Source organism: Carassius auratus, unplaced genomic scaffold (genome assembly GCF_003368295.1).
Source record: "Carassius auratus strain Wakin unplaced genomic scaffold, ASM336829v1 scaf_tig00011187, whole genome shotgun sequence".
Classification (NCBI taxonomy): Eukaryota; Metazoa; Chordata; class Actinopteri; order Cypriniformes; family Cyprinidae; genus Carassius; species Carassius auratus.
In genome coordinates this window covers 1-72,089 of record NW_020524179.1, presented here as the reverse complement: position 1 = coordinate 72,089, position 72,089 = coordinate 1, and the positions used below count along the sequence as shown (strand labels likewise).

Here is a 72,089-nt window from a genome sequence, read left to right as displayed (position 1 = left end):
CAGTTTCTTACATAACTTTTCTCTTTCTTTGGAATATCATGAAAAATATAGAAATAAATGCTCAATATTCTATGCTTTACTGCATGTTGTACATAATCCTGACTGATGTTTCCCTATTGTGTGAATGATTTAAACCAGAATGTCCAATTCGAAGTCGAGTAATTATTGTCTTCTTTTCTATTGTTTTCTATTGTTCATATTCTCCCTTTGCCAACTTGTTTTTGAACATTGTATAGGTGTCTGCCCTTTAAATCATTGTCCCACATTTCCTGCCTCTTTTTATTCATGTGTTCTTTAATTCTTCCTTTTTTTCTGCTTTGCTCCGTGCAATTTGTACCTCAACGTTAAAATTTCAATGCTTGTTTGGCCAGTTCATCAACGATCTCATTCCCATTCAAGATTTAGAAGTACTTCATATATTAAATCCTTCCTTGATGTTGACTGTGCACTTATTAAACTATTTAAAGCTGACAAGGAATCAGCACAGATGACTACCCTAGAAGGCTTAACTTCCACCACCCATAGAATTGCTAATAAAATTGCTATTAGCTCTGTTGTAAAGACTGATACAAAATTAGTTATCCTTTTCTGAATTTTGACTTGTAATCTTTGGATATATTTAGAGTCATCTGTGAAGATATGGAGCATTGAAGAGTAATTTTGATTTAGATATTGTTGAATAACAAACTCCTTAGATAATGTTTTCTCATTCTTAACCATATATTGAAGATGAAATCTACTTCAAAAAAACCTCTGCCTGTTCTCTTCCCTTTTTACCAGCTCTCGCTCTATTGCTGATTGCCAACAGGTGTTCCTCTAATTAATTGCCAACTGAAAACCGGTGTGCACACAGGACCTGGGAAAGATAGACAAGCAGCAGTACATCTAGGCAGACACAAACATGACCTAAGGGCTGTAACAGCATGCATGACAGGGAGGCACCCTTTCAATCACCTGACTTTTTTTCTGGTTACGAAATAACTTAAAATTAGGGTGCCTCACATACATGAGAAATATATCTACAGAAAACTTGAAGTGTGTACTTTTAAATGAACCAATTCAATGCATAATGAGTTTTTTTACACTGTTAAAGAGTTGGATTCCCATGCTAAACATTGACAAAGTTTCAAAAATTAAGTTGTACGTTTGAAGGAGTATTTCTACTCCTTCAGGTTTGTCACAAGTTTCGGAAAGTTTTTTTAGAGTATGGCTCTGTGTGACGTTAGATGGAGCGGAATTTCCTTATATGGGTCCTGAGGACACTTCTGCCGGAAGAGGGCGCGCTCCCGTATAGCAGAGCACTGAGAGCACAACAGACTTCACTGATCAGAGCGAGAGCGTCGCCAAATGTCACAAAAGGAGTGTGTTTTTGGTTGCCAGGGCAAGACAACCCTGCACAGATGATCAAAAGAGAAACGGCATTAAGGAACCAGTGGATGGAGTTTATTTTTACAGAGCATCAGCGGAGTTGTGCAAGTGTTTGTTCCCCTGCATTTCGAAGATACTTGTTTTACAAACAAGGCCCAGTTTGACGCCGGATTTGCACATCGTTTATTTCTTAAGGATAATGCAGTCCCAACGAAAAAGGGTCACGATCGTGTGTTGGAACCGCATGCGGCGAGTAAAACTGCTTTCCCCACGGTAAAGTCACAGCTTCCAAACGCTCTCAACGCAAAAGCCTACTGGCGCTCGTGATTCTTTAGCTCCGCCCACACGTCACGCCTCCAGCCGGTCGTGTTTTTCCGGGAAAAATCGATACAGACTATCTTTCTCTTATGAATATAATAAAACTAAAGACTTTTTGGAGTTATGAAGGATGCAGTACTACTCTATAGGTACTCAAGATTAACAGGATATTGAGTGAAATCGAGCATTTCACCCCCCCTTTAAGAAACAACCAATCAGAGCTGCAGTCCTTAACTTTTTTTATGTGTTCAAAATTTAAAAAATGTATATAATAAGTAAGTACACCATGAATCCATTTTCCAAACCGTGTTTTTGCTTGTCCTGAATCACTAGGGTGCACCTATAATAAGTGTTTATATTCAGACTATTTTAGATTGCTTCGGGGGCACCGCGGCGGAGTAACCCTGTACCTTTGTGATTCTTCATAGACAAACAGAGAGAAGTAGTTCCGGCTACGCTCATGGTGACCTAGGGGTAGGACAGACGAGGCAGGAGAAAAGGAGATGGAAGAGACGAGAGAGGGGAGAGAGGAGAAAAAAAATTCCGGTTCCCAGCAAACAGCTGCTCGGCCCTCCACCAGCTGGGGGATCTCCTCCGCGTTGCCTGGCAGTGGCACTGGACGGCCCTCGGCGGAAGGCACGACACTCCCTTGTCGCACGGTGGAGGCCGACGGCTCCTCTGGTTTTGGACATGGCAGGAGTCCCCCGTTCCCTGCTCCTCCCCGTTCAGGTGGACGGCAGCAGGCTCCGGCTCTCTGGCGAATGGCGCAGACTCCTCTGCTTCCTCACGGACAGCAGTCGCTCCTCCACAGTGCGGGCGGCCGGCAGTGAGCTTGTCCGTCCCCGGCAACTTACTCCAGCCCACCCCGCTCGAGTGTCCATGGCAGCACACTTGCCCATGGCGTCCCTCGGCACCAGTTTAACGCATTACAAACTTCATAATCATCGGGAATAAGGAGGCGGAGACCGGCAGATAATCAAAATCACTTTAATAATCAAAATAAACACAAAACAGAAACAAAGTCAAAAACAAAATAAATCCAGGCCTGGTCCTCTCTCATCCTTCAATGTCATCGCTCCTGTTTTATATCTTTCCATCTCCTCCGTGGGACGCGAGACCGGTGGGTCGAGCAGGTGTTGCTCATTTCCAATCACTCCACTGGCCTCGCTCCATTCCCATGGCCCTGGGCCCCGCCCCACTCACCACTTTAAGGTAATAACATTACTGTTTTTTTTTTTATCATCTTGTTTCAGTTATACATTTGAATAGTAAATGAATGATAAAGAACTATATAATAATGTCTTTGTCATTTGAATATTTATTTTAAAATCGATTTAAATCATAAATCAGATATTTTAGGCCATATGCTTTTGCCCAGCACTAATAGCAAGTAAAGAAGGCTCCCTTTAAAATCACTTAAGTTGTCAATTAATAAATCTCTTTTTTACATTGTTTGCATTTTGTTGATTATAATGTGAGAACTTGAGTTTAATTTTGAGGACATTTTAATAATCCATACATTCTTTAGAGTTTCAAACATTTAGCTGGTTTTGCAGGTTTAATTTATTCGTTTCTTGTTTTAGGCTAATTATCCCTAAATAATGGGAATGAAATTATACAGTGCTTCACATTTTACTAAACATGCAACAATTTCTTAATCATTGTACAGACAAATGTATTTTTCCTGTCAAAATAAAGGACAGGTAACGAATAACAAAAATGCATGTTGTTTTATTAAAGGAATTTTAAATATGAATTAAAATAAAGGCATAATATATGAAAATATTGACATTTTGCATATTAATCCATGTAGCCTTACCCCTTAAAATAGGCTATCACATTTAATGCTCAGATGCAAAGTAAACCACAATTTCTTTTGAATAATATAACACATAATTCATATAATATAAATAATACTGCACACCTTTTAAATGTGTCAAATCTAAAATATGGTTTAATACCATGTAGCTTAGAGAAAATATAATCACAGGTTCAGGCACAGGCTTGACATTTATCCTGCTTGAATTCATTCTAAGAAATACACATAACTTCATAAATACCAAACTTTCATCTGTGAATATTAAATATTAAATATTTGAACTACAGTGTTTTTCTTTCATTTTCCGTGACTGAAGCCATCAAATGTAACACATCGGCGAGTCAAAACTGATGTGTATTTGTGAAAATGTGCTTTGATGCGCTTGTTTTTTTAAAAACTTGTGGTTAAAGCTCCACTCAGCGGTCAAAAGCTGCAAATGCACTTTACAGACGCTCCGGCGGCAGTACGTGCGTTGGTAGAGCTGGCGTTTTGGAAGGCCACCTATTGAATGTCCTTGCAGACACAGTAGCCTATTTTGTTATAAAAATTTGAGAATTTTAAAGATGAGATTCTGTTTTTGTTCATTAAAGGGGTCATATGATGTGATTTTAATTTTTTCTTTCTATTTGGAGTGTTAAGTTGCGTAACATTTCCATCACACGCTTGAGGTGTTCAGCCAATCACAACGCACTCGATAGCTGGCCAATAACAGCACTCCTCGCTTTTCAGAATGATGAGGCTTGGAAAAATCAATGTGTTACAGAAGGCGGGAAATTGAGAAGAAATAATTATGTCCAGTATGTCGAAAATAGTGTGTTTTTTTTTTACCTTTAACCGCATAAACACATTACACCAAATAATGTTCTTTTTAGCAGCGTTATATTACCCCTGCTATTATATATGCTATTGTATGTTGGCTGGTGTTCTACAAATAATAAATGCATTCGAAGAGGTGAAATATTCTTTCCAAGCATACTGTCCCTGCGAGTACATGACACAGGGTATAATTTAATTCTGCTAATAATCGCACGTATATTCAGATCATGGAATGCCAATTTTCATTCCACCTATGATAAAACTGTGCGAGTATAATGGCAATGAGGGTGAGGAAGCAAGTGCAAGTTAATGATAGTAGATTCATTAAGAGATGCAAGTGAAAGAAGATGAACAGCAGGGACTACAGGAATGTTGAGAGTTGATAGTTTGTGAAGGAAGGCCACTGGTATGAAGCATTTTACAGTTTTACCAACTGTGACAGCGAGATGTTATCTTTTGTGAAGGAAGGCCACTGGTAGGAAGCAGTTTAGCTGTTTATGATCAATATGCATAACAGTGACTGTAAAATATGTATTTTAGGTATGGAAATTACATTTTCAGGATTTGGGCTGGGTAACTTTGGATATGGGCAATGTGCTACTTTGGGTGATGTTTAAACCACCAATCCCCACCCCTTCCTCCTGCACCAACTGTCCTCTTTTTGAAAAACGAAAATATGGTCAGCCTAGATCAGGGGTTTGCAAACTTCAATATCAAAACATCAACATTCACAAAACCTTTGATCCCTAAAATGAAGATAAGACAGTATATAGCTAAAGTTATACATTTAGTTTTGTTACAGGGCAGGGCCGTAGCAATCGACCCCTGCCCTAGTTAAACCACTGACATCTAGCACACCAAACAGGATGTGAGGCTGTATTTTCAGCATGTTTTGTCCTACTTAAATTAACCTTTTAATTTGTATGTGTAATCATGCCTTGATGAGACCAAATCAATTTGGTGACAGTGCTACCTGTGATATATTTAGATGGGCAATGTTTGAAGTGTGAGAAAGACAGACACAGTCCCTATAGAAAGAGTATCAGGTTAACAAATATTTATTTGTACAAGATCAGAGATCTGCTGCTGATGTGATTGGCCTTGTAATTGCTGCTTGCAGTTATATTTTATCATGTCCATGTATAGATAGTAATTGTTATTTACCCCAGATCTGTTGTAAATCAGCTCCAACAGGGACAGATGCCTTCATGTGGCTCTCAGTCTGAGCTGTGTGAGAGAGAAACATAAAAATACTTCAGCAGGTTAAACAATCACACTTGTAAACAGTCACCCACATTACAATTACAGAGAATTAAATGTTACCTTGCGTATGTTTTATTTCCAGCTGATCAGCCAGATCATTCTGCTTCATCTTTCTCAGGATGTCCACCGTGATCTTCACAGCTTCTTCTGGTCCAAAATGCACCACAATCTCATCCACTGTGTCGAATATATCCGCCTTTTCCATTTCAGACTCTGACATACGCTTATGATATGCATTCATTAAGCGCCAATGAAACCCCTTCAGTTCAGCTTCTTAAGTGAGTCCACGAGCAGCTCTTTAACAGAAGCCATCATCCTTCACTGACTCACAGCTGGAGAAAAAATAAAATAAAGATCTGTAGTTTCACTCTTACCATGAATTCTAGTGCTCAAATGTTATTTTTATTATAAAATGAAGCTGTGTGTGGAGGCCTACGAAGCATCAGAAAGTTGTGCTTAAAAAAATCTGCTATAATTACTTTAAAAGATCAAATATTTACTTTGTGAGCTATCATAAATAAACTAATGAGGTACATAATGTCTAAGTGCTGTCTGAGATGTCCAGAATGAACAGACACAAGACTTTTAGATCGATATATGTTAGCATTTCATGAAGTAGTATTTACTTACCATGAATAATGTTGATGTTTCCCATTTTCAGGGTTGGGCAAAGATACATCAAAATGTATTTTAAAGTAAAATACTAAATACCTTGATTTTAAGTGTATCAAAATAATAAAAAATAATAAAAAACATTCAGAATACATTAGCCACACCAAGTATCAAAATAAACTACTGTTTTTTTGTATCTAAAAAATAAAATAAAAATCCTTTTACAAGGGAGCAATGAAATTTCTTCGCAATCTTTCCATCAACTGGCTTATTTGATCTATCCCTTCAGTGCAATTGCAGCAAGCACATCACAAGCACTCCGTGCCACGCTGCATTGAAGCAGTCATTTCTGCAAAGGATTCCTGACCAAGTATTGAGTGCATAACTGAACATAATTATTTGAAGGTTGACTTTTTTTGTATTAAAAACACTTTTCTTTTATTGGTCGGATGAAATATGCTACTTTTTTGAGATATTAATTTTGGGTTTTCATGAGCTGTATGCCAAAATCATCAGTATTAAAATAATAAAAGGCCTCAAATATTTCAGTTGGTGTGCAATGAATCTAAAATAAATGAAAGTTTAATTTTTACTATTACATTATGGGAAATAATGAACTTTTTCACAATATGCAAATTTTTTGAGAAGGACCTGTATTAGAGACGCGAACCGTTTAAAATTATTCAGTTCGATTTGGTTAACTGGTTCAAAAAGATCCGGTTACATCGAATGATTAGTTCGGGAACCGGATATCACAAACTGCCTTGTTTTGAACTCTCTCACAACAGACACGGAAGAGAAGACAATGCTGAATAAAGTCCTAGTTTTTGCTATTTTTGGACCAAAATGTATTTTTGATGCTTCAACAAATTCTAACTGACCCTCTGATGTTTGTCTTACCTTTCTGGACATGGACAGTAGACCGTACACACAGCTTCAATGGAGGGACTGAGAGCTCTCGGACTAAATCTAAAATATCTTAAACTGTTCCGAGATAAACTGAGGTCTTACTGGTTTGGAACGACATGAGAGTTATTAATTAATTTTGATTATTGGGTGAACTCACCTTTTAATAACATAACAGTGACTGTAAAATATGTATTTTAGGTATGTAAATTACATTTTCAGTTTTAATGTTTAGGATATGGGCAATGTGCTACTTTGGGTGATATTTAAACCACCGATCCCCACCCCTTCCTCCTGCACCAACTGTCCTCTTTTTGAAAGACGAAAATATGGTCACCCCAGTTCAGGGGTTTGCAAACTTCAACATCAAAAGAGCCATTTTGGTTCCTTTCCTACCAAATGATTTTCACAAACCTATTTGATCCCTAAATGAAGATAAGTCAGCATATAGCTAAAGTTTTATATTCAGTTTTGTTATATGGCAGGGTCGTAGGAATCATTTTAGAAGTGAGCGGGGCGGAAATGTCAAATCTAATAATAATAATTAATTATTATTTATGAATGTTTTGCAGTAATCTTTTTTATATATTTTTCTAATGAAAATTGTATGGTTATGATTGGTTTATTTATATACTACAAACACACACACACACACACACACATATATATATATATATATATATGTATATATATATATATATATATATATATATATATATATATGTATATGTATATATATATATATATATATATATATATATATATATATATAACATTAAGTGATATTACCCTTGTATTTATTTTTACTTTAAATAAATTATACTTCAATTTAACACGTATAAACAATAAACACTCAGGTGACACTTTACAATTTACAATAAGAATTAATTTGTTATCATTAGTTACCTACCCAACATGAACTAACATGACAAATACTTAACATTAACCGTAGTTAACGTCAACATTTACTAATACATTATTAAGATTAAATTTGTGCATGTTGACATTATTCAATGGATCAGAGCTAACATGAACTAACAATGACCAGTTGTTGAGACACCAAAACTTAAGTGTTCTGAACAAAACATTAGTAAATGGCAAAGTTTTAAAATTAAAAACATTTTGTATTTTAATTTATTTAACTATTACCATGGATCATTTTTGAGTGAAACAACGAGTACTTTTTCTTGGTTGTTGCCAATTTTTGAATCGCTCAGGATTTATCGTTGCAGTGGTGTAACGTCTTTCCAAATCTAAATCCAGTTGTTTGGGAGATTTCATTTCTGCACCTTTAAAGTATCTCTTAGTAAAGGTCTAACGTAATGCATCAATGTTAACTACATTAAATGCATGTTGTAGCAATGTACCTGTTGTTTGACAGACCATTTGCAGCGACACCACATTAAGTGTCCGGCTCGGCATTATTAATATTTAGTGTGTAGCATGCAATAAAGAAATTAATTTAGAAATTAAAATTTTTAAAAATAAATTAATTTAGTCCCCTTCATAATGTCCATACCTGAGGAACTTCTTGGGTTTGATTACCAGCATTCTTCAAAGAAAAACAAAAGTCAAACGTTTGGGAAAATGTAAATGACAGAATTCTGATTAATAATGTAAAAAAAAAAAAACAATCGTAAAAAAAACAGTAAAAAGTCTGGCAGCAAAGTTGCCAAACACTTACTGTCAAATTACAGTAAAAAACCTTAAGTTATTTTATGGAATAATTCTGTTTTTTAAATACAGATATTTACTGTAAACATTTTCTTTATTTTTATAGTTCCACTGCTGAAGAATGAAAAGAAAATCTCATTAAAAAATGTCTGTAGAATGTCAAATGAATAAATCTGCATATAAACTATAAATTATTGCAGAAATACCTTAAAATTATACAATTAATTAAATTCTTCTATTTTTACACAGTATTCTTTGGTAAATTCATAACATTATCAATTACATCCACAAGAATTCCCTGTCAAAGTACAGATGTTTTGATGTAAAACACAAAAAAAATTATATGACATTACTTAAAATACCGTATTTTAAAAGCTTTAGGTTTTTATTTTATGGGATTATCAAATCTATTAATATTAAATTCCTGTTCAATTTAGTTTTTGAACTGTAGAAAAACTAAGATTACATTATAATAGTTTGCAAAGACATATTTTTTTATAGTCATTACTTATAGTCAAACAATATTTGACAGTAATTGTAAGCATTTATCCAATATATCTACATACTTTTCCCATTAATGTATGGGGTTTACTTCGAATGAACATAATTTTATCAGTTTAAATATGTGCTGAACTTTAGAAACTGACATTTGCACCCAGCAAAAGAACAAGGTTACTGATTATTTGCTTCATGTCTGTGTAGTAATTGATGATCAACATAACCTTTGACAATTTTCAAAAAGAGGCCACATGATCGACATATGAACGCACCGGCCATATTGCAGAATGGTAGTTTTCAATGTGATGCATCTAAACTGCATTAGAGGTACATTACATTACTTTGTATGGAGATCCAATATTTAGTCTCATCTAGAGAGCTATGTGTCTTGTCACACCCCTAATTTGAATATAAAAAAGGCTATATTTTGCAAGTGTATTTCAACAAACCTGTTCTAAATCTGCAGGTAAATGTTGCAACCAGTGAAGATGAATCACAATCCACACAACTATTGAGAAAAAAGAAAAATAAGTTGAGAGCAGGGCAACAACTCATACCGTAAAAAGTTTTAAACCTCACACATGGGCAGACATAATTTTCTAAATTGTCTAATAAAATGTTATTGCATTATTTTTTTGTTGATGTCTGCACTATAACTCTTGTCTCCCTGCTCCCAGTACATAAATGTTCATATTTGCCAGCTAAAATACTTATGTAACTTTACACCTTTTCACCTAAAGATTGGTGCAAAGAAAACATTGATTTGCTGTATCTGTTTTAGTCCAAAAGTGCATGGTGCACATGCCCAAGTCTGTGATAAACTCATCAGTGAATGTTTATGATTGTACAACATCCCACTATATGATTGTCATGATTTGTTCAGAGGAATGATTTGGCAAAAGTACAATGCAGCCAGTTCACATCATGCATAGGCCCACTCCCCTAACATAGCCTAAATACAGAATGACAATACCAGTCCACAGAGGGCATTTAGAACAGAGACAGCCAGAGAGCCAGACAGCCGGAATGGAGTAAAACACCCTGCACTACCCTGACATGTTAAAAGTCTTTGACTTCACAGTCATTAATGGCCATCTTGCGATCTTCATTCCACTTTCACGGAGTCCATGGGCCCATGAGCCCCAAAGTCTATTACAGATGCTGGCCTGGGGCTCTTTTTCCAGTACCTACTTTGCTGGTGTCTGTAGTGTCTTTATCAACTCTGGCTTCTGATGTCAGTTACATGGCATGCAGACAGGGATTAAATTAGCACCTTACACCTATCAAATACAGGGTAAATTTAAAACATCCAAGTCCCCTGCCACTAATGCAGAAATATAGAATTAAGAAATATTATTTATTTTAAGCAAAGATAAACTTTGCTGGCCACATCAGCTTAAGATTCAACAAGGGCAGATACAAGAGTGATAGATAAAAAATATATACATAAAGTAAAAATAAAAAAACAGCTATGTAGGCTATCTTTCTTGCAGATATGCTGTAAATAAAAAATTGACAAAATAATAACTGTGTGTTATATAAAAATATTGCCTTGAAAAATGGATGAATACAGCAGGAGGTATTGTTGCACAGTGTAACTAAATATTCAGTTATTGTACAGGAAATAATTGTACAGCTTAAGTTTAATATAAAATTCTTAAATCAAGAATAGTCAGTGATTGTTTATATCACATATCCAGTGTTTCTACTGTCAGGCACTGACTCAGTGTTAACAATTCTGAAGTGTTTTGTAACAATTTCTTAAGTGGCAGAGAAAAAATTGAGCCCCATCCTATCACTTGTTATTCCCTCATATAGGTCACACAATCACTATTCAATTCATACATTAATCTAAGTTCTTGTTAAAGAAACTCAAGAAGGATTAATAAGGTTGAAATCTATAAAGTTTACTAAATGACAAAACAGAGAGAACAATTTATAAAAAAAATATAGGAATAGAGAGGGAGGCTTATATCCAGGGGTTCCAATGCAATGCATTTGTACGTAATGATTAGGGATTTTGGATTATTTTCATAGTCGATTAATCTGTTGAATATTTTCTCAATTAATCGGTTAGTTGTTTGGTCTACAAATTTGTCAGAAAAATGTGGATCAGTGTTTCCCCAAATGCCCAGGAATGATCCTCAAATGGTCCTCTCGTTTTGTCCACAACTCAAAGATATTCAGTTGACTGTCACAGAGGAGTCTTTCATATATTTTATCAATGACACAGACTGCAATGACACAGACACAGCTTCATTGCAGAAGGACATCCTTTTGGTCACGTGGTTCACGTGAGATGATTGACAGCTTTACAAACTATTGATATTGCACTGATGTCATAGCTGATGCGAATCAATAAGAGGAGAGTAATCGCAAGCTCTGTTAGCTGTTTTAGTTCTTCAGATCGCATTAATCAGTGTAAAATGAATAGAAATGTTATTCTGTATGACGAAATATTTTACAAACATGTCATAAAATTATTATCTCTTCAAATGTGCGTACCATTGGACTATAGCCCTGGCGGATCGTGGATTTTGTATGTACAAGAACACAAATAAACCGGAGATGAGATGAATGGCTGCTGTGTGAGTGATGATTTTTATTCAAAATAACGAACGTTATTATTATTATTATTATTATTATTATTATTATTAATTGCCTGATATCCATTTTTGAATTTTGATGCAGTCTGTTGCGTGTCGTTCATTTTGAACGAATCTTTAATATGACTCAGGACTACCGAGTTGTCTCAGAGAGTGATTCATTCATTTTGTGTTGACTGCACATGCGGATTATACAACATATGGGTTCTGAATCGACAGGTGAGGTCCGAGTCTTTTATTCTTCCTGTCAGTCCCATAGAGACGGGAAGAGAAAAGATTAGTTCATTTTGCTGAACGAGACTCAAAGATCCGAGTCAGTAAAATCATCCGAACTTCCCACTACTGGCAACACCGCAACACTGACAAGTTGTAGCGCAATATGAAAGACTTCGTCTTTAACAACAAACAACCTATGCAACTAATAATGAACAATATGACACTAAAACGACATAAGCTTAATTTAAAATGTCATAGCAACTGTAAGCTATTTAGAGGTGGATAAACTCAATTTAGAGCTGGTTAAACGCACTTTGGAGGTGGGTAAACGCTATTTCCGAATTTTGGGAGGTGCGTAAACGGCGTTTACGTGCGTTTAGCCTCCACTACATCCCTGTATATCAGGTATGAAAACATTTCTCAGTCCTTATCAGTCTAACTTTAACGTTTAGGGACACTGAGCACTTAACTGTCATCTTAAAGTTACTGCAACCTCATAAGATAAATAAGTTATCTCTTTGTGTGTTTTTGTATTGCTTCACTATTAGCGTATTTTGTTGTTGCTGTGTTTTGTTGTTGGTAAGTTAACGTTATGTGTTTAATGCTGTCAGCTAACGTTAGTTTAAACTCAAACGCATGAGAGGTAAAAAAGCGTGGCGTGGGAATGAGTAAAGTGATAAAAACATAATTTATTCTTTAGACATATGTTTACATAACCTCTTCAAACACTGATAACAATATTGAAAAGATATTTGTTTATTTATTCTTTTTTTTTTTTAGATCAAGTATTGGAATAAGATTTTTATCAGGGGAGAACACCCAAAAGAAAGACCCATGATTCACCAACGTAAGTCAATTTTACCCACGTACTGTTCGAAAACCTACACTAGGATAGTATTAAGTATGATTTTAATACTGTTACTGATAGAAGGTCTGAGTAACTTTCTGTACTTTTGTCTTTCTTCTGCTGAAGTGGCACACTGAAAGGGGAGATTCATGTCACCTTCATCACTCCTTTCTTTAATCACTTGAAACCATTAAGTGATAGACCCTCAGACGTGTCTTAATAGGATGCAGGTAAAATTATTTGATAGGGTTAGGGTTATTTGATTTTGGTGTACCAATTGGCTTTTTTTTGTGTGCTTCCCTTCCCAAGTGCAATATAATTTTTACAATAATATTTTTAACAGGTGTGTGTGTGTCTATATATATATATATATATATATATATATATATATATATATATATATATATATATATATATATATACACACCAGTTAAAAATATTATTGTAAAAATTATATTGCACTTAAAAAAAAGTCAGTTTATAAAAAACATTATATATATAAAACATTACATTAATATTTATGTATAATTTGTATTATTAATAATAATACATGCATTGACACTTTAATTAAGAGTACAATAGTATTATTGTAATATTGTAATATTTATTTGATTTGTAATAATTTAAAAAATAATATTGTAATTGCTATTATTATCAAATCAGCAGGTTATACATATTTTATCATGTTTACATATTTTAGTAAATAAAAAATCAGTATATAAAGAATAAGTAAATACAATCACTACTTGAAAGAGATCTCATAATAATACAGCTTTTCTGTAGTTACAGCATATTTTATTAAATGCTATGATTAGTATTTTATTTTATAATGTCAGAAACTCGTCTGAAGCTCATGTCAGTCTTCTGAGGAATCGATTATATTCATGATACAAACATCAATTCAGATCTGATCTCAAGTTAATTTCTCATTGTGTTTTTATTATGTATGATCAAAAACAATAGAGAAAAATGAATGACGTACTTTTCACAAACATGATTCATGAAGAACTTTTCAGTTGAAATGACATATTGATAGAAATAATACAAATGATTGATGTGACACTACAATAAAACCCAAATGTAGATAAACACTTTTTTTCTCTCTCTCTCTCACACACACACACACACACACACACACACTATCTCACAAACACACACACTCTCTCACACACAAACACACATACTGATCCTACTGTTTCTATGAAGATTTCTGAAACATTTATTCTGACTGTTACAGTAGGTTGCCAACCAAAACGGCGGTTCTACCACCACGGGTACTGCCGCCATGGTGTCTGTAAAGTGCATTTGCAGCTTTTGACCTCTAAGTGGCGCTTTAACCACAAGTTATCAAACTTCTGAAGTTACCCCTCTTTCACACCGCAAGCGTGAGCAGCGCATATTTTTTCAGGCGTCCATGTTAATAAATGAGTGCATTCACACAAGGACCAGGAGCAGCGCGTGAGCATCAAGCAGGAGCGTCGAGTGAACAGCAGTGCAGCGGGGGTTTTGACGTCCGGTCTATTTTTGCTGTGCTGCTCACACTCAATTAAAGTGAAAGCACAATTTGATGGACAAAATAAATGTGATTTAACACAAAACGTGCTCAAAATGCATAGAATATGCATGTCAAGAGTTTTAACAACTTTGCCAATGTCTAATGTTTTAACAATTATGCCAGAAAAGAAATTTAAGTATAACAAATATGTATTTACCCATTTAAACTTTTTAATTAATCGTTTTGGGTGAAAGTATGGTGTATTGTTATAAAAACAAATGTTGAAAGAATTATACCCATTGTTTGAAATGGTTATACTATCTGCCAAACACGCTTTGCAGCCGCTGCTGTGATACTGTACTTATACGCTTCCAGTGTGAATACTTGTCAGAGTCTGCTGCTGCAGTGACAATGTAGTTGCACGGACGCGTTGCTCACACTTGCGAGTGGGGTTATGTGCATTTCTTAGAACGAATTCAAGCAGGATAAATGTCAAGCCTGTGCTTATATTTTCTCTAAGCTACTGCAGTATTATTTATATTATATGAATTATGTGTTATATTATTTAAAATAAATTGTGGTTTACTTTGCATCTGAGCATTAAAAATGGTAGCCTATTTAAGGGGGGTAGGCTACATGGATTAATATGCAAAATGTCAATATTCTCACATATTGGGCATATTTTTTTAATTTGTATTTTAAAATTCCTTAAAACAACATGCATTTTTGTTATTCGTTACCTTTCCTTTATTTTGACAGATAACTTGTTGGGAAAAATATATTTGTCTTTACACTGATTAAGAAATTATTGCATGTTTTATTAATTATTTCCTTTATTTTTGTAGAACGTGAGGCACTGTATAATTTTGTTCCCATCATTTAGGCCTAATTAGCCAAAAACAAGAAACAAATAAATTAAACTTTCACGATTTAGCTAAACCTTTGAAATTCTAAAAAATCTTTGAAACATTTGAAAAGAATGGACTGATTAATAAAACGTCCTCACGATGAAACTCAAGTTCTCTCATTATAATCAACAAAATGCACACAATGAAAAAAGAGCTTAATTAATTGACAACTTCACTGATTTTAAAGGGAGCCTTTTTTACTTGCTTTCAGGGCTGGCCGATCTGGCCTAAAAAAAAATCCCCTTCTTAAAATCAATAATCAAAAGACAAAGACATTTTTCAAAAACAAGTTTTAATATAGTTCTTAAAAATTCATTTACCAGTCAAATTTATAACTGAGACAAGATGATAAATATATATATATTATTTTTTTTGTTAATACTAGCCAATCATGCATCGAACCATCCACTCAGCGTTAAGAGCTGTTCAGATTAAAACTGCCAGTTCCGCAGTGAGTCAGTGTCATGGACGGAGGACAAGTGTATATATATTTTCTAGTCTATATTTCCATCTCATTATGCCGCTGGTTTAGTTTTTATTTTTTTGATCTTATATAACTTATTTGTAAATAGAGCAGACACTGTCTGTGTCTACAGCGGACACGAGAGTTGTCTGCGTGCTCCGCTGCGCTAAAAGTGTGTCTAAACTTGATGACATCATACTAAAGTGTCAAATCATCTGAAAGATAAACAGAACGAGCATCAGTTCACTGATGGGGATCGTATCCAGTGTATCCATCACTTTGTTTTTGTGTTTCATGCTTGCACTCACAGCAGCCTAACTCTTTATATTCATTATTTACTCGCAGCTCATATTATTATTTTAACAAGACCAAAATAACAACTGTAACACTTTTCTTTTGTGGGAAGAAGGGAGCGGGAACTGGCAGACAATCAAAAAGTTTTAATAATAAAATAAAGACAAAACAGCGCGGCAGCCCCTCATGGACGACTACTGCGCACAAACAAAATCAAAACACAACTAAAATCAAGGCCCTGTCCTTCACTGTCGTCTCTCCCATTTTATATCCTTCCAATCTCCTCCATGGGACGAGAAACCGGTGAGAGTCGCAGTTGTCGCTAATTTGCAGTCACTTCATTGGCCTCGCTCCGTTCCCATGGCTCTCAGCCCCGCCCCACTCGTCACATACCCCCATCGCCCCTCGCAGGCTGGGGGCACCCACGAGACTGCGCTCTACCCCCCTCTCCCTCCGGGGCGGAACCGCTCATTGTGAGGCAAGAGAAAAGGAGATGGAAGGATTAAGAGCGACAGAGACGAGAGAGGGGAGAGAGGAGAAAAAAAAAGAAAAATTAGTTACGGTTCCCAAACGCACTGCCGCTCGGCCCTCCACCAGCTGGGTGCCTGGCGGTGGCAGTGGACGGCCCACGGTGGATGGCATGACAATCTTCCATTCTTGGGCAGCCGGCAGGAGTTCCCCGTTCCCTGCTCCTCCGCATCATGGCGAACGGCAGCAGGCTCCGGCCTCCAGGCGAATGACGGTGACTCCTCCGCTCCCTCACGGATGGCAGCTGCCACTCCACATCCCAGGCGGCTGGCAGTGAGCTCGTCTCTGTCACTATCAGTGTTTAAAGAGAACCAATTGCAGGTATGACATTTATTAACCCCTTACTAGTAACACCCCTTTTTTGGCATGGAGATAGAAATGACATACCAAAAATAAAAAGGTTTCTGCTCATGATTCTTTCTGACTAGATACATAATCAACCTTTGTTCACAAAGCTGACACTTTAAAGTTTACTGTTCAGGAATCAGAATCACTCAGACTGTTATGATAATAGAGATATATAAGCTCAAACAAAAATAAAAATATTAAAAATATATTTTTTAAATGTATTTTTAAAATTGTTGATGTAGGATATGAGTTTGAAAACACAGTGTAGCTAAGGCCACAAGTCTTCCAAAACTTCATTAAAAATTTCATAATCGAATCTGTAAAACTGTGAATTTTATTAAATATTTTCTAAGGCCATGTCATGTGTGTTTTTAGAGAAGGCTAATCAGATTGATTTATGGCACTTGTCATCTCTGTAAGATCTCACATGTAAACACTGATGTGTGTTTTATATGTGTGTTTGGCTGTGAAAACTGCCCGTTTCATGATTGTATTGTTCTCACCAAACGAGTCTTTCACACCTCCGCCAGGTATGACACATTATCCGCATTATTCTTTTATCATTATTCTTTTGTTTTTATTCCACCTTTATTAGCCTTGATTGTGGTTTTTCAGGCTTTACAAAGACACAAAGCAGCGATCTCACTTCAGTCTGTTTGCATTTAGCCCTTATTTATCAAAAGTCTTACTATAAAAATACAACAAAACATTTTCTTACGACCTTACGTGAATTATTGAGACAAAAATGCATTATGAAGAAGTAATGCACCTGCTATTAGTAGCATTGGAGCTAATGTTAGCATCAAGCTACATCAGACAATTTATGAAATTATTAGTACACTTTTACTCAAAACTCACTTTAAACCCCGATCGAGTGTTTATAATAACTTCCTTTAGCGATCAGGGATGGAATTTGGTCGTTTACTGTTGTAAAAATATGTTATGTGTAGCCTTTTTCATTGCTGCACAAGTTAGCATTTCCGATGTACATTTTCGATTTTTTTATAAAAACGCCCCAGATCTCAAGAAAATCTCATACCAAGCTTTACTATGATAATCGCGGGTTTATTATTCGGATATTTAGTGTGTACAGAGGTTTTTCAGTGTTGTTTTGGCCAGATAACTACCAGGAAGTGTGAAGGAAGCATGTGACACGATGTGGCGGTGTCCGGTTATGACACTCTAAGATTGACAATGGGAAGGCCCAAACGGAGTCTGAGTGACACACAGCACGAGCTGACAGCACAGCAAACACACACGCAGATCGCTGGGAGAGGCTGTTTATCATCAGATCGTGTAAATCCGTGGAAAATGAATAGAAATTATGATTCTGTCTGAAGAAATATTAAGGAAACATCAGTAAATATATCCATATATCTCCGCAGATATGTATCTCTTGTCTATAAATCCTTATTGATGCTTTTCAGTGAGTCTATGTGAACACAAATAAACCGCTGCTGACGTGACTGAATATGAATGAGTGGTGAATTTCTATTCAAAATGTGGCATAATACGGATTTATTATTTTGCACTCCTGACATAAATCACTAAATATCTGTCACTGCAACAATGTTTTATCAAAATATTGGTCAAATATCGAAGCTAGAGTCTTTAAACTTTCAATTGATGCACAGTTTGTCCAGATCAAGTAAGACAGTGATGTTTAACCTGCTGTGAAAGTGAAACAATAATAAACTGGGACCGTCGGCAATGTTTGCACGTAAAGGGGTTAAAGGGTAATCCAAATGGTAAACATTCCAAGCATGGGTCAAAACCAGAGAATCAAATCCAACAAGAAAACAAAACAGGAAGACAAGGCAAAGGCAAGACTGAATTGATGGACATGAATAATCATTAGACCTTAGACAAGGACTCCGTAACACAGACTCAGACAGACTGGGTATAAATACACAGAAGGTGATGAGGGAACTCGAGACAGGTAGGGAACAATCAATTAACTCAAACAAGGAGGAAGGTGACCAAATAAGGGAACAGGAAGTTGATAAGGTGACAGACACCGTGGGAAGGAGGACACCTAGTGGAACCCCAGGGAACACCACCCAGACACTGTGACAGTACCCCCCTCTATGGAGCGGCTCCCGGACGCTCCACGACAGACATAAAACAGAGACCAGGAGGGAGGCGGACAGGTGGAGGCTCAGGGGGACGGACGGAGGGCCAGAAAAGAAAAACATGGGGAACAGGCACCAGAAGTGTAAACACAAAACAGGGAGACCAGGAGGGGGGAGGACCGGAGGGCCAGACTAACAGAGAGGAACAGGGACAGGAGTAAACACAAAAAGCAAAATCAACAACATGAAGACCCCCAGGGCGGAGCAAAAGACCACCACATCCTTGTGGTCGATGCCAGAGTCCTCCAGGGCAGAGCGGAAGGCCACCACAATCATGTGGTCAGGGCGGAAGCCCCCCCGTGCGGAGCAGAAGACCACCATGTCCTTGTGGTCGAAGCCAGATTCCTCCAGGGCAGAGTGGAAGACCACCACAACCGTGTGGTCAGGGCGGAAGCCCCCCAGGGCGGAGCAGAAGACCACCACAGCCATGTGGTCAGGGCAGAAGCCTCCCAGGGCAGAGCAGAAGACCACCACAGCCATGTGGTCAGGATGAGAGCCCCCCAAGGCGGAGCAGACCTCCGTGCGGCCGGACCAAACTCTGGTAATCCCCTGTTGTCTTTACTGGACTCCAGAAGATCTGTGCTGACCTGACTCTGCTCGCGATGATCATTGGTGACTGGCATTTGTTCATGAAGACCATTGGTGACTTGCACTTGTACATGAAGATCATTTAGCCCTGACTCTGGAGGGTCAGTTGTGCATAGGCCTGACTCTGGAGGGTCAGCGGTGACTAGACCTGACTCAGGAAGGTCAGCAGTGACTAGCCTTGACTCTGGAGAGTTCACTGGAACCTGACTCGACTCTGGTGAGTCCACCAGAACCTGACTCGACTCTGGAGAGTTCACTGGAACCTGACTCAACTCCGGAGAGTTCACTGGAACCTGACTCGACTCCGGAGGGTCAACTGGAACCTGACTCGAATCTGGAGAGTTCACTGGAACCTGACTCGACTCCGGAGAGTTCACTGGAACCTGACTCGACTCTGGAGAGTTCACTGGAACCTGAATCGACTCTGGAGAGTTCACTGGAATCTGACTCGACTCCGGAGGGTCAACTGGAACCTGACTCGACTCTGGAGAGTTCACTGGAACCTGACTCGACTCTGGAGGGTCAACAGGAACTTGACTCGACTCTGGAGAGTTCACTGGAACCTGACTCGACTCCAGAGGGTCAGCTGTGACTGTCATCCTGTGCAGCGGCGCTGGGCAAGCAGCCATCTTGGGCATTGACTCTGGACAGGCCATCTTGGGCTGTGGCACTAGGCTGGCGGCCGTCTTGGGTTTTGGCGCTGGACTGGCGGCCATCTTATGCAACGGGGCTGGGCTGGTAGCCATCCTGGTCAGTGGTGCTGGGCTGACGACCACCCCAACGGAAGAGACCGGAGTGGCTGGGGCACCCCACGAAAGTCGATGCTGCAGGTAGCGCACAAATTCCCAGAATCCCAGTGTCTCTAACTGCGCCATCTCCTCCTGAGACACTGGATCATCCAGCCCGCCATTGAAATAGTCCTTAAGGGCCGCATCATTATAGCCCATGGCCTCGGCCAGGGACCAGAACACCTGAGCTTTGGCACCCACTTCATTGCCCTCTTGGCGGAGGGTGGTCAACCGAAGATACTTGGTTCGCCACTCTGCCATCTTGGCTGGGGAACGGAAAAATGACATACCGCTGGTTCCTAGTGTGACGGAGTCTTTCTGTCACGTTCGGTGATACAGGAAACAGAGAGATCCAAGTGCAGGTGTGAGATTTTATTAAAAGGCAAATCCAAAGGGGTAAACAGTCCAGGCAGGGTCAAAACCAGAGTATCCAAATAAACAAGAAAACAGACAAGAAAACACTACAAAAGCAAGACTACGGATTAGCATTAACATAAGACAAGGACTCCGTAACACAGACTCAGACAGACCGGGTATAAATACACAGAAGGTGATGAGGGAACTGGAGACAGGTGGGGAGCAATCAATTAACTCAAACAAGGAGGAAGGTGACCAAATAAGGGAACAGGAAGTTGATAAGGTGACAGACACCGTGGGAAGGAGGACACCTAGTGGAACCCAAGGGAACACCACCCAGACACTTTGATAGTCTGTCCCCGGCAACTCACTCCAGCCCACCGAACATCCCCGGCGCCAGACTGCTACGGCTGCTCGATGGCACCGCAGGTTTCATAGACCTTCAGTTGTTGGATCGTCCCTTACCCAACCCCAATACTATTAAACTGACTTTAAAATCTCAAGGAGTTTATAAGTTATAAAGGGTAAAATGTTACAGTGCATGTGAAATATCTTAAATGAACTTGTGTTAACAATACAATAAGAACAAACAATATCATTTTTTTTTATGAACAATCCTGTATAAAATGGGACCGTAACCTTAATATCAAACATTTTTAAATCGTCAACATCTGAGCAACCGGAAGGTGGATCTGCGCCAGAGCACGTGAAGTCATTTTCAGATGCAAAAAAAAAAAAAAAAAAAAATGGATAGCCTGGATAGGCCCAGACTCTGTTCCTAAGTATATAACAATTAAAATTACTAACCCAAAGTACATTTTTTTTTTAATTTGCTGCATTTTTTTAAACACGTGTAAATAAGTCTAAATAAGTTTTAAATAAATTTTTGAGACTAAAAAAATATAGCCTATAAGTCATGTATAAGTTGAGTTTTATGGGATTAATCACCTATTTTTGCTAAAAAAAAAAAAAAATTTGCTAAAAAATAAATTATGTTTGTGAGAGGAAAAATATATATAAGTCATGCATCAGTTGCATTTTATTACATTTAGAAATAATAATGGCTGGCCTAATAATGCTATAGACTAATGTACCAACAGGATATTTTTAGTTCCCTTCACTTCACAAATTATCAGAACAAAACAAGAATTAAAAATATATAATTCTAATGGATAACTATAATGGCAGTATATAATAATATAGGCTTAGCTATAAACAAACAAAAATAATAATTTAAAGCTAAGCATAAGTTATGGTTGGGCTCTCTCATTCTCTCACTCGGGAGAAATCCATTTCCATATTCTTTCCATTTCTGTCCATTTGAAGCTTAACTATTATTCATGAGGTAAAACAAGCTTTGTAGTTCACTCGTTTTTCAGTATCGGTGGAAAAAAATTATAATTAGCAATATGCCAAAGTGGACCGCTGCTCATGCCGAATGGCTTGGTTAATGACTGCTGTTTCTAATGAATATGTGCATAGGCACCAGTGCGATAAGCCAGCTGAAACAGAAAATACTCCACTTTTGTTCACACAGTAAAGGCATAATTCAAAAATGCTGGACCGTTCTCTTTTCTCTCTGCATATGGAACCTGATTTTTTTTTTATTCCAAAAATGAACTGAAATGAAAACACATGATTTTATCTGACTTGCAGATAACGCAGCGGCCCCATGTTGGTAATACCAATTTTGGATGTCGACCTACTGTATTTCGGTGACAGCAGTTGAGCTGCAGTATTAATTTCATGAAGAGACATTAAGACATATAACATCTTACTGTTACTGATTTATCATGCAGCTCAAAGAATTATGTGTAGAAACTCTCATCAGTTTCGTCTGATTCATCAACACAGTTTCACTGATGATCCAGGATAAACCATAAACCCAGGATAGAGTGGCTGAGTGAATGTGGTCTGGACTGTGTGGATGAGGCTCATTGTGTGAGAGACACTGTAGAAGGACAGAGTTCCTGCTCTGTGATCTACATACACTCCTGTTCTTCTGCTGGAGGCGTTCACATGGAGAACAGTGTATTTGTTATTGTGTTTGAATGAGTAACTGGATCGAGAGCAGAACAAACTCCAGGACTGATCATTAAATCCAAACACAGATTCATCACCCGGTCTCTTCCTGATGATGCTCTTATATGACACTGATATCTCCACATGTCCACTCCAGTCAATCTCCCAGTAACAGCGTCCACACACACTCTCTCTACACAACACCTGAGGATAATAATCAAATCTGTCTGGATGGTCAGGATACGACTGATTTTTTTTCACACCTGTCACCTTTCTGTTTTCCTCAGACAGAATGAGTTCAGTGTTTGCTGTGTTTGGATCCAGTGTGAGAAAACAGACCCCTGAACACAAGCAAAGAGATATTAATAACAACAACAATCCCTACAGCTGTGTGTGTGTGTGAGAGAGAGAGTGTGTGTAAGTATGTGTAAGTGTGTGTAGACATACATTTCTTTAGTCCTGCTGTAATCCTTGTTTCTCCTGCATGATCCACACTTGAAAACACACACAGAGTCACATTCAGTCAGTAAACAAACTTGTTTGAGCAGTTCAGTTAAGCTTTTACTAGAAGACTAAAAGAAGTCCTAAATATATTGCTGAATCCTCTAAAAACTCTTCGACTTATATTAATATACCCAGAGACACTTAAGTTTAAACAATAAAACTTAAAGCATCTTCCTGCTCGACATACTTGAATTTTTCCAGTTTTTCAGAGAGCAGTTTGACTCCTGAATCTCCAGGGTGATTATAGCTTAGATCCAGCTCTCTCAAGGGTGAGGGCTGTGCAGTCAGAGCTGAAGACATATAACAGCATCCCTCCTCTGTCACCATACAGCCAGACAGCCTACAAAAACATACAGCAACAGTCCACCTCACATTAGTTTGTTTGATTTGTATATCACATTATGTGTTGTATCCTTTTTGTATAAAACTTAAATAAAAAATATTGAGCATGGTCTGTCATGCTGGACATTAGCTCCTGGGCCAAATCCTGATTAACCCTCTGAGGTCTAAGGGGGTTTTGTGGGCCTGGATAAGTTTTATCATGTTTTGTCATGTTTTGTCATTTATTCAGTTGCTAATAAACATCTAAATTGCTAAAGTCTAAAGTCATTGTAATCAGCACAAACTGGGCTATAATAATATGTGAGTAGCATGTATCTACATGTTTTGTTTTTGAGAAAATGATCTTTATGCATGGTTAATGAAAAACAAAAAAAAATAAATCACTTAAATAAGGCCATAAAACCCATACATGTTACTGTTTTCATGTCTTTTATTTTGTAGTATTTGTTTGTGTCATGCTTCCCTTGCCCTCTTGTTCCCTGTGTCATGTTCCGATTGGTTGTCTAAGTCACGTGTCTTGTTTCCCATTGGTTTGTTCTTGTCATGTGACCCTCATTGTTTGTATAAGTAGTCATGTTCTTGCCGTTGTGCTTTGTCATGTATTGACATATGTACCTGTTGTTGGTAAGGGTGATGGTAAGGATTTTTTTTAAAAGAACCCACTCGTTCTCAGTTGCCTGGGGGAAAGATTCATTGGTCACTGGAACAGTGTATAGACTTTGCCTTGTGCATGAGTGGATCTACTTTTACTGTGGGTGTTGTGGAGGAAAAACGCAACACTTCCTCAAAGTTGTCTCCCATTATGCCTGCCAAGCCAAGGTCAACTCCAGGTCATACCACAGCCTTCTCACGTCATGTCTGCCAAACCACAGCCTTCTCACGTCATGTCTGCCAAGCCAAAGCCTGCTCACATCATCCCCAGTTCTGCTTTCAACATTGCTACCAATCGAGAGCTCAATCACAAAATGGCTGCCACTCAAGAATCTCTTCAAAAATGGCTGCCCTTCTAGAGTGTTGTCACGCCTCCGCTGAACTTCCAGAGCCTCGTCACGTCACAGCTGAACTTCCAGAGCCTCGTAACGCCTCATCTGAACTTCCAGAACCTTGCCACCTCTCAGCTTATCATCCAGGGCTTCGTCACAACATGGCCGCCACTCCGGGGCCTCGTCATGACATGGTCGCCACTCAAAGGTCTCGTCACGACATGGCGCCACTTCTGAGTCTCTGGCCGAGACGGCCACCACGTCTGAGTCCCCAGCCGCCATGTCTCCAGTGATCTCTCCTGTCCACGTGTCTGCTCCTGAGGCCACTCCTAACCGTGAACTCACTCCAATGCCCCCTGAGGCAGTGGTGTCCACTGCAGAATCTCCCAAGAAGGTGGCTTCCGTAGCTTCCTCACAAGTTGGTGGCACCCACATTTGAACACTCTGTCTGCCCTGTCAAGGCCAATGAGGCCATCCTTGAACTCTCTGCCTGTCCTGTCACAGCCATGGAGACCATCCACGATCTCTCTGCCTGTCCTGCCATGGCCAAGGTGGCCGTCCACTAACTCTCTGCCTGTCCTGTCATGTTCAACGAGGCCGTCCACTAACTCTCTGCCTGTCCTGCCATGCCCAAGGAGGCTGTCCGTGAACTTGTCCTGCCATGGCCACAGAGGCCACTCATGAACTCACTGCCTGTCTTGTTACGACCAAGTGGTCTGTCCATGGTTCTGCTTCTCCATGGCTCCCCATTCTGCCTGCTCCGGTATGTTTCCCCACTCGGCCTGCTAAGGCATGGCCCCCCGCTAGACCTGCTCTGCCCTGGCCCCCCACTCTGCCAGTTCCGCCATGACTCTGTAAGGCACTGTCACAGTTTCACAGCTCAGGTTCCCCTCTGCTTCATGGTCTGTCTCTGCTCCAATGCCCAGGTCCCCCTCTGTTTGATATTCTGCCATTGCTCCACCCTCCAGGTCATATTCATTTTCACTACCGTGGCCTTCCATCCCTCCCCCGTTCTGCCTCCACTCCACCACCCACCATTGAGAAACCTCTGTACCATTAAAATATCTAAATAATAAACACATGATTACGTTGGTAAATTGTGATTTTCTTGAGATTTGGGCATTTTTATAACAATATTCAAAATGTACATGTTGCTTTTCTTAATAATGCATTTTGTCATAATTTGCATAAGGTTTTAAGAAAATGTTTTGTTGTATCTTTATCGAATGATAATAGTTGGGTAAATGTATACTGGGATTGACACAATGTGGCTTGGTAAACCTTGAAATACCAGAACAAATGCTAATAATATCTGACTGAAAACGAAAGAATAATGATAAAATATTAATGAGTATTATGTCTCATACCTGACCGATGTGTGAAAGCCTTGTTTCATAAGAACAATAGAATGATGAATGGGTCATGAATCAATTAAGAGACGTGACATACAGCCAAGTATGGTGACCCAAACTTGTATTCGGGGTATGCATTTAACCCTTCAAAAGATCACACACACAGCCATGAAAACACACCCGGAGCAGTAGGCACTCATTTATGCTGTGGCACCCGGGGAGCAGTTGGGGGAAACCGACAGTTTGCAGTGGGCACACCACTCGTCACTAATGACAGAGGACCCATGACTTACATGACAGGCGATCAATGGGTCAAGATGTCCGAGTCCTTTTTCCACAAGCTCTAGAATAGGCTTCCCACTTACATTTCCTTAATTCCTGACACTTAACATCCTAAATTCCTTCTTCTTTCTCTTCCATCCTCCATTCATTTTTCCTCTCCCATACTGCCAGAAGATATATTTATCCAAGAAGTCTATATTTATCCATATTAATATACAAATCAGATTAGATCTTCTGTATAAACAAATCTTATGCATGATACATCTATACAGTATTATACACAAGTAATGCATTTTTTACATTAAGACTTTATGATCCACACAGTGAAGCCTCAGTAATATATATGGCCTATGTATTTATATTGACTTACAGTATTTACAGTATTTGCCATTGATATGAACACAAAAGGTGTAACATTTTGGTAAATTTTAGTCTAGAAAAACATTAAATATATACATCACTATATTTACTATTATCCTGGCATTATTTTATAAAAGCATTTCACACTTGGTTCTTAAATATCAGCTGACAGTCAGTTGTTACATTTGATTTGAGCAAAACCTTTTTTTCTTTTTTAAATAAATGAAAGTAGAAATTATGTTTGCTATTTTTCGCCTTCTGTTCTATGATGTTTTCCCTGCTATCATGAAAGTAAAAGTGAAAGTGAAAGTGACATGACATTTGGCCAAGTATTGTGACCCATACTCGGAATTCATGCTCTGCTTTTAACCCATCCAAAGTGCACACACACAGAGCAGTGAACACACACACACAAACACTGTGAACACGCACCCAGAGCAGTGGGCAGCCATTTATGCTGCGGCGCCGGGGGAGCAGTTAGGGGTTCGGTGCCTTGCTCAAGGGCACCTAAGTCGTGGTATTGAGGGTGGGAGAGAGCGCTGTACATGCACTCCCCCCACATACAATTCCTGCCAGCCCGAGACTCAAACTCACAACCTTTAGATTGCGAGTCCGACTCTCTAACCTTTAGGCCACCATTAGGCCATGACTTCCCCATCATATACTCCCTCGTTCCAGTAAAATGTGACGACATAACCAAAACTCTATTAAAATCAGCAAAGCCGATTGGAAAGTATGCCATAGTTTAAGATTTTTAATTACATATAGTTATATACTGAAAATGAATCTACTGGTTTACAGTTAAATATTGGGTAACACTTTATTTCGATATTCCACTTTAGACATTATACTAACATTAAGTAACTTTGTAACTACATGTCAGCTAGCAGTATAGACTGACTGCTTAATATCTTATACTAACTCTAAACCTACCCCTAACCACAGTCTACTCAGAGTTAGTAGACATATAGTTGAAATTTAATGAGAATTAGTTGACATGTAACAAAGTTACTTATAGTTAGTAGAATGTCTTAAGTGCATTATCAAAATAAAGAACTAAATAAACTAAAATAAAATAAAACTAAATATTGATATGTGTCTGGTTGATTAAATGCATTTGAGAATTTTCTTACCAAACATACTGATCCATTTCATTTGTCTGCTTCTTTAGACATTAGACCCTCTTGAATCTTTCTTCTTAAAAGTGTTCTCCTCTGAAGCAACCGAATTAACTTTAATGTTTCTCCATAAATAAGATTCATAAATTCATTGGATTCCACATTATTTAACTTGAAACTGTGATCCTGCTCTCTCAATTTAAACCAAGGAAACATACAATCCTGCCATCATAGGCGTGTGTACATCACAAAAGCTATCAGTGTACCTATAGAAGTGTAGCACAGTGCCAAAAATGTGCAGACAGTGACTAATTTGTGTAGTTGAGAATGCTAAAAAAGTGATGGTGTTTTATAGAAATCAAGGAGCTTGCACATTTGCTCTAAATGTGGTGGCGATACAGAGGAAACAATTTGACGCAATGCCTGTCACTGATACAGGTAAGCAGATATTTAATTAGGTGTCTTGTGATTGTATTCAAAATTGTTGGTCAAGGCGTTTAATATAATTGAGTTTTCAGAATTTTCGCTACAGTGGACCAATCCTTTACAACCATTTCAGAGCAATTCAGGCCAGGGTGAGATGTTACATAAGCTAAAATTATGATTACTTTTGATTGGTACCTAAAACTTCAGATAACCATCCTGCTGAAATGAAATGTAGCTTTTACTAATTATAACAATATGACTGGTGAAAGTTATGTAATGATAAATTGTAACGACAGGTAAATGAGGAGAAAGCAATTGCAGGCAATAAGATGATGTTTATTAGAAAGAGAGTCCAGAATGTTGGCAATGGCAAGGAAGGTCTACGGTGGCGTGAGAGAAGCTGGATGGTGAAGTCGATGGTGCAGGTGAAGGAGGTCAATGGGTGAAACCAGGAACAGACCGGAACACTGACACGAGGACGACAACACGAATCCCATCCAGCACACGAACACGGAAGACGGTAATCCAACTAGGACACGGAGACATGAGAGAGGATCTGACAACAGAGAGAGAGCGAGGTGAGTATAAGTAGCTGAGGTGTGATGAAGATCAGCTGGAGCGAGACAATCAACACCCAGGTGATGACAATCAACTAAACGAGCACATGGGGACAACGTAAGTACAAAAACAATAACAAAACATGACACGGAGGAAACACTGGATTTCCTACCGTGACAGTACCCTCTCCCCTAGGACGTCACCTGACGTTCCCAGCCTGCTTTACCTGTAGATTGTAATCATCTATAAGGTGGTGATCCAATATGTCCCGAGCAGGAACCCAGCTTCTCTCCTCCGGACCGTAACCCTCCCAATCCACCAAGTACTGAAAACCGCGTCCCCTCCGTCTAGAGTCCAGAATACGATTAACCGAATAGGTGGTTTCCCCATTAACGAGACGAGGCGGGGGGGGGACCGGGGCAGGCGGATTAAGACGGGAAGAAATCACCGATTTAATTTTGGACACATGGAACACGGGATGAATCCTCCTGTACGCCGGAGGAAGGCTAAGACGCACGGTTACCGGATTAATAATCTTGGTAATAGAAAACGGGCCAATAAATTTGGGAGCAAGTTTGTTAGAAACGGAACGCATAGGAATATTCTGGGTAGAAAGCCACACTCTTTGACCGACGACGTAACGGGGAGGCTTCGACCGGTGGCGATCGGCTTTAGCCTTGGTGCGCGACCTAGCCTGGAGCAGAGCTCTGCGAGCTCTGGTCCAGGTGCGGTGACACCTCTGGACTAGTGCGTGTGCGGAGGGGACCGAAACCTCGGATTCTGTACTGACAAAATTAGGTGGTTGGTACCCTAAACTACACTTAAATGGAGACATGCCCGTAGATGACACTGGCAAAGAATTGTGTGCGTACTCCACAACTGAGAGTTGCTGACACCAGGACGAAGGATTACTGGAAGCCAAACATCGCAAAACCCTCTCGACATCCTGATTGGCTCGTTCGGTTTGACCATTGCTCTGGGGATGGAACCCGGAAGAAAGACTAACAGTCGCTCCTAACAATTTACAAAATTCTCGCCAAAATTTGGACACAAATTGGGGACCCCTGTCAGAAACCACGTCTGTCGGAAGGCCATGTATGCGGAAGACGTGGTCAATGACAGCTACCGCTGTTTCCTTGGCTGAAGGTAATTTGGGCAAGGGAATAAAATGAGTCGCCTTCGAGAACCGGTCCACTACGGTTAAAATCACCGTATTGCCTTTAGAGGGCGGGAGGGCGGTGATAAAATCTAGCGAAATGTGGGACCAGGGTCTTGAAGGGACAGACAGCGGTAAGAGTAACCCATCTGGAGGTCGATTGGAGGTCTTACCAATAGCGCAAACTGAACAAGCCAAGACGAAATCGTGGACGTCACGAGCCATACCAGGCCACCAAAATCGTTGCTTGACTAGAAATCTAGTTCTACTAACCCCTGGGTGACAAGCAACACTGCAACAATGACCCCACTGGAGAACGTCTGACCGTAACCCCTCCGGCACAAACAATCGGTTCGGTGGGCAACGAGCCGGGGGCGTTACCCCTTCTAAGGCGGTCAACACCTTCGATTCGACCTCCCATCTGAGCGCGGAGATAATGATGGTCCCCGGTAAAATGGGCTCGGGAGTAGCAGTACGATCGGAACGCTCAAAAAGGCGGGATAAAGCATCGGGTTTGATGTTTTTGGAACCCGGCCGGTAAGAAAGTGTAAAATCGAAACGACCGAAAAACAATGCCCACCGAGCCTGCCTGGAGTTAAGTCTTTTGGCGGTTCTAATGTATTCGAGATTCTTATGGTCCGTCCATACAATGAAAGGTACACCCGACCCCTCAAGCCAGTGACGCCATTCCTCCAGTGCAAGTTTGACTGCCAACAACTCTCGATTGCCAATGTCATAATTAACTTCTGCAGGAGATAAACGGTGAGAATAATACGCGCACGGATGCACCTTTCCGTCTGAGGATGCGCGTTGGGATAACACTGCTCCTACCCCCACCTCTGACGCGTCGACCTCCACTATGAATTGACGTGAGCGATCAGGGGTGACGAGAATGGGAGCTGAAACAAAGCAGCTTTTCAGTTTGGCAAACGCAGCCTCAGCTGCGTCTGACCACCTGAACGTCAAACTAGGGGAGGTCAAGGCGGTCAGAGGAGCGGCTAGTTGGCTGAAATTGCGAATGAAACGCCGGTAAAAATTGGCGAACCCCAGAAATCTCTGCAGGGCCTTGCGAGACTCTGGGGATGGCCAATTTACCACAGCCTTAACCTTCTCAGGATCCATGCGAACACCCTCAGTCGAAATGATGTGTCCTAGAAAAGAAACAGACTGTGCATGAAAAACGCATTTCTCCGCCTTGACAAACAATCCATTCTCTAGCAACCGCAGAAGCACTCGTCGTACGTGTTGCACGTGTTCCTGGAGAGACGAAGAAAAAAATCAATATGTCATCCAGGTAAACATATATGAACAGATCGACCATGTCTCGCAACACGTCATTAACGAGTGCTTGAAAGACTGCCGGCGAGTTGGTGAGCCCGAACGGCATCACGCAGTACTCAAAATGGCCTCTAGGGGTGTTAAAGGCAGTCTTCCACTCATCCCCCTCCCTGATGCGGACCAAATGATAAGCATTACGTAAGTCCAATTTAGTGAAAACGGACGCTCCCTGCAACCTCTCAAAAGCTGAAGACATAAGTGGCAAAGGATAGGTATTCTTTACCGTTATGTTGTTCAGCCCCTCGGTAGTCAATGCAAGGTCGCAAGGATCCGTCCTTCTTTCCCACAAAAAAGAACCCCGCCCCCGCTGGAGAAGAAGAAGGGCGGATAAACCCCGTTGCTAGAGAACTGGATATATATTTCTCCATGGCCGCCGTCTCTGGAATAGACAAAGAATATAACTTGCCCTTAGGCGGAGAAGTACCTGGCAATAACTCTATCGCACAGTCATAGGGACGATGAGGAGGAAGAGAATCAGCACGAGACTTACTGAACACCTCCTTCAGGTCGTGGTACTCCGCGGGCACGTTAGCCAAATCCACTGCTTCCCCCTGAAACACAGACTCAGAAACATTAACACCAGCAGACAAAAGACAAGACAAATGACATTCCTCGCTCCAGCTAACCACAGATCCCAGGCGCCAATTGATCCTGGGGTTGTGTTTCTGAAGCCAGGTGTGACCGAGAACGATGGGGAATTGAGGTGAGTCCGTGATGTAGAATGAGATCTCCTCAGTATGGTTGCCAGATGTGATGAGAGAAACAGGTAATGTGGTCTGTGTGATGACTGGTAATCTGTGTCCGTTGAGAGCAAAGGGTGCAATGGGGTGTTTGAGGGAGGTGAGAGGAATGTTAAGCTTACAAGCGAACTTGAAGTCCATGAAACTACCCTCTGCCCCAGAATCCAACAAAGCGTGATGATCGAGTGCGTGGGTGGACCACCGTAGACTCACCGGAAGGAGTGTCGATGTAGATGAGGTCTTCCTGGCAGAGATCCCACCCGATAGTAGCCTCAGTTTTACTATCGGGCTTGGTCTTTTAACCGGACAACGCTGGATATGATGTTCTTGGCTGCCGCAGTATAGACATAGTCCCAGGGATCTCCGCCTGATCCTCTCCTCCCGGGAGAGCCGAGCTCGCCCCACCTGCATGGGTTCAAGATCTCCCGGTGGGCTGACCGCAACCTCTGAGCGCTGACACTGAGCCTCCGGTCTGTTCGCGAGAACTGCTCTCCCCCTCCGTCTGGCGGCTTGATCGAGTCGGTTGTCAACTCCGATGGTGAGATCAATCAGGCTATTGAGAGAAGTGGGGAGCTCGACGGCGCGGATCTCCTGTTGGATGCGGTCAGCCAGCCCATGCAGGAAGTGATCCCACTGCGCCTCTTCGTTCCACTTACACTCCGCCGCCAGGGTGCGGAACTCAATCGAGTAATCGGATACGGACCTGTCCTCTTGACGAAGGTCCGTGAGAAGTCTAGCCGCTTCCCTCCCGGCGACGGAGCGGTCGAAGACCCGTCTCATCTCCTCCGAAAGGGCGTGGAACGAGGCACAGCAGCTGTCTTGATTCTCCCACACCGCCGTCCCCCAGAGGGCAGCCCTTCCCGTCAGTAGTGACAAGACGAATGCCACCTTCATTTCCTCGGTGTAGAACGTGCGGGGCTGCATGGCGAAGTGCAGAGAACAATGAGACAGGAATGAACGACAAAACTCTGGCTCACCCGCATATTTCTCAGGGATGGGGAGGCGTGGTTCGGGCTGGGAAATACCCCCGGAGACGATCGGCGGTGTGGGTGGCGTGGGAGGCGCAGCGGGTGACTGTTGTTGTTGGTGTTGAGTCTGGAGAGCGAGCTCGGACACCTTCGTCACCATTGCTTGGAAGGCTCGACCCATCTCATCTATCGCTTTGTCTTGGCGATCCATACGACCCACGGCTCTCTGCAGAAATTCCTCCAGATGAGATGGGGAGCGATCGCCTGCTGCTTCCATGATGGTCAGATCCTTCTGTAACGACAGGTAAATGAGGAGAAAGCAATTGCAGGCAATAAGATGATGTTTATTAGAAAGAGAGTCCAGAATGTTGGCAATGGCAAGGAAGGTCTACGGTGGCGTGAGAGAAGCTGGATGGTGAAGTCGATGGTGCAGGTGAAGGAGGTCAATGGGTGAAACCAGGAACAGACCGGAACACTGACACGAGGACGACAACACGAATCCCATCCAGCACACGAACACGGAAGACGGTAATCCAACTAGGACACGGAGACATGAGAGAGGATCTGACAACAGAGAGAGAGCGAGGTGAGTATAAGTAGCTGAGGTGTGATGAAGATCAGCTGGAGCGAGACAATCAACACCCAGGTGATGACAATCAACTAAACGAGCACATGGGGACAACATAAGTACAAAAACAATAACAAAACATGACACGGAAGAAACACTGGATTTCCTACCGTGACATAAATCCGTGACATAAATGTACAGCTTAATCTAGAATACCCACCATTATTGTCTTTTGAAATAAGACACTTTCTTAAAATTCTGCACATTATTTCTTGTTGATTAGGAATGATGACATTTGGGTTTGTAAGTTAACAGAAAATATTTTTCCCTATGTGACTTAATATGTTATTACATCATCAAAGAAATGATACAGTACAACTAAAAACATATTATATACATACATAGTGTGAAGAGTGTACTGAGAACAGATCAGCTTTGCCCTGGAAATGGATACCATACACCTGCAAAACGTCATCACGGGCTGATCGGCCACACCCGAGACTCGTTTGCCGGCGGGCAGATAAGCCATGCGCGGCCTGACAACGGGGAGTCTGATGTCTCCAATGCGGCTGAGAATTAACCTGTGTTTACTCCTTTCTCTGCAGAAACCAGCGTGTGACCGATCAACCCTACAACGGGACTGCACAGAAGAGCATCCAGCAATATACCCTCCGGGGTATTTATTTTGAGCTTTGAGCTCCTTGTCGTGAGTTCCTTCCATCCCCGTGACAGATGGTGGAGAATGCGAGCGCTCCTCCCCACGAAAGGATGGATGAACTGCTGCAACGTCTGCATCAAATTGTGAAACATCTGGCCTCTCGCCAGGGTGAGATGGAACAGGAACTCGCTGGCCCCCACCTGACCTGCCTCCAGCGCGTTCCGGTAGTAGATCCCCGGATACAAGCCGCCCAGCTCTTGCCCAAAATGTCAGCTCACGATGACATTGAGGTTTATCTGCAAATGTTTGAGAAAACAGCAACCCTGGAGGGATGGGAACGAGATGACTGGGAACGAGATAACTGGGCATTGCCTTGGCCCCCCTGCTCATGGGAGAGGCGCAGTGGACCTTTTTCCGCCTGCCCGCGGCTCTGGCAGACTGCCACAATGACGTGAAGCAGGAAATCCTGGAACGAGTAGGACTGCCCCCGGTGTGTGGGGCACAACAGTTCCACGAGTGTATCTTTTAACCCCATGTACCGGCTCACGCCCAGGCTGCAGAACTGACTAGATTGGCGCAACACTGGCTAATGAACAGAAACCCCACGGCTGCACAAGTAATGGAATGAGTGGTGATTGACTGCCTCCTGCATGCCTTGCCCCGTGTCCATTGTCAGGCGGTCGCCATGAGGAACCGGGGACAACGCTGGAACTGGTGGAAGCAGTCGAGCTGGCCAAGGCGGCCTGGAGCCGGGAAGTGGGAGAACGAGCACCGCAGTTTCCCCGGAGGGCGGTCCAGGGACAAAGTGTGCCAGAGGGCATCCTGCAGACCCCTAGGGGCAGGCCGACGGGCCCGGTCCCCAGGATGAACCGATGCCCACAGAACACACTTCAATTCCCGTGCAGACATGGTTGGCAGGCTATATTCTACATCATAACCTACCAGTAGGAGCACCAGAGGCCATGGTAAAAGTCAACGGCCGTCCCTTCAAGGCCCTGTTAGTCTCTGGAAGTGCTGTGAGCTTACTCCAAACCCACGTTCCCCCTCCGCGGACTTACAGTAAAGCCCAGTTCCCATTAACTTGTGTGCACAGGGACACATGAAAGGTCCCCGATCACTGCATCACTATTTTTGCTGCCCCTGGGTCCTGGCAAGTCCATAAGTTCCTAGATGTCGGAATAATGATTGGCCGGGCTTCATTTTGGAGAACTACTGCCCCGGTCTAAAACGGAGGTGGTCCTGCATCTGGCTATCCTGGAGCTGCATTACTACCTACTAGGAAGAAAGTTCACCCTGTTCACCGATCATGCTCACCTGTTAGAAGATGATTAAAAATTCACTTGACTTAACACATGACTTCATCAGTGGACCAGATAAATGTGAGTTATTGTCTCATTGTTTTATTTATTTTTGTCTTCATTTAATATCATTTATTGCATTGTTCATAGAGTAGATCTTTTCTAGATACTTGATTAACTGGAAGTCTTCTGATTGCTAGTGATTGCAGTCTTGTGATAAGAGATACACATATGAACCCTTTTTACTGACTTCAGGAAAAGGGGAATAACCAATGACATTTGAGATAACAACAAAAACAGCAAGCCCCGCCCCATGACTGACGAAAATAAAAGTGTTCGCGCGAGCAAAGGTGAGAAGATCGAGCGCGAGGATGTGGGGAATGACCATTCGCACGTGAGGACTTTTAATGCGCGCAGAGGACATGTCACGCGCTGCCGTTTCCTCATATCCGATTTAGTTTTCCTCTCGCGGAAGTGATTTACTGCGCGTGCAAGCATCAGTTGTATACTCGGTTATTATTGGCATTGATTTGCCGTCATACATCCGACCATGAGCATGAAAGCTGGCGTACGCAAACTTTTTGTGCATACGTAAGGTTGATACATGAGATTCCAGATCTTTTCCCATCCCTTCTCCCATCCAGTCTAAAACCATAATCGTGTCGACTGTCACTTTATGTTCGAAAATCTATTGCAGAAATCAACCACCACAAGTTTCGAAAACGAAAATAGGAAATTGATTTTAATGACCTTCTCTCGGAGCGTGTCCAGTCAGTTTTATTTTTATTTTATTTTTTTTACACACGTCACACAGCAGCTGCAGCTTCGGACACACATGCATAACAGCAAATAATACTTCTGCACAGTGTTTCTCTTTTTACAACAGAAATGTGAATTCTGCCGGTATTCATACAGTCTCATGTATACAGATTTGGGCTAGAATCGCCTACGTATGTGATTTTTTTTTTTTTTTTTTTTCACATTTCTAATCGTAAACACAGCCATGTTGAAGCCTATAGTAAATGTTTTGCATTATGGCAGTCCACTCTGCTTATTGTTTTTCGAGAATGTTGCACTCCTGTTTGTCATTGTGCATGTAACATCACGCCAATAAATCATCAGAAATATTGGTCTTTACCAATATATTGAATTTTTACATTCGTCCTGCCTGTTGTCCGTGGATTTACCTATATTTTGTGTTATTTGCTGTATAAAATGCATCTGGACATGCAAAATCGATTTTACAATCAATTCAATTAACACTAGGGGTGCTCCAATCACGATCGGCTAATCGTTATGCGCATTTCGTCAGTAAAGCCGGTTCTCTAATCAGCGGTTAATTCCATCAGGTGCGTGATTTCATTTTCAGCGTTTTTTGGCACATCTTCTCAGTTAACAACGGCTCTGTGTAGTAACAGCTGCTCTATGTGAAATCACGCACCTGATGGAATTAACCGCTGATTAGAGAACCGGCTTTACTGACGAGATGCGCATTAACGATCGGCCGATGAACACTTGTCGCCCAAATCAAACAGGATTTTTTTTTTCACAAAAGTGTCATCCCAAGAAAGCAAAGTAATAGTTCTCTCATTTGTAGGTTGCATGATACCTAGCGGTGAATGCAAGTAAAAGAGTATAACAGTACCTATTTTTTTTTCCTCACCTGAAATTCATGCAATAAACATGCTTTTGGCAAAGATTTCAATTTGTTTGTGGTCTATATAGCCTGCATCAAAATGAGGTTTGCAATGATGAGCCCGAAGGCATGGGTTGAAGACCCAGCCAGTGATGTCACAATATGCTAATTTGTTTAAATTCATACCTACATAATCACCACAAAAATTTACTTTGTTTTTACATTGAAACTTGAAAAAATATATAGACCTACTTACAGACCCTTTTTTTTAAAGATTTTTACCTTTACTGCAAACCAAAATATTTTTGAGGATGGCCTTATGTTGTATTTTCAAATCCAAGTGATCCAAACTCATAGCACTTGTGTAAGATGGAGTTCAAGTGAAGCAGCATTTGCTGTGAACTGAGATGCGCTTAGACACAGAGGGCATCCTGTTCTAGCTTGTGCACTTCTAAACAAAGTCTGAAACTTTGTATTACAAGCACTTTGTGTTTACTTACCTCTTTATGATGAATCGCTTGTTATATTCCTCATTTGTAAGGGTTTTGTAAATGGATAAATGTAAATAAAAATGTAAAAAAAAAGATTGTGAACTGCTAGTTTTATCATTTTAGAATCACACTAAGCCATACTGCATTCTCACAAACTGGTGACCAAAACAATTTCATAGATCAGTTTTTACGTGCACATGGTGCCGGGTGATTGATAATTCTAGACCCTGGCTTAGATGCCATGGTTGTTCAGCACACAACCACTAGATGGTGCTGCTAGCTTGTGTAGGGCTGTGCAGAGGAATTCATTCATGGAATAGATGTATTTGAAAATGCTAAATTTTTAATCGCAATATTTCAACATTTTTATTGTCAGATGTTCACAGTCCACCTGGGTCATTTTTCTCAGGTTGAAAAATCTGTATAATAGGTATGTGTATAAATATGGGGTAATTTTTTTATCTGTTGTTCTGGCATTCCATTGAGAGCATATGGCAACCTTTGTGACAGTCATTCCTTTATGATTGCATTTTGTAAATTATTTTATGATAAACCATTTACCTCAGAATCTCCAGCTGACAGTTTGGGGTCTTCAGTCCATCAGAAAGAAGCTTCACTCCAGAATCCAGCAGGTCATTGTTACTCAGGTCCAGCTCTCTTAGAAAGGAGTTTGATGATTGTAAAGCTGATGACAAACTCTCACAAGACTGAGCAGTGAGATTACAGCTCTGTAGCCTTTGTAAAGAACAAAACAAAGAGTAATATATGCACGGTTACGTCATGAGCTTTACAAATTGATAAACACACCACATATTTTGAACATTTATTTGATTAAAAACCATTTACCTCAGTATCTCCAGCTGACAGTTTGGACTATTCAGTCCATCAGAAAGAAGCTTCACTCCAGAATCCTGCAGATCATTGTCACTCAGGTCCAGTTCTCTCAGAAAGGAGTTTGACGACCATAGAGTTGAAGACAAACTCTCACAAGACTGAGCAGTGAGATCACAGCACTGTAGCCTGTGTAGAGAACAAAAATAATAATAAAAAACAATGAGCTTCTTTGGTATGGTTTATATTTTGGAGCACAGATAACTTGCAAAAACCACTGACTAGTGATGCAGTTAATGCAAAGCTATAACCATATATTATATATGATATATTTAGTGATTACTGAATTTAAAAGAAAGTGTATGCCTATAAAATAAAAGGCTTCTTTTAATTAATATTTTCATTATGTTTTAATAATTCAACTCTTCGTAAAACATCAAACCTAGGCTTTTAATAGCCGGGTGCACCTTAGGATGGCAATAAAAGGCCACTCTAAAATTGGGGGGGGGGGGGGTCCAAAAAGCAGTGCAACACATCTCCTTCATATGGAGTTGATCAGTTTGTTAATTTGTGGCCTGTGGGATGTTGGTGCACTCCTCTTCAGTGGCTGTGTGAATTTGCTGGATATTGGCAGGAACTGGAACATGCTGTCGTATACACCGATTCAAAGCATCCGACACATGCTCAATTGGTGAAATGTCAAGTGAGTATGCTGGCCATGCAAGAACTGGGATGTTTTCAGCTTCCAGGAATTATGTACAGATCCTTGCAACATGGGGCTGTGCATTATCATGAGGTGATGGTTGTGAATGAATAGCAAAACAATGAGCCTCAGAATGTAGTCAGAATATCTCAGTGCATTCAAAATTCCATCAATAAAATGCACCTGTGTTTGTTGCCCATAGCATATGCCTGCCCATACCATAACTCCACTGCCACCATGGGCCACTCAATCCACAACGTTGACATCAGCAAACCGCTCACCCACACAACGCCATTCTACTTATCATTATTTAATCAGGAAGAGAAATTATCTTTCACCTGGTGCCAATATGAATCATAAGTGGTTTCATGCTATCAACTCCCCCGTCTTTGTAAACAGATGGTGAACCTTCAGAATCTCTGACAAGTCCGCCGAGAACAATATTCAGAGGAGGTACAATAACTAGACATCCAAAACGCCGCTTTTACCGCCACTCCTACCGCTGCCGCCACGGTGTAAGGTGCATTTGCAGTCTTTGACCGCTGAGTGGCGCTTTAACCACAAGTTATCAAACAAGCGCATCAAAGCACATTTTCGCAAATAGACGTCAGTTTTGCCTTGCTGATGTGTTACATCTGACTGCTTCAGTCACGGAAAATGAAAGAAAAACACTATGGTTTAAATATTTAATATATTTAATATTTAATACTCACAGAAGAAAGTTTGCTATTTATGAAGATATATGCATTTCTTAGAACGAGAAAGAGAAAGAGTCTGTGCTTATATTTTCTAAGCTACATGGTATTAAACCATATTTTAGATTGGACACATTTAAAAGGTGTGCCGTATTATTTATATTATATTAATTATGCATTATATTATGCGAAATAAATTGTGGTTTACTTTGCATCCGAGCATTAAAAGTGGTAGCCTATTTTAGGGGGGGTAGGCTACATGGATTAATATGCAACATGTCAATATTTTAATATATTATGCCTATATTTTAATTTATATTTTGTATTTAAATATATTTTTTCCTTTAATAAAACAACATGCATTTTTGTTATTCGTTACCTGCCCTTTATTTTGACATAACCTATTGGGAAAAAGACATTTGTCTGTAAACTGATTAAGAAATTGTTGTATGTTTAAATGTGAAGCAGTGTATAATTTCGTTCCCATTATTTAGGCCTAATTTGCCTAAAACAAGAAACGAATAAAATTAAACCAGCACGATTAAATCTTTGAAACTCTAAAGAATGAATAAAACGTCCTTACAATTAAACGCAAGTTCTCTCATTATAATCAACATTCACACGATGTAAAAAAAAAAAAGCTTTAGTAATTGATAACTAAAGTAATTTTAAAGGGAACCTTCTTTACTTGCTTTTAAAGTAGGGTAATATCATATGGCCTAAAAAAAATATCCCAGTTTTTTTTTTTTTTTTTAGAAAATAAAAATATGATTTTTGATTTATACCGATTTTTAAATCAATATTCAAATGACAAAGAAATTTTACAAAACAAGTTTTAATATAGTTCTTTATCATTCATTTAGTAGTCAAATTTATAACTGCAACAAGATGATTAATTTAATACTAGCCCATCATGCATTTAACCATCCACTCAGCTTTAAGAGCTGTTCAGATTAAAACTGGCAGCTCAGCAGTGAGTCAGTGTCATGGATGGAGGACCTGTTAATATTTTTTTCTAGTTTATATTTCCATCTCGTTATGCCGCTGGTTTAGATTTTTTTTATCTTATAGAACTTATTTGTAAATAGAGCAGTCACTGTCTGTGTCTACACCGGACGCCAGAGTTGTCATCTGTGTCCCACAGCGAAAAGTGTGTTCATCATAAACAGATGGAGCATCAGTTCACTGATGTGTAGACCTGGCATGCGTTTTTTATTTTTTTTATTTTTTTTTACAGCCCTGCTTGTTTTAACGTTTTTATTAAATATCTGTATTGACTGCATGGTCATATTATCAAATTATTTACTGCCATGCAACCTACAAAAGTAAAGCTTGGCGAGTCGATGAACGAGCATTGCTGCAGGTTGAGTTTTGGCGGATGTTCGTTTCGTCGGGGAAACATCTCTCTCTCTCTCAGCAGAGTCTGTGAGCAACAACAACTTCCCCTACGCGCGCACTGATACCAGAAACAGGCTCCGCCTTCACCCAGTGAATAAAGTATTTCAGTATGTTTGAAATGTTATGTTCATAACAAAGCATATAAAACAAAGTTAACTTTCCCAACACTGACTGTAAGATTACATTTGTTTGAATGCATTATTGCGAAAGCGATTGAGTGTAAATCTGTTTAAATCATGCTTTAACCTGAAAATAATCAGTAAAAGAAACAGACTAACTCTTAACATCCCGCTCGACTCTTGCAGGCAACCTTCTGATCAAGCTAAATATGTTGGCTGTTGGCATGTATTTGACTTGTGATAAGAAGCTCATATTCAAGTGTTTGTGCAAAAATTATTAGTGCATTAATGACAGGGAGGCGCCGTCTCATCACTTTAATTTTTCATGATAATGAATGTATAATTTTTTTAATTAACATAATATCGTGGTGTCTCACATAGCTACATTAAAAAATATCTACCGAAAGCTTGAACTGTTTTTAAACGAAAAGGAATAGTATAATGTGTGCTAACTGATACCAGAAACACGCTCCGCCTTCACCCAGTGAATAAAGTATTTCAGTATGTTTGAAATGTTATGTTCATAACAAAGCATATAAAATAATAATAATAATTTAAAAAAAAATAACAGGAGAGTTTCAAAGTGGCTTAAGCTATGTGTAAACTTTTAACCTTGTAAGCATTAGCTACATCTTTAATTGCTGCTTTCTGCTGTGAAAATTTTGTTTGTGATGAAAATAACATCTTTATCAGTTATTTTATCTAAACATATCGAATAATTAAGTGTTGTGCCTGAACGCGTTCATTGAAGGATAGTTCATGAACTCGTTCATATTTTGGGCGAACGTGAACTGAACGTGCTGTATTAATGCCTGATAAACGTTACTGTCAACTCGTTCATTCTGGTGTCTGTGAACGGCACGCTCTCTCAGGTTAACTTCATTCAATAGGGTGCCAGATTTCTATAGAGCCTTCCAGGCGAAAAAATGGCTAAAACACACCGTAAACGGGTCTTAAGCACTATTCGGACGGGACTAGTTTTCTTAACTACGTTTGAGTTTCGATTCTTACCACCTGATGTCTGTGATTTTCATGTAACAATTCGGATGGGACTAGTATCTCTGTGTTTATTACAGAGGTGGGAGGGTCTGATTTGTGTATCTGGGCGTCACAGAGATCACGCGCTCTGTATGCGTGCATTGCATTCATTCAGAATGATTGCCTTAGTATTATTACACAATAAATACTAAATGGCTAGTATAGCAAAACCACGTTAATGTGTGGTTCCTTTAGTTTAACTTGTTTTCCTTTTTTTTTTATTAAATGTAATTAAAACATTATGTAACTGAGTACATAAATGAACGTGAGTAATCTTACCTGATGCTGATATTACAATAGCTGGTATTAACAGTTTACGCGATCTTGCTCTTGATTTTATTAGTTGTATTATTTTTTTATTATTATTATTTATTTGCTGCTAAGCAAATATATCAAACATCCGCGCGGTAAGAGCATCTACGGTAATTCACGTTGGCCAAAACACACAAGGAAACGCGTTGTGAAATAAAATATCACCGGCAATCACAGACATTCGCATTCGGACGGGATTAGTTTTCTCAGAGGATCACGGAGTTTGCTGAAAAACGGTAGGTAATTTGCTCTGGAATTATCACAGACGTTGTGTGAGAAAAACACAGACGTGGCAGATTCGGACGGGATTAAAATCACCAAGTACGTCTGTGAAACGCAGATTTCTCTAACGACCCCCTGTAAAACTAGTCCCGTCCGAATAGGGCTTTAATATGTAAGGGAAAAACACCCAATCTGGCAACACAAGCCACCAGTGTCACACCACCGTCCGCCGCATGCGTGACGCGTCATCAAAAAAAAAAAAAAAAAAAAGGCATCGAGGCGACAGCAGCATGTAGCAAGAAGGCGTATGATCATTTAAAAGAATTTTATGATGTTTATGACAAGGTCAGTAAGAATGTGAGACATAGCATTAAAGCAACAATGGGGAAATGCTGTCCCCTCAATGCTAATGTAAACCCTGGTTGGATAAGGATTCAAAATTGGATATGAAGATGAAATCTGACGCATAGCTTCATTGTTAAAACTGTTAAAATAATTGCTGTCTGTGATTCTATATGGGCTGTTGCCATAATTTTGAAAAATAATAGCTCGCAGTGACATATGGAAAAAAAGAACTATGAACTAGTTCATTTTTGGAACTGTGTGAACTTAGTTCAAAATTTTGTAGTTTGAACTATGAACTGAACTAGTTAATTTTAAAATTTGTGAATTGAACTTTGAACTAGTTCATGTAGAAAGTTAACTTTCCCAACACTGACTGTAAGATTACATTTGTTTGAATGCATTATTGCGAAAGCGATTGAGTGTAAATCTGTTTAAATCATGCTTTAACCTGAAAATAATCAGTAAAAGAAACAGACTAACTCTTAACATCCCGCTCGACTCTTGCAGTCAACCTTCTGATCAAGCTAAATATGTTGGCTGTTGGCATGTATTTGACTTGTGATAAGAAGCTCATATTCAAGTGTTTGTGCAAAAATTATTAGTGCATTAATGACAGGGAGGCGCCGTCTCATCACTTTAATTTTTCATGATAATTAATGTATAATTTTTTTAATTAACATAATATCGTGGTGTCTCACATAGCTACATTAAAAAATATCTACCGAAAGCTTGAACTGTTTTTAAACGAAAAGGAATAGTATAATGTGTGAATGTTGCATTTCTCTCGTCGGAGAGAGCCAGCACTGTGAATATAACCAAAACAACAGTCTTATATAAACCGGTTCAGCAAGTGAAAGCCTCATAAGACACTGTCCATATGAAAGAGCAATTCACACCTTTATCTCGACCCCACAAGCCATGAATAACTATCCAAAACCCAACCCCCTCCAGCTGAACAGAATTGGGTCTGTGTTTTGGCTCTGAAGAACATAGTGTTACTGGGCTGAAACATGCCTGCACTACACTTCATAATTTTCTCGCAGCCCGTATTATTATTTTCACAAGACCATAATGATAATAACAAATCATCAATTAATCATTAATCATTATTTTATGAAAATCATTGTTATTTGTGATCGTGGATGTTTGCGGGAGGCTTTAAGACCAAGCGGAGTCCTCTGTTCCCGCCTCACAGCGCGCAGGTCTCCGAGGCTTCACTGTCTGCGGTTTGACTTTACTGAATCAGATTGAGGCGAACTTATTGATCATGAGCCCAACATTTAGCAAGGCAGGAAAATTCTAACGGAAGGAAGACGTATATCATTGAGCTAATGCTCTTAAAGAGAGAGAGAAGTCTAGGACTATTCTTAAAATTGGAGCTCATGTTATGAAAATTATGCATTTTATTTATTCACATGCTGTATGGTTGAAATAATATTTTAGTTCACAATTTTAAGTTACGTTGTTTAATAAAATGCTTTATTGGCAAATGTTTCGTAAACCTTCAGTTGTTATGCTCTAAAATCCATGCCATTATTAATTTCACAGTATTTTTACCACCTAAATGACTAATCTTTAAAGTCACAATTCTATAATGGTCAAAATTACTAAGGCCAAGGGTATTTTTTTAATGACATTATTTTATTATTATTATTATTTGAATAATTGTAGCTTACATAAATAGGTAAAGCAAAACAAATATTCGGATTGTCCCTTATTTTTTCCCTTGTTTTCCTAAAGAATAAACACGTATTTTTTACAAGAATAAACATGATAACATATTATTAATTAATAAAAATAATTTAAGCAATTAAAACCTTTTTTTAACTTGAATTTAAATACTATTAAACTAACTTTAAATTCTCAAGGAGTTTATAAGTAAAAAAAGAAAAAGTTCTAAATGAACTTGTGTTAACAATATAATTAGAACTAACAATATAACCTTTATTTCAGTGGTTCTCAACCTTTTTTTCCAGCGAGCCGCACTATGGTCTAAGTGCAAGTCTACGCATATAATTTACATATTACGTCAGCAATACAAACCAACCTGATTTATAATATTATAGCCTAACTATTATGATATATAATCTATTACATTCATTGAAATGAACAATTCTACTCCCCATAAATAAAACACCTGATGCTGTCGGGAGCTGACCAATTTTGTGAGATTCAGCTTGAAAGGAGTAACACAAAGAAGTTGCGATTGTAACGCCTGTGTTATACTTTCCGCATGAGCAATCCGGACGCGTACACGGCCAGCGCGGACGCAGACTTCTTCAATTTATACTTCTGAATGCGCAGGCTGATGGCCAGCTCTGCAATTGCCCAGAATTATTGCACATCGCTGTCTTTATATTCTTTTATTGACGGATTGCACAGGTTCGAGTAGCAATGAGCTTCTTCACTCTGCCTGCAGATGTGCAATTTTGTTTTTGAAGCCTACTGACCACGCGCACCTCTCTGCGCAGTCATCTGCTAGAGCCTCTGCACACACTCTCCAATGACGATTTTTACATCATGTGTAGCCTACCTAACGGTCCATAGCGGACTCGCGGACACAGAAAGTTTGACAGAGGGTTTAAGATGCAGGCTTGCATGACCTGACGCGCAACATTTCAGAAATTGTGTGTTCACAAATGTAGCCTATTTTGATCCAAATATTGAAAGCACTTTTGAATTTAATAATATGAGGTTCTCTCTTGAGATATTTGCCACATTTCTTCAAATAAGGGTTGTTACATAGTGTATGGTGTTTCCATTTATCTGAGCTTCTTCAAGTAAGTTGCGGGGCAAAAAAAATCAAACAAAAAAAACACCGAAAATCCAGCACTTCTCCTTCAATGCTGATACTGCGACTATTGACAGTTTGTACATGTTTATTCGCTGGCATTTTTTGAATTTTTTTTTCTCCCTTAAAAAAACAAATTTGTCCATTCTGATGCCCAATTTTACCTTAAAGGCAATTTACCTAATGGCTGCTGATGACTATGTGAATTGAATTCTACCAAAGTGCGCGCTTGTATGTGTTCGTTCAATGCTTATGCCAGTGCTCATGTCTGAAAATAATATATGAAGAAGAAAAAAATCACATAAAAACATTAGGATATAGCTTATAGTTCATTAGTAGCATATTGTTTTTTTAATTCATGTAACCAATAAAATGTTACAAACTGATAAAGTATATATTTATTTTATTTCAGCATGTGGTGCAGGCCGCATTAGAATTTGTGACGGGCCGTGGGTTGAGAACCACTGCTTTATATCAAACATTTTTAAATTGTTTTTCATTTGCTGCATGTTTTTTTTTAAACAAGCTAAAAAATAAATCAGAGTTTGTGAGAGGAAATAAATAGGCTATTAGAAAATATTTAACAACAAATCATTTAAATTAAACAAATTTATCAGAACAAAACAATAATTAAAAATATATAATTCTAGTGGATAAATATAATTGCAGTATATAATAATATAGGCTTAGTAATAAATAATAATAATAATAATAATAATTTAAAGCTAAGTAAGGTACTAAGCTTGGGCTTTCTCAATCGGGAGAAATCAAACATTTCCATATTTGTGATGTTGCCCATTTGAAGCTTAATTTAACCCCTTTATAGGCACCTCCTTTTTTGGCATGGAGACAGAAATGACATACCCAAAATAAAAAGGTTTCTGCTCATGATTCTTTCTGACTAGATACATATTCAACATATGTTCACAAAGCTGACACTTTAAAGTTTACTGTTCAGGAATCAGAATCACTCAGACTGTTATGATAATAGAGATATATAAGCTCAAACATAAAAACAAAAATAAATATATTAAAAACATATTTTTTAAATGTATTTAAAAAATGTGTTGATGTAAGAGTTTAGAATTAGAGTGTAGCTAAAGCCACAAGTCTTTCAAAACTTCATTAGAAATTTCATAATCTAATCTGTAAAACTGTGAATTTTATGAAATATTTTCTAAGGCCATGTCATGTGTTTTTTTTTTAGAGAAGGCAAATCAGATTGATTTATGGCCCTTGTCATCCCTGTAAGATCTCACATGTAAACTCTTCTGTGAATTTTGTATGTGTGTTGGCTTTGCACAACTCCCCATTCATTATTGTATTGTTCTCACCAAACGAGTCTTTCACACCTCCGCCAGGTACAACACATTATCCGCATTATTCTTTTATCATTATTCTTTTGTTTTTATTCCACCTTTATTAGCATTGATTGTGGTTTTTCAGGCTTTACAAAGCAACAAAGCAGCGATCTCACTTCAGTCTCTCTTTGCATTTAGCCCTTATTTATCAAAAGTCTTACTATAAAAATACAACAAAACATTTTCTTACGACATTGACGTGAATTATTGAGACAAAAATGCATTATGAAGAAGAAAAGCACCTGCTATTAGTAGCATCGGAGCTAACGTTAGCATCAAGCTACATCAGACAATTCATGAAATTATTAGTACACTTTTATACAAAACTCACTTTAAACACCGATCGAGTGTTTATAATAACTTCCTTTAGCGATCAGGGGTGGAATTTGGTCGTTTACTATTGTAAAAATATGCTATTTGTAGCCTTTTTCATCGCTGCACAAGTTAGCATTTCCCATGTACATTTTTTTGTATATTTTATAAAATGCCCCAGATCTCAAGAAAATCTCATACCAAGCTTTTCTATCGTAATCGCGGGTTTATTATTCGGATATTTCGTGTATACAGAGATGTTTCAGTGTTGTTGTGAGCAGATATGAACCAGGAACTGTTCACGAACCATGTGACACGATCTGATGCTGTCTGGTTTTGGGACTGTCAGATTGACAACCCAAACGTCCAATCAGAGTCTTTCTGGGTCACAGCTCGAGTACACGGAAGCAAACAAACAGAGACGGCTCTGGCAGAGGCTATTTATCATCAGATCGCGTAAATCAGTGGAAAATGAATAGAAATGACGATTCTGTCTGAAGAAATATGAAGTAAACATCAGTAAATATATCCATATATCTCCGCAGATATGCATCTTTGGTCTATAAATCCTCATTGACGCTGTTCAGTGAGTCTATGTGAACACAAATAAACCGCTCTTGACGTGACTGAATATGAGTGAGTGGTGAATTTCTATTCAAAATGGGGCATAATACAGATTTATTATTTTGCACTCCTGACATAAATCACTAAATATCTGTCACTGCAACAATGATTTATCAAAATATTGGTCAAATATCGAAGCTAGAGTCTTTAAACTTTCAATTGATGCACAGTTTGTCCAGATCAAGTAAGATAGTGATGTTTAATGTGCTGTGAAAGTGAAACAATAATAAACTGGGGCCGTCAGCGATGTTTGCACGTAAAGGGGTTAACTATTATTCATGAGGTAAATAGGCTGTGTGCGTTTCAGTATTGATGAAAAAAAAATCATAATTAACAATATGTCAAAGTGCTCACGCCGAATGTCTGGTGAACGACTGCTGTTTCCAGTGAATATGTGCGCGAGGCACCAGCGATCAAACAGCTGAAACAAATTTGGTCACACATAAGGCATAATTCAAAAATGCTGGTAGTTTGAAAAATCAAGAATAATAACAGAGTTAATACTAATTATTGCTAAATGCTGGACTGTTCCCATTTCGCTCTGCATATTGAACCTGCAGATTTTTTTAAACCAAGAGTGAATCGAAACGAAAATGAAATTAAAACATTTAGCTTATATATATATATAGGCCTTATATTTATTTACTGTTTAATAAAAATAGCATGCATATGATCCTTTGTGTTAAGGTCTTCTTTTAATTTTTGTTCAGTAGACTGTAGTCTAAGACTATCCTACATTTTAAAAATTAACAAATTGTAAAAAAAAAACAGTTTTTTTTATGTTACAATGTTATATCATAATGTTATTGTTGTTTTACTTCCTTCTTTTATCTCATTTTTCAATTACATTCATTTCGCAACCCGTCCCTTTGCGCCACCTGGCTGTAGTTTCGCGAATGAGACTTGTCATGGCACTTGTATTCTGTTGTTGTTCTCTTGTTGACCGGACTACTTCTATTGTTCTCATTTGTAAGTCGCTTTGGATAAACGCGTCTGCTAAATGATTAAATGTAAATGTTATGTAATGAATGATTTTAACACATGACTGAATTACAGTTAACACCGCGGCAGTATGCGCGGCGGTAAGCCCCAGAAAGGCTGGCCACCTACCGTATCTGATGAATTAACTATGGCAATGATGAATGTGAGTTAATTGTCAAATAAAATATTCAATTTAAATAACTTCTTCACTGAACATAATTTAGACTTATTGTTTTTGACTGAAAAATAGCTGAGCCGGGATGATTTAAGCCCATTCACTGAATTGGTACCTCGGGATTGTTTTTTTTTTAATTCTACATGCACTACAAGCTGCGATGGAGGCCTTGCATCTGTTTTTTAGAATAGTTTCACATGACATCCATTATCTGTTGACATTTTTTCAAGCTTTGAGCTGCAATTATTTTTATTTAAAGTGACAAATCCAATTGTGTGTGCCTTAATATATTGGCCACCTAGATATAATAAGGACTTTATTTGGGAGTTTGCTGATTTTTAAAGTAAAATTATATTGAAGTATGATAAATTGCTGTTAGTTGGTGATTTTAACATACAGGTGTGCTATCCTACAAATCCATCACAAGAGATTTTTTTAATGTAATTGATTTTTTTTATCTTATATAGCATGTGAATAAACAAACGCATGTTCATGGTCATATTTTAGACTTGGTTTTGTCTTTTGGTCTATCTGTTGATACCTTTATTAGTTTTATTATTGTTGTGGTATTTTTAAGCTTTACAATCCACTAAACTGCTCACTTCAGTCTCAGTATGCATTTATCCTTTATTTATCAAAAGTCTTACTATAAAAATACAACAAAACATTTTCTTAAGACCTTACGTGAACTATTGTGACAGAAATGCATTATGAGAAGAAATGCACCTGTTATTAGTAGCATTAGAGCTAACGTTAGCATCAAGCTACATCAGACAATTTATGAAATTATTAGTACACATTTACTCAAAACTCACTTTTAAACCCTGATCGAGTGTTTCTAATAAATTAATTCAAACCCAGGTATCTCACACCAAAGGCATGTGTCTTATCCACTGCACCAACACCACCCCACTCTGTTGGTTGAACTGATTGAGAAATATGAGCCAAAACTGTCTCTTAGGTCAGCTGACCAGGTCTTGATGATTCCTAGAACTAAATGGCGAAGGGGAGCTCGAACTTTCCACCAGCTGGGCACAGTCCAGGAAAAGGTCCGTGAGAGTGATTTTGAACTTCTTTGGGCACCACAAGGCGTCGTTCACTTGGTGCCGTGCCAGTGGTCTCCTTGGTCCATCTAATTTCAAACAAACTGAGCCACAACGTCCGTGATATTAAAATGTCTCAAAGGAAAGGTAGACAATACACGCAGACGACTCTGGAGGTCGAGTCCCACGCTGCCACTGCAGAAAAAAGTGAAGGTGCTAAAGCTAGTGGAGCCGGGGGGCTAACAGAAGGAAGCCCAATCTCACTATGCAGTTTGTGGGCCGAGCTGAGATCAGAATTTAACTCGTACGGAGATACCATGCGATCATTTCTTAAAACAGAAATAGAGGGCCTTGGCAAAGAAATACGCGACGAGATCTCATCCTTGCGGGAGACAACCAAAGCGGACATGAAGACTATTCGTGACGAGCTAACGGAAAAAGTTGAGAGACTGTTTTCAATGCAGGCAGAAGCAGCTAGCATACAGGCGGGCATGGAGCAATCCCTCAGCGACACTTCTGACAGGCTTGTGGCTTTTGTGGCCAAGTTTCTGTCTAAAGTGCTTGTTGAAGAAAACTTTGACGGCCCCATCCTTATTGATCGTGCCCACAGAAGCCTTGCCCCAAAACCACGTAAGGGTGAACGGCCCCGACCCATAATCGCCCGGCTTCAGTACTACTCGGATAAAGAAAAGATCATGTCGTTGTCCCGGTCCAAAGGCAAGCTGTCCTTCGAGGGAACACATGTTCATATCTTCCCCGATATGAGCCCAGAGGTAGGACGACAACGAGCAGCCTTTAATCAAGTGAAAGCCAAACTACGTGACGCTGGAATCCAGTACAGAATGTTTTTCCCAGCCAAGCTGGAGATTACAACCGATGGTTCCAAAATTTCTTTCACCGACCCACAGGCAGTGGAGAGGTTTATCAACAGCAAAAAATCGTCATCACTGAAGGAGCATTAAACGTAAAAACATTAATTTGGATTCTTGCGTGTGGTAATTCAATGGCCTACACGAACTGAGTAACAGGCTCTCAACCAGGTACCCAAAGAATGTGAATCCTTATATCATTTATTTTTATATTCTTTCTTTTTTTATTTTTTTTTTACTTATTAGTTCTTTCATTTCTTTACTATGAATATGTATGTATATGCTTCGGCAAATGTTTTTAATTATTATTATTATTGTTGTTATTATTTTTTACTATTACTGTTATTTTGTCTATTTAATTATTATTATTTTTTTAATATATTTTTTTTAATATTTACTTGCTTTAAATTTAGGGAACTCTGTGTTACATTATACATAAGTACTGGCCAAAATATGGTTAAGAGGGTCTGGAAAACTAAATTGGTTTAACTTTCTTTTTTGTTTAGGAGATTAGTGGTAAGTCAAATGTTCACACACCTCTCTGAATGTATAAATAACCTTTCTTTTGGGAATACATGCTTCCTCTGTAGTTCTGACAGAGTAGCTAGTTCAGGGGAGTTCAGGGTGGGAGCAGGGTTTGTTGTATTTAGGGACTTTGGTTTGTTCTGTGTTTTTACCTGCACTACAATTGAATATAATTTTGATTTTTATTGGAGACTGTCCAAAAAAAAAAAAAAAAAAAAAAAAACTGAGTAATTATTTTGTTTTTCTTTTCTTTTTTTTCCAACTAAACGGTTATGGCTAAAAATTATATTTTAGACTCATCTAGTCACAAGAACTTGGTCAAAATTATTTCCTGGAATTGTAAAGGACTCAATGGACCTATTAAACGAAGAAATGTACTGACCCATCTTAAAAAATTAGAGATGGATATCGGGTTTTTGCAAGAAACACACTTGAGAGATCAGGACCATAAACGGTTACGAACTAAATGGATTGGACCGATATTTCATTCTAATTTCCCTGTTAAAAACAGAGGCACAGCTATAATTATTAGGAAAACAATTCCCTTTTTAGTATCTGATCCTCGAGGACGATATGTTATTGTCACAGGAAAATTGTTCAATAAACCAGTTACTCTAGCTAGTGTATATGCCCCTTATGTTGATGATGAGGCTTTTATTACCTCTTTCTTTACAGCATTACCTAATATGGACTCTCATAAATTGATTATTGGAGGGGATTTTAATTTGGTGTTAGATCCAATAATTGATAGATCATCACAAAAAAACCAACCAACATATCAAAATACGCTAAAGCCATTCATACACTCATGAATACCTATAAATTATTTGATCCATTTAGAGTTTTATCTCCCAACACAAGGAAATATTCTTATTTCTCTCCGGTTCACCATTCGTTTTCTAGAATAGATTTCTTCTTAATTGATTATGCAAATTTAACAAACATCAAACATTGTGATTATGAAGCTATTATGTTATCTGATCATAGTCCAGTATCATTCCACATAGAGATGGGGCATGTCCCGACAACTAAAAAATGGCGGTTTAATAATGCTCTTTTATCGGATGACAAAGTAATAGAAGAACTGCAAAAACAAATTGATATTTTTTTTGCACACAAATGATGATCCAGAGATCAAAAGATCCACCTTGTGGGAAACATTTAAAGCATACATGAGGGGCCAGATTATCTGCTTGAATAGCTTGAAAAATAAGCAGCGAAGGGAAAAGGAGTTGAAAATGACCCAAGAACTTAAAGAAATTGACAGAGTTTATGCCAACTCCCCCACACCAGACCTTTATAAAAGAAAGCAGTCATTGCAGACTGAACTCAATTTACTTTACACAGCAGAAACGACTAAATTCTTGACACAATTAAGACACACAAATTATGAGTATGGGGAAAAAACAAGTAAACTATTAGCCCAGCAAATTAAAGAAGAAGCAACGTCAAGGTTAATTACAGAGATCTGAACGGATTCTGGTCAGACAACAACCAATCCCAAAGTAATAAATGACACATTCAAGAATTTCTATTCTAAATTACATTCTTCAGAATCCAATAATGATTCAAATTTAATAGAACAATTCTTTGATAACCTTCAGATACCTACTATAAGTTTAGAAAACAAAAAAATATTAGAACAACCTATTTCAAACTTAGAAATAAAACAAGCTATACAGTGTATGCAAAACTCTAAATGCCCTGGCCCTGATGGTTACAGTGTTGAATTTTACAAGGCTTTTATAGATCAAATTTCAACACTTCTTTTAAGTGTCTATAATGAAGCATTGACTATAAATTCTCTACCTCCAACATTATACGATGCACGCATCACTTTAATCCATAAATCTGGCAAGGACCCTCTAGAACCAGGTTCATATAGACCTATAAGCCTTTTGAATGTAGATAACAAAATTTTGGCAAAGATCTTAGCCATGCGTTTGGAAAAGGTCCTTCCAACTGTTGTGTCACCAGACCAAACTGGATTTGTTAAAGATAGGCAGTTATTTTTTGACATCAGGCGACTATTCAACATTATCTACATTCAAAATCCAAATAAAGAAGTTTCAGAAATATTGGTCTCACTAGATGCCGAGAAGGCCTTCGACAGGGTTAAGTGGGATTTTCTCTTCTCGGCCCTGTCGAGGTTTGGATTTGGCCCCTACTACATTTCTTTAATTCAGCTACTTTACGCTCAGCCTAAAGCATGTGTTCACACAAATAATATGGACTCTTGCTCTTTTCTTCTTCACCGTTCAACACGACAAGGCTGCCCTTTGTCTCCCTTGTTGTTCGCACTGGTCATAGAACCTCTTGCTATTTTGCTGCGCTCTACGGGGGTTTTAAAAGGGATTGTAAGAGGAGATAGGGAGCATAAAGTGTCCTTATATGCGGACGATCTGCTTCTGTATATTTCAGATCCATCTCGGACTCTACCTAAAGTTATGACCATGCTATCTGACTTCGGGAAAGTATCAGGATATAAAATTAACCTGTCAAAAAGCATATTATTTCCTATCAGCTCTAAAGCAAAAGATCAAGTACATATGCTCACCCCTTTTCCGTTCGCTGTTTCAGACTGTTTTAAATATCTCGGAATAAATATCACACAGGAAATATCTGGCCTCTTCAGCAAAAACTTTGTGAACCTATATAAACAAACGGAGCAACAGATCGAGAGGTGGTCTAATCTCCCGATCTCTCTCGCTGGCTGAATTAATATTATCAGAATGAATGTTTTGCCGAAATATTTATTTTTATTTCAGTGTGTTCCAATTTTGATTAATAAGAAATTTTTTACCAAAATAGATTCTTTAATTGCGTCCTTTATTTGGAATAAAAAGACACCAATAATTAAAAAATCCTTTTTACAAAGACCCAAACCCATAGGAGGAATGGGATTGCCCAACTTCCGGCTCTATTATTGGTCTTGCAATATTCAATGTATGTCATTTTGGAATGGATCTCTCAAACCTGATTGGGAACAGATGGAAAATCAAGCTTTTTCTCCTAATACACTGAGATCACTGATACATTATACCTCTGATCTTTCTAAATTTAAGGCTCAAAATTCTGTTGTGTCTCACTCACTAAAAATTTGGTCTCAGATTAGAAGACATTTTCAGTGGAATCAATGTTCAGTCCTTACACCAATAACTGGTAATCAAGCACATAAGCTGTTTTCAGGTCAAGCATTTCAACAATGGGACCTTAAAGGAGTGCACACAATTATAGACCTCTTTATTGACAAAATATTTCTAACATTTGAACAATTAATACACAAATTTAATATTGATAACAAGGACTTTTTTAAATACTTGCAAATTCGCAACTTTACTAAAGTAACATTTTCCTCCTTTCCCAATCAGCCTGAAATATGTCCTATGAATAATGTATTATTGAACAACCCACTCAAAAAAGGATCTATTTCTAGAATATATAATTACCTTTCACAGATAGATTGTACAACTACACTTGACCATATAAAGGATGCTTGGAGTGAAGACTTAGGAATAAACATCACAGACGACCAATGGATCGAAGCTCAAGAGCGGGTCCACTCCTCTTCAGTTTGTATCTGACACGGTCTGCTGCAGTTTAAAATCCTGCACCGATTGCACCTTTCTAAACAAAAACTGTCCAGGATGTTTCCGGGAGTGGACGCCTCTTGTGAACGTTGTGGCTATGCTCCTGCTTCATTATCACACACATTTTGGAACTGTTCCCACATTACCCTGTATTGGTCTAAAATAATTGAGACTTTGTCAACAATTTTTAATGTTAGACTCCCAGCAGATCCAGCAATGTCACTATTTGGTGTTGTACCTACAGGTATACATTTGAGCAGCTCACAAATTAATGTATTGTGCTTTGTGATGATGCTAGCTAGACGTCTAATTTTACTAAACTGGAAAAATAAAATTCCTCCTACTCATCAAAACCTTCTTAGAGACGTAATGCAATATTTACAATTAGAAAAAAATAAATATTCTTTACAAACATTTTACTCAATTTGGCAACCTTTTATTAATTATTATAATGAGTAAATTTGGACGGCCCTCCTATTGCTTGATTTGATATATATTTTACTTAAAACTTAATGTATGTGCAGGTTTTTTGCTTTGGTTGTTTTTTTTTTTTTTTGTTTACAGTCATACATATACAAATTGTATATATGTAAGTGATTTGTATAAAACTGTTGGAAAATGGTAATAAAAATAACTGAGAGATAATGTGAGTAAGCAAAGGTATGACTGAAGAAGAGATCGCTTGAAGGAGGTGAGTGGGGATCGGATCAAGTGGACAAGTAGTAAGATGATTGGAAGGAGAAGTTTGGAAACGTCCATCTCTGAGAGTGGGGAGGAGGAGAGAGAGTGCATCGGTCATTGTGAAGTTGTCCTCAGTCTGTGGTGTGGAGAATTGGTCACTGATGGTTCTTGTCAGAGGGACAGGCCTTCCTGCGATGTACGTAGCGTGCTCTTCGAGTGTTAGTAGTTATAGTAGAGATCTGAAAGCACATAGTGACTAAAACTTTCCTAGCAATGAAGATCACACAATAGTCTAATGAGAAAACAAGACAAAACACATACAAGCTTCTGTCTTTCTGTAGCTCAACTGTTTCTTCTCCATTTAATGTGGTATAGACATTTCTTTGTATATTGAAATTGTGGAGTTTATTTCAATGTCATTTTATTGTGGTTTTAATATTGTGTTTTATGTTTTGATACTGTTTTATTATGTGTTCAATTATTGTACATCAGTTTGGTTAATGGTCGGTTGTGTAAAAGTGTTCAATAAATAGATTAAAAGAAAAAAAGAAAGCATGCCAATTCCACGCTCCCTCAAAATCTGTGGCACAGTGCTGTGTGATAAAACTGCACATTTTAAAGTGGCCTTTAACAGCAGGTAAACGTAGTCACAGATTTAGTTTGCAGTTTCATAAGCAGAAGTCAGTTGTAACACTCTCAATGGAGTTCGTAGGCCACTCTCCGTACAGTTCAAAATCACCAACAATTATTCTCTTGAGAGAGCTCATCAGCCCAATGATTGCCGGAGCAATGCTGAATGAGCAATCAGACAGATAATGAGAAAACAGACATGCAGAATGAACACACAGATCTATGAACCGTGACAATTATAGTTTGGAAGAAGTCTAACTAGTAAAATACTTACAAATTTTGAAAACTAGTACAGGTATATAAATAAATAAAAAGAGACTTAATCATTTTTATGATCTTTGCTGAATAGCTTCATTTTTTTTTTCTGAGGGAATCCAAATCTCAAATACTGAGGTAATCCACATCACATCTTTTTGGGGTGAATTATGTCTTATTCCTAAAATAAAACTAAATTAATAAAATATTAAAGCTTGAAAAACTTTTTTGTTGTCTTTATTTTATAAATGCACAACGTTTTGTTATGTCTGTCTATTAAAAAGAAGACCCTTTACAGATTCCATTGAAGTATTGCTCTTATCTGTACGATCAAAACTGATAGTATAATTTAAGTTCTTTTCGAGGTTATCAGGAGAAAATGCCTCATAACGCATTTATGCGATAATCGACTCCAAAGGGTTAATTGTGATGATTTTGGCTCACATTTAATAAAAACCACCATATCACAAATCTTAACAAATTAGAATATGATGACATGCCAATTTAAACTGGCTGTTCACAGAGTGCTGTATCCAAGCATGTTAACAGAAAATTGCGTGGAACGAAAAAGTGTGGAAGAAAAACATAACACAACCAACCGAGAGATCCAGTCTTATGAGGATTGTCAAGCAAAATTGTTTCAAGAATTTGAGTGAACTTCACAAGGAATGTACTAAAGCTTGGTTCAAGGACAAAAGAGCCACTACACACAGAATTGTCAAGGAAATTGGCTACAGTTGTCATATTCTTCTTGTCATAATAACAGAGGTGTCTTACCTGGGCTAAGGAGAAAAATAAATGGACTGTTGCCATTGGTCCAAAGTCCTTTTTTCAGATGAGAGAAAGTTTTGTATTTAATTTGGAAACCAAGGTCCTATAGTCTGGAGGAAGGGTGGAGAAACTCATAGTCCCAAGTTGCTTGAAGTCCAGTGTTAAGTTTCCACAGTCTGTGATGATTTGGGGTGCAATGTCATCTGCTTCTGTTGGTCCATTGTGTTTTTTGAAAACCAATGCTTCCTTCTGCTGACCAGCTTTTTGAAGATGATGATTTCATTTTCAATCAGGATTTGGCACCTTCCCACACTGCCAAAAGCACCAACAGTTGGTTAAAAGACCATGGTGTTGGTGTGCTTGACTGGCCAGCAAACTCACCAGACTTGAACCCCAGCGATAATCTATGGGCTATTGTCAAGAGGAAGATGAGAAACAAGAGACCAAAAAATGCAGATGAGCTGAGGACCACGGTCAAAGAAACCTGGGCTTCCATACCACCTCAGCAGTGCCACAAACTGATCACCTCCATGGCATGCTGGATTGAGGAAGTAAATAATGCAAAAAGGAGCCCCTACCAAGTATTGAGTACCTGTACAGTGAATGAACATACTTTCCAGAAGGCCAACAATTCACTAATTTTATGAAGTATTCTAATTTGTCTAATTTGTTTGTGAATTTGTGGGTTTTCCAGAGGAATCTACCTGGCGGATGTAATCATCGATAAGCGAATGATATAATATGTCCCTTGCTGGAACCCAACTCCAATCCTCCGGACCGTAACCCTCCCAGTCCACCAGGTACTGAAATCCGCGTCCCCTCCGTCTCTAGTCCAGAATACGTTTTACAGAGTAAGTGAGTTCCCCATCTACGAGTCGCGGCGGTGGGGGAACTGGGACAGGCGGATTAATGTGGGCATGAAAAATGGGCTTTAATTTGGAGAACTTGAAGACGGGATGAATTCTCCTGTACGCAGGAGGAAGTTTGAGGTGGACTGCCACTGGACTAATAATCTTGGTGACAGTAAACGGGCCGATAAATTTGGGAGCAAGCTTCTTACAGACGGAATGGAGAGGAATATCTTTAGATGAAAGCCACACTTTTTGACCAACGACGTAGACAGGTGGCTCAGACCGGTGGCGATCGGCCTGAGCCTTGGTGCGCGCCCTCACCTGGAGGATGGCTTCTTTAGCCCTCCTCCAGGTGCGGTGGCACCTCTGGACAAAGGCGTGAGCAGAGAGGACCGCGACTTTGGATTCCATACTCTGAAAGATAGGTATCTGGTAACCTATGCTACGCTCTAACGGAGATAGGCCCGTGGATGACACTGGTAAAGAATTGTGTGCGTACTCCACCCATGAGAGTTGCTGACTCCAAGAGGATGGGTTTTGAGACACCAAACACCGCAATATCCATTCCAAATCTTGGTTGGCCCTCTCCGTCTGACCATTACTCTGGGGATGAATCCCAGAAGAAAGACTAACAGTCGCCCCTAACAAAGACAAAATTCTTTCCAAAATTTGGAAACAAACTGAGGCCCCCTGTCAGAGACCACGTCTACCGGGAGGCCATAAATGCGAAAGACGTGATCAATGACAGCAACCGCTGTTTCAAAATGAGTTGCCTTCGAGAACCGGTCCACCACGGTCAAAACAACCGTGTTTGCCCTGCGATGGCGGGAGTCCCGAAACAAAATCTAGCGAAATGTAGGACTAGGGTCTCGAAGGAACCAACAGCGGCTGAAGGAGTCCAGCAGGGGGTCGATTGGAAACCTTTGCACAGACAGAGCAAGCCAAAACAAAATCACATATATCCCGAGCCATAGAGTGCCACCAGAACCGCTGTTTGACAAGAAATACTGAACGATTTACCCCTGGATGACAAGCTACTTTGGAACAATGGCCCCAACGGATGACCTCGGACTGTAATACTTCTGGCACAAAAAAACTTCTCGGAGGGCATCCAGGCGGAGGCATTACCCCTTCTAAGGCCTTACTGACCTTCGACTCGATCTCCCAAGTCATACCAAATACCACAATGTCATGTGGCACTATAGACTCGGGAGACAACGGGCGTTCAGATTTATCAAAAATACGGGACAAGGCATCAGGTTTAACGTTCTTAGAACCTGGATGATAAGAAATTGAAAAATGAAAACGACTGAAAAATAAGGCCCACCGAGCTTGCCTAGAATTTAACCTTTTAGCAGAACTGATGTATTCAAGGTTCTTATGGTCAGTCCAGACTATAAAGGGTTCCTCCGAACCCTCCAACCAATGACGCCATTCTTCCAAAGCGAGCTTAACTGCCAGCAACTCTATTACCAATGTCATAATTACATTCGGCAGGAGAAAAACAATGAGAATAATATGCGCAAGGGTGAACCTTAACATCTGCGGAAGAATGCTGGGAAAGAACCGCACCAGCCCCCACCTCTGACGCATCGACCTCCATCACAAACTGACGGAAGGGGTCAGGGGCCACCAGAATGGGAGCTGAAAAAAAGCAACTCTTTAATTTGCAGAACGCAGCTTCCGCCACGCTAGACCACCTGAACGTCATCTTGGCGGAGGTCAAGGCAGTCAAAGGGGTGGCTAGCTGGCTGTAATTGCAAATAAAACGGTAATATGGGGTTGGCCAATCTACCACAGCCTGAACTTTGTTGGGATCCATGCGTAATCCCTCGGATGATACCCTAATACCCTAGAAAAGAAACAGATTGTGCATGAGAAATGCATTTCTCCGCCTTGACAAAAAGCCCATTCTCTAGCAGCCTCTGAAGCACTACCCTGATGTGCTGAACATGTTCCTGGAGAGAATGAGAAAATATCAAAATGTCATCCAGGTAGACATATATGAACTGATCAACCATGTCTCTTAGCACATCATTGACTAGTGCCTGGAAGACCGCGGGAGCATTAGAGAGCCCAAACGGCATAACAAGATACTCAAAATGCCACCTGGAGGTATTAAAAGCGGTCTTCTAGGGCTGGGCGACATATCGAATATTAGGGATAGTATCGGAATAATTTTGACAATGATGTAAAATTTGAATATATCGGGAATATTGGATATTTCAAATTCAAGCATACTTTCCCAAAATAATGCGCCGAATGTCCAAAAAAGGAACCTGTAACTGCTGACTGCTCTATGCTCCTCTACTACGAGAGCTTTAATGATAGCGGTTGCCAGATAACAAGAGTTTAAATCTCAGAATCAGAGCTCCACTGTTACAAGGATACATTTTCTGCCCGGTGTTTACTTATTTTAAGCAATCTGGCAACCATGCACACATGCTCACTACTCATTGCGGAAGAGCCGCCGACGATAATCTGAAAACACTAACAAGCTGGAATTGAGCGATCTAATGAAAGCGTCATTCAGCCGGTCTGTGTTCTGACATGAGATCTCAACTGTATTGTTTGCATTTGTGATCGCAAAATAAATGCACTTACTCGACCGCTGATCTTTGAATAGAGAAACAAAGACTATGGCCATTTGGAATTACTATTGGGGAATTTCACTAATACGTTTACCAGTTTACATAATATAGACAGAGACAATGCAAAAGTATTTAGTATTCATTTATATATATATTTATATATAAAAAATGGCTACGTGCTTCAGCAACTAGCTCCCCATCTAAGAGGGTTTTTAATGTCAGTAGGAACATAGTTTCATGCCACATAGCTTCTCTTAAAACCGCAGACAGTTGACAGACTCTTAGCTTAAAAACTTGTTAAAAAAATTAAAATAAAATACTTATCCCCATGGCATAGTTTAAATTGTGAATTGCATGCACTAAAAAGTTGACAGAATGCACTTACTGTACTTTGCACTGCTTAAGTTACATATAGGCCTACATGTATTCATTTAATAAAAAAAGTGATCTCTTGGTTTAGATTTTTTTTAATTGTTTAAATTAGCTGTTCAATCTAAATAGTTTTTTTTTTTTAATGGGCAAAAGAAAGTCATGTTTTTTATTATTATTTAAATGCAAATGCAAACATATCGAGATATATATCGAATGTCGTAAAAATTTTGACAAAATTTTTTATATATCGCCCAGCCCTACGGTCTTCCATTCATCCCCATTTCTTATGCGAACCAAATGAAAGGCATTGCGAAGATCCAATTTTGTGAAAAAGGAAGCACCCTGCAGACTCTCGAAGGCTGAAGACATCAACGGCAAAGGGTAGGTATTCTTTACTGTGATAATATTCAACCCTTGATAGTCGATACAAGGACGCAGGGAACCATCTTTCTTTTCCACAAAAAAAAATCATGCACCTGCAGGAGAAGAAGAAGGACGGATGATCTTGGCTGCAAGAGAATCAGAAATATATTTCTCCATGGCCTCCCTCTCCAGTACGGAAAGTGAGTATAACCTGCCTTTAGGCAGAGAAGAACCTGACAATAAATCTATTGCACAATCATAAGGACGATGCGGAGGAAGAGAAGCAGCCCGGGACTTACTGAACACTCCCTTCAGGTCAAGATACTCCGCAGACAAGTTTAACAGATCCACATGTTCATCCTGCAACACAGAACAAGACACAGAAGAGCAAGCAGACAACAAACATGATGCATGACAATATTCACTCCAGGATGAGACGGTGCTTAGTTGCCAGTTTATATTGGGGTTGTGTAACACTAGCCAGGGGTGACCCAAAACCACAGGAGCCAAAGGGGAATCAGTCAAATAAAAAGAAATGATCTGAGTGTGGTTGCCCGAAGTGGTAAGACTCACCGACTCAGTGGCATGAGTGATGGGTGGAAGCGACTGACCACAGAGGGCACTGACTGAGATAGGTGGACTAAGTGGGACTGCACAAATACCCAGCTTAGACGCTGTCCCACAATCCAAAAAATTACCTTCTGCGCCAGAATCCACCAGTGCTTTACAAGATAAAATGTCCCGGCCCCTCTGTATTTGAACCGAAACCAGAGTTACCCGGGAGGAGGACTTCTGAGTGGTGACTTCGCCCATCAGTAGCCTCCTTACTGACGGCTCTGGTTGTTACCGGGCACTGTGCAGCGATGTGACCTGCGGCACCACAGTATAGGCACAGGCCCAGGTTCCTATGCCTGTCCTTCTCCTCTCGAGAAAGGTGAGCCCTGCCCATCTGCATGGGTTCTGGATTGAAGCGGTGATCAGTTGTCTTCTCCGCCATGGCTGCAAACTGGTCCTGCTGGTGTAGTCTGGTGTCCACTCGGATGGCCAGATCGATCAATCCGTTGAGTGAAGTGGGTAATTCCAGGGTGTAAATCTCCTTAATGATCCGGTCGGCCAATCCATGCCTAAACATGTCCCACTGTGCTTCTTGGTCCCAGTTGCATTCCGCCGCCAATGTGCAAAACTCATTAGAATAATCCGTAACCGACCGTTCTCCTTGGCGTAACTCCGCCAATTCCCTTGCCGCCTCCCTGCCAGATGCAGCCCGATCAAAAACCTCCCTGAGCTTCTCAGAAAACAATTGGAATGATGAACAGCAATGGTGTCCTTGTTCCCACACTGTCCAGAAAGTAGAGTGATGATAAAAGCCACTTTGGACTCCTCTGTAGGAAAAGACGAAGGCTGGAGAGCAATGTGAAGAGAGCAAGTGGTCAAAAATGAACGCCATAACAGGGGCTCACCGGAATAAACAGTTGGAGGCGATAGACGAGGCTCAATGCGTCGGTTGGTGATATCCACAGGTGGAAACGTCGGAGGATTGAGCGCAGTGGGTTGTTGGGCAGATTCAGGTTTTAACTGTCTGACCTGAGTGGTGAGATCTGAGACCTGCGTGACGAGTGCCTGCACTGCACGACCAGTAGCCATGATTTGCTCCTCTTGCTGTGCAACACGACTATTGCTGCTGGTGAGAATGTCTCTCAGTTCCGCCATACTTGCTGGATCCATCTTGGTTAGATCGTTCTGTCTCGTAAAAGAACACAAAATCCAATTGCAAGTATAACAGTTTATTTGCCATAACACAAAACAGCAGGGAACAAGAAAATAGAGCTGATGAGCTGGTGAACAGGTGAGCTGGTTAATCGGTGAGCTGGTGAGTTGGAGAGTTGTCTCTGTAACACGGAGACTATGAGGCACTGACCCGAACCAACCCAGATAATTCTCCTAGGAACAGGCGTGGAAGCACACTGGGCGATCACCTTGGCAGAGCGCAAGAAGAGTGATCTGAGGACTGAGAGCAAGACCAGCATCGACAACTATGAACAACGATCTGACAACCTGCAGTAACAACCACAAGACAGACAAAGACAGGACAGAACCAGCATCAGGTGCAGCCATGCTGATTAGCTCATCAGCCCAATGATTGCCGGAGCAATGCTGAATGAGCAATCAGACAGATAATGAGAAAACAGACATGCAGAATGAACACACAGATCTATGAACCGTGACAATTATAGTTTGGAAGAAGTCTAACTAGTAAAATACTTACACATTTTGAAAACTAGTACAGGTATATAAATAAATAAAAAGAGACTTAATCATTTTTATGATCTTTGCTGAATAGCTTCATGAGGGAATCCAAATCTCAAATACTGAGGTAATCCACATCACATCTTTTTGGGGTGAATTATGTCTTATTCCTAAAATAAAACTAAATTAATAAAATATTAAAGCTTGAAAAACTTTTTTGTTGTCTTTATTTTATAAATGCACAACGTTTTGTTGTTATGTCTGTCTATTAAAAAGAAGACCCTTTACAGATTCCATTGAAGTATTGCTCTTATCTGTACGATCAAAACTGATAGTATAATTTAAGTTCTTTTCGAGGTTATCAGGAGAAAATTGTTGGTCCATTGTGTTTTTTGAAAACCAATGCTTCCTTCTGCTGACCAGCTTTTTGAAGATGATGATTTCATTTTCAATCAGGATTTGGCACCTTCCCACACTGCCAAAAGCACCAACAGTTGGTTAAAAGACCATGGTGTTGGTGTGCTTGACTGGCCAGCAAACTCACCAGACTTGAACCCCAGCGATAATCTATGGGCTATTGTCAAGAGGAAGATGAGAAACAAGAGACCAAAAAATGCAGATGAGCTGAGGACCACGGTCAAAGAATCCTGGGCTTCCATACCACCTCAGCAGTGCCACAAACTGATCACCTCCATGGCATGCTGGATTGAGGAAGTAAATAATGCAAAAGGAGCCCCTACCAAGTATTGAGTACCTGTACAGTGAATGAACATACTTTCCAGAAGGCCAACAATTCACTAATTTTATGAAGTATTCTAATTTGTCTAATTTGTTTGTGAATTTGTGGGTTTTTATTAAATGTGAGCCAAGATCATCACAATTAAAAGTATCAAAGATTTAAACTACTTCAGTCTGTGTACACTGAATGTATTAAATACATGATTTTCAGATTTTGAGCTGAATTACTGAAATAAATTAACTTTTCCTTGACATTCTTATTTATTGAGAAGCACCTATACAGTATTGTTCAAAATAATAGCACAATGTGACTAACCAGAATAATCAAGGTTTTTCGTATATTTTTTTATTGCTACGTGGCAAACAAGTTACCAGTAGGTTCAGTAGATTCTCAGAAAACAAATGAGACCCAGCATTCATGATATGCACGCTCTTAAGGCTGTGCAATTGGGCAATTAGTTGTATTAGTTGAAAGGGGTGTGTTCAAAAAAATAGCAGTGTGGCATTCAATCACTGAGGTCATCAATTTTGTGAAGAAACAGGTGTGAATCAGGTGGCCCCTATTTAAGGATGAAGCCAACACTTGTTGAACATGCATTTGAAAGCTGAGGAAAATGGGCCGTTCAAGACATTGTTCAGAAGAACAGCGTACTTTGATTAAAAAGTTGATTAGAGAGGGGAAAACCTATAAAGAGGTGCAAAAAATGATAGGCTGTTCAGCTAAAATGATCTCCAATGCCTTAAAATGGAGAGCAAAACCAGAGAGACGTGGAAGAAAACGGAAGACAACCATCAAAATGGATAGAAGAATAACCAGAATGGCAAAGGCTCAGCCAATGACCACCTCCAGGATGATCAAAGACAGTCTGGAGTTACCTGTAAGTACTGTGACAGTTAGAAGACGTCTGTGTGAAGCTAATCTATTTTCAAGAATCCCCCGCAAAGTCCCTCTGTTAAAAAAAAGGCATGTGCAGAAGAGGTTACAATTCGCCAAAGAACACATCAACTGGCCTAAAGAGAAATGGAGGAACATTTTGTGGACTGATGAGAGTAAAATTGTTCTTTTTGGGTCCAAGGGCCACAGGCAGTTTGTGAGACGACCCCCAAACTCTGAATTCAAGCCACAGTACACAGTGAAGACAGTGAAGCATGGAGGTGCAAGCATCATGATATGGGCATGTTTCTCCTACTATGGTGTTGGGCCTATTTATCGCATACCAGGCATCATGGATCAGTTTGCATATGTTAAAATACTTGAAGAGGTCATGTTGCCCTATGCTGAAGAGGACATGCCCTTGAAATGGTTGTTTCAACAAGACAATGACCCAAAACACACTAGTAAACGGGCAAAGTCTTGGTTCCAAACCAACAAAATTAATGTTATGGAGTGGCCAGCCCAATCTCCAGACCTTAATCCAATTGAGAACTTGTGGGGTGATATCAAAAATGCTGTTTCTGAAGCAAAACCAAGAAATGTGAATGAATTGTGGAATGTTGTTAAAGAATCATGGAGTGGAATAACAGCTGAGAGGTGCCACAAGTTGGTTGACTCCATGCCACACAGATGTCAAGCAGTTTTAAAAAACTGTGGTCATACAACTAAATATTAGTTTAGTGATTCACAGGATTGCTAAATCCCAGAAAAAAAAAATGTTTGTACAAAATAGTTTTGAGTTTCTACAGTCAAAGGTAGACACTGCTATTTTTTTGAACACACCCCTTTCAACTAATTGCCCAATTGCACAGCCTTAAGAGCGTGCATATCATGAATGCTGGGTCTTGTTTGTTTTCTGACAATCTACTGAACCTACTGGTAACTTGTTTGCCACGTAGCAATAAAAAATATACTAAAAACCTTGATTATTCTGGTTAGTCACATTGTACTGCTATTATTTTGAACAATACTGTACATCGTTAGATCAACATGGCTGCTTATATCCATATCCACTCTCATCCAAACTGATTCACTGAAAAACACTATTATGTTGGCTTTTGTGTGACGGCAATTTAACCTTTTACACAAACTCGCATGTTTATCATGTGGTTGAATCCATTCATTTATTAGATATTTACTTAGTGACGCTTTTATTTCCATATTGAATGATGCTTCCATAACAGGTTTGTATCCAGTATAGCATTGTTCCTATAGCCGTGATTTAAAGTGTGGTTTCTCTGGCATTTTCAAAGGCATGTAACATATACTATGGCTTGGCTTGATACACAGTCTAATAAACTAACAAAATCAAATTGTTAATATTTTTACTGTATCAATATTTATGTCCTTTACATTTCCTATGTAGCCAACGCATATTATAAAAAGGGTTATTTTAGGAAGAGATTGCCCTTATTATAAAGCAAAATGTGTTTGGTTATATCGAGAATGTGCTATGATTGGATGAATCCACAAATGCGTGCAACAATCTACAAACTTGCAAGACACAATTCTCAAATAAATGGCAGACAAAGTTGTGTTTGTGACATAAAAATGTATTTGTGAATGTGTTTTTTATTTGCAAATCTCATTTTATTTATTTGTGAATTTAATTGTGAAACTGATATTTATGTATGGATCTCATTCTATTTATTTGTTAGTAAGTTAATTTTTTTGTCAATCTCTTTACATTTATTTGTGGGTTTATTTGGAATAATACAACAATAGCTGCAACCATAGCTCCACCTGTATAGATCTGCTATGCATTATTTTCATATGCTATTTATGCTGCAAGCAGTATGTCTTAAATACTCAGAGCACCGTATCAGCATATGTATTGGCAGAAGCAAGTTCCTGTACTTACACATTAGTCTTTATGAACACTTTATGAAAATAATATAAAAAGAAATGTCATAATTGACATTGTCTCCCCATAAAACAACAGTGTATGTACAGTACAGACCAAAAGTTTGGACACACCTTCTCATTCAAAGAGTTTTCTTTATTTTCATGACTATGAAAATTGTAGAGTCACACTGAAGGCATCAAGGCCTATTTGAGCAAGAAGGAGAGTGATGGGGTGCTGCGCCAGATGACCTGGCCTCAACAGTCACCGGACCTGAACCCAATCGAGATGGTTTAGGGGTGAGCTGGACCGCAGACAGAAAGCAAAAGGGCCAACAAGTGCTAAGCATCTATTGGGAACTCCTTCAAGACTGTTGGAAGACCATTTCAGGTGACTACCTCTTGAAGCTCATCAAGAAAATGACAAGAGTGTGCAAAGCAGTAATCAAAGCAAAGGGTGGCTACTTTGAAGAACCTAGAATATGACATATTTTCAGTTGTTTCACACTTTTTTGTTATGTATATAATCCCATATATAATTGCACATGTGTTAATTAATAGTTTTTATGCCTTCAGTGTGAATCTACAATTTTCATAGTCATGAAAATAAAGAAAACTCTTTGAATGAGAAGGTGTGTCCAAACTTTTGTTAATTAATATAAATGAATATAAAGAAGACACTTACAGTGCTCTTCTGGTGTTTTTGATTACTGGCAGCAGTCTCATCAGTGCTTCATCAGATCTTCTGTATTTCTTCAGTTCAAACTTCTCTTGAGTCTCTTCTGACATGAGGAGCACAAACACCAAACCCGACCACTGAGCAGAAGAGAGATTCTGCTCCGAAAGTTTTCCAGAGCCCAGATTCTTCTCGATTTCCTCCACAAAGTCATCTTTCAGTTCATTCAGACAGTAAAATAGATTGATGGTCCTCTCTGTTGATTGCTCCATCTCTATTTTCTTTTTGATATAGTCAGCAGTGTCTTTGGTGTCCTCTGTTTTGAGCTCCAGTCCTGGCAGTAGTTCCTTCAGGTCTGTCTGATTGGACTCCACTGAAAGACCCAGGAGGAATCGGAGGAAGAGGTCCAGGTGTCCATTCTTACTTTGTAAAGCCTCATTGACTGCAGCTTTATGAAGATCAAACAGTGGCTTTGTGGACAGGATACATGACAGTTTTTTCCAGGATTCGAGAAATGGGTTTGCTTTCTTGTTTTTGTTAATGAAAAACACATAGAGAGCAGCAAGTAATTCCTGGATGCTGAGATGTATGAAGCTGTAAACGTTTCTCTCTGACATAGATTTTTCCTCCTGAAACATCCGGGTGCATAACCCAGAGTACACAGAACCTTCAATGGCATCTAGTCCACACTCCTCAAGATCTTCTTTGTAGAAAATCAGATTACCTTTCTGTAGTTGTTTAAAGGCCAGTTTCCCAAGCTTCAGAATAATATCATCAAAAGGCATGACTTCAGACTTAGTTTTAGGATCCTTGCAATATTTTATTTTCATCTGCTGTTTCTGAGAAAGTAAAAAGTTTATGTACATCCCTGTGAGGGTTGTAGGTGTTCTGTCATTGCTCTCTTGAACCAGCAGAGGCTGAAGAACAGTGAGAGAGATCCAGCAGAAGATCGGGATGTGACACATGATGTACAGACTTCTGAATTTTCTGATGTGACGGATTATGTTTTCAGCAACCTCAGGACTGCTGTTTCTGATGAAGTACTCCTCTTTCTGCTCATCACTGAATCCTCGTATCTCTGTCATCTGATCAATGTATTCTCGGGGTATCAGACTGGCTGCTGCTGGTCTGGATGTGATCCAGATGAGAGCAGAGGGAACCAGATGTCTCTTGATTAGGGCTGTAACTATCTTACTCACTGTTGTTTTCTTATTAACATCTGTAAAGCCGTCACCCTCTTCAAAGCTCAAAGGGAAGCGACATTCATCCAGCCCATCAAAAATGAACATGACCTTATTGCCATCTTCAGGAAGAGATGTCAGCCCTTTAAAGCCACTAAAGCAGTATGTGTTAAGCAATCCCATGAGACTGTACTCCTCTTTAATCAAATTCAGTTCACGGAATGGGAGTGGAAAAATGAAGACTGTATCTTGATTTTCTTTTCCTTTAGCCCAGTCAAGGATGAATTTATTGACAGAGACAGTTTTCCCCACTCCTGCAATCCCAACTGTCAACACTTTTCTGTTTTGTCGACCCATATGGTCTTTGAACATGTCTTTAAACTGGATCGGCGTGTCCTTGCACTCAATCTGTTGTGATTTGATTCAATCTGTCTCACCTCGTGTTCATTTGATCTTCCTCCAGTCTGATTCTCCACCACATATAAATCAGAGTAAATATCGTCCAGGTATTTATTATGACCCGTCTGTGAATTACCAACCAATATCCGCTCACATTGCTGTTTTAACTTGTCCTTCAAGATCTTTGTGTAATCATTATGAATAGCTTTATTGTCCTCTGCAGCAGAGCCTTGAGAAAATGGAAAAAAGTCAGCCAAGAGTAAGTAATTTTTTAATAAAATAATGATTCTGAAATCTTTAAGTAGATTCTGATATGGTCTATGATTCCCATCACAAACCTAGAAAACTGTGCAAGTATATATTTGAATTAATGCTCCTGAAGTGCCAATGAGTAAGTCTTAGGTCTAGTTCACACTACAGGACTTTAAGCATGTTGCAAGGTAACAAGCTCGCTGACAGGTCGGGCTGTGATCGGGGGAAAATCAGTGGGTGATCTCGCTTGTGTTTTTGTGACAAAACATGGTTTGGGGACAGGACAGAGTCATTGGGTGACAGAGTTGTCAGCTTGTGTAGTGCGTTGATCATTAACGTAGTGTTGCGTAGTGTGAACACCATAATGACTTCAAGACAGACAATCAAGTGATGTAGTCTGAACCGGGTGTTTGAACAGGTTTGGCACTAAACTCCACAGGTCAGTGATCCTCCAGAACAGGTTTAGATAACCCGGTTCTAGACCAGATATAGGCAAGTTCACTCCGAGAGAGCCTCCGTCCTGCAAAGTTTAGCTCCAACCCTAATCAAACACACCTGAACAAGCTAATCAATGTCTTCAGGATTATAAAGTCTATGGGCAGCTGAGTTTCTTTTTCAGAATTTTTTTTCCCCCAGCAGCTATATAAGAATAATCTTACCTATTCCTGCTCAAGACTTTACTCTGAATTTTCCCCTATAATTATGCATGCTGCTTCTAAACATCAAAGTTCTGGTGAAACTGTTCATTCATCGTTACAAGAAACACTATCCAGTTTAGCACTGATAATGTCTATGCTCACAAAATCAACAATAAAGCTGCAGTGAAAGACTGCACACCAAAAATGCTAATGATTTGGTAGAGCTTTTGCTTGTTTGTTTTGCTTGTTATAGAATTATTCATTTAATGTGACATGACATGACGTGACATTCAGCTATTCAGCCAAGTATGGTGACCCATGCTCAGAATTCGTGCTCTGCATTTAACCCATCCGAAGTGCACACACACAGAGCAGTGAACACACACACACACTGTGAACACACACCCGGAGCAGTGGGCAGCCCATTTATTTATGCTTTTATGCTGCGGCGCCCAGGGAGCAGTTGGGGGGTTCGATGCCATGCTCAAGGGTACCTAAAGTCATGGTATTGAAGGTGGAGAGAGCCCTGTACATGCACCCCCCCCCCTACCAATTCCTGCTGGCCCGAGACTCGAACTCACAAACCTTCAAATTTTGGAGTCCGACTCTCTAACCTAAAGTTTTAATCAAGCTTTTTAGTCCTTCATAAACTGGGGGGTCATAGTTCTATCAAATTAATTTGAGAGGGAGAAAAAGAGAGAGAGAGAATTTTTTTCTTCACAACAACTTTATTAAGTTCATACAAATAAATTCACAATATAATTGAAAAAACTCATCACATTACACATTTCCAAGGTGTTTCCACATTTCAATTTTTTCACACCTTAAACTTATTCCAATATCAAATTAAAAAAACATTTCATCCACTACTGTACAAATAACTTAATTATACCCCCAACTATGCAAAAAACTTTCATAGTCATTGTGGCAGGGGAGGGGGGCGTGGTTAGCTGCAGCGGTAGAGAGAATCAGGAGACGAACGGTGAGTGAGTGGTTTTGGACGGAAATGAATCAACACCTGTCTCTTGTTTCAGTAATTGGCGTGGAGAGAGTATATAACGCCAGGAGAAACAGGAGCAGTTGAGAGAGA

The 72,089-nt window shown here is 39.4% G+C and overlaps 1 pseudogene; it reads right to left on the bottom strand.

Moving 5' to 3' along the window:
• Nucleotides 1-22,254: 22,254 nt before the first annotated feature.
• On the bottom strand, nt 22,255-70,338 carry LOC113072990 (protein NLRC3-like; annotated as a pseudogene).
• Between the last annotated feature and the right edge of the window lie 1,751 nt (nt 70,339-72,089).